General features: G+C 43.1%; 8 protein-coding genes and 1 long non-coding RNA gene across 10 annotated transcripts; 3 read left to right on the top strand and 6 right to left on the bottom strand.

The window, feature by feature from the left end:
• The first annotated feature begins 2,464 nt into the window (after positions 1-2,464).
• On the top strand, positions 2,465-5,340 carry LOC102719227 (alpha carbonic anhydrase 7-like). The gene is made up of 7 exons (XM_006660137.3): positions 2,465-2,516; positions 2,602-2,851; positions 2,918-3,135; positions 3,225-3,434; positions 3,583-3,750; positions 4,013-4,066; positions 4,918-5,340. The coding sequence occupies exons 2-7, from the start codon at positions 2,644-2,646 to the stop codon at positions 4,990-4,992; spliced, it is 933 nt and encodes a 310-aa protein (XP_006660200.3). The 5' UTR covers positions 2,465-2,516; positions 2,602-2,643; the 3' UTR covers positions 4,993-5,340.
• Positions 5,341-13,543: 8,203 nt separating this feature from the next.
• LOC102708549 (alpha carbonic anhydrase 7-like) lies at positions 13,544-15,771 on the top strand. The gene is made up of 6 exons (XM_006659426.3): positions 13,544-13,730; positions 13,823-14,147; positions 14,314-14,416; positions 14,508-14,675; positions 15,040-15,093; positions 15,479-15,771. The coding sequence occupies exons 1-6, from the start codon at positions 13,637-13,639 to the stop codon at positions 15,563-15,565; spliced, it is 831 nt and encodes a 276-aa protein (XP_006659489.1). The 5' UTR covers positions 13,544-13,636; the 3' UTR covers positions 15,566-15,771.
• A 6,340-nt stretch (positions 15,772-22,111) lies between these two features.
• LOC102718947 (junctophilin-1-like) lies at positions 22,112-25,602 on the bottom strand. 2 transcript variants are annotated; one of them, XR_005812383.1, is made up of 4 exons: positions 24,512-25,602; positions 24,184-24,412; positions 23,644-24,105; positions 22,112-22,466 (listed from the first exon to the last, which is right to left on the bottom strand). XR_005812383.1 is itself a non-coding variant. In XM_015840149.2 (3 exons), the coding sequence occupies exons 1-3, from the start codon at positions 25,345-25,347 to the stop codon at positions 23,941-23,943; spliced, it is 1,230 nt and encodes a 409-aa protein (XP_015695635.2). In that variant the 5' UTR covers positions 25,348-25,602; the 3' UTR covers positions 23,420-23,940. The 2 variants fall into 2 exon arrangements, 1 of the variants encoding a protein (XP_015695635.2); XM_015840149.2 differs by lacking the exon at positions 22,112-22,466 and having other exon boundaries at positions 23,420-24,105.
• Positions 25,603-29,356: 3,754 nt separating this feature from the next.
• Positions 29,357-31,092, top strand: LOC102718671 (F-box protein At1g10780-like). Its single transcript, XM_006660136.3, has 3 exons — positions 29,357-30,125; positions 30,223-30,503; positions 30,609-31,092. Exons 1-3 carry the CDS (start codon positions 29,357-29,359, stop codon positions 30,843-30,845), a joined length of 1,287 nt encoding a protein of 428 aa, XP_006660199.2. The 3' UTR covers positions 30,846-31,092.
• Positions 31,093-33,580: 2,488 nt separating this feature from the next.
• On the bottom strand, positions 33,581-35,644 carry LOC102718384 (transmembrane emp24 domain-containing protein p24delta3-like). Its single transcript, XM_015840367.2, has 4 exons — positions 35,392-35,644; positions 34,606-34,815; positions 34,410-34,486; positions 33,581-34,333 (listed from the first exon to the last, which is right to left on the bottom strand). Exons 1-4 carry the CDS (start codon positions 35,581-35,583, stop codon positions 34,189-34,191), a joined length of 624 nt encoding a protein of 207 aa, XP_015695853.1. The 5' UTR covers positions 35,584-35,644; the 3' UTR covers positions 33,581-34,188.
• A 4,009-nt stretch (positions 35,645-39,653) lies between these two features.
• Positions 39,654-41,024, bottom strand: LOC107304739 (aspartic proteinase nepenthesin-1-like). The gene is made up of 3 exons (XM_040527174.1): positions 41,010-41,024; positions 40,138-40,886; positions 39,654-40,050 (listed from the first exon to the last, which is right to left on the bottom strand). Exons 1-3 carry the CDS (start codon positions 41,022-41,024, stop codon positions 39,654-39,656), a joined length of 1,161 nt encoding a protein of 386 aa, XP_040383108.1.
• Positions 41,025-44,013: 2,989 nt separating this feature from the next.
• LOC121055224 lies at positions 44,014-47,960 on the bottom strand. The gene is made up of 4 exons (XR_005812379.1): positions 47,773-47,960; positions 46,479-46,534; positions 45,719-46,381; positions 44,014-44,408 (listed from the first exon to the last, which is right to left on the bottom strand). It is a non-coding gene; the product is annotated as an uncharacterized LOC121055224 (long non-coding RNA).
• A 2,176-nt stretch (positions 47,961-50,136) lies between these two features.
• LOC102718104 (kinetochore protein NDC80 homolog) lies at positions 50,137-53,988 on the bottom strand. Its single transcript, XM_015840739.2, has 4 exons — positions 52,821-53,988; positions 51,823-52,069; positions 50,856-51,002; positions 50,137-50,768 (listed from the first exon to the last, which is right to left on the bottom strand). The coding sequence occupies exons 1-4, from the start codon at positions 53,966-53,968 to the stop codon at positions 50,565-50,567; spliced, it is 1,746 nt and encodes a 581-aa protein (XP_015696225.2). The 5' UTR covers positions 53,969-53,988; the 3' UTR covers positions 50,137-50,564.
• A 4,311-nt stretch (positions 53,989-58,299) lies between these two features.
• Positions 58,300-64,202, bottom strand: LOC102717821 (nitrate reductase [NADH] 1). Its single transcript, XM_040527228.1, has 4 exons — positions 63,042-64,202; positions 62,820-62,960; positions 60,072-60,304; positions 58,300-59,973 (listed from the first exon to the last, which is right to left on the bottom strand). The coding sequence occupies exons 1-4, from the start codon at positions 64,063-64,065 to the stop codon at positions 58,636-58,638; spliced, it is 2,736 nt and encodes a 911-aa protein (XP_040383162.1). The 5' UTR covers positions 64,066-64,202; the 3' UTR covers positions 58,300-58,635.
• Between the last annotated feature and the right edge of the window lie 4,339 nt (positions 64,203-68,541).

Below are 68,541 nucleotides of genomic sequence, written 5' to 3'. Positions count from 1 at the left end.
AGTTCAGCTTACTTTTGGTTTTAGTCCACCGCGAAACATGACCCATCTTCTTGAGAATTGGTTAAACGGGGTCAACTTTAGGCTTAAGCTTAGAGCGTTAGAGGGTATAGCAGCTTTATGTTGGGCAGCTTGGTGAGTAGGAATGATACTGTTTTTAATGGATCACAGGTTTATTCCTTTTTGCAGGTGATTTTCAGAGCGACATATTGGGCCAGAAGCTGGTCCTTGCTGCTTAATGAAGAGGACGACAACTTGATGAAGGAACGCTGCAAACTGCTAGAGATGAGAGTGCTGGAGTTTTATTCCAAATACGGCTGGAACTTCCGAAGGAGAATCCAAGTTTAGTTTCTCCCCTAGATTATGTCTATTACAGGGCGTCAGGTTGTTTGCTTGCTAGTTTGCAGGGTACTGGGTGTTCTTGTTTTCTGGTTAAGACAATATTTTAATAGTTGTTTACCCATGTAATGGGAGAGCTTCAATGCTCATGTATGAATTTGGTTGGCTGTGTACATCCCTTTGGATGTAGAGGCCGGGTTTTTAATCAATTATCTAAAAAATATCCTTAATCCTAATGGGCTAATGTACTTGCAGAGCGAGTAATTACCAAACGACCTATAGTGTTTCTAAAGATATCTCGTATTTTCGTTGTTAGTCCTTAGATTACATAATATGTTACCGTCTATTCTTGACCAAAAACAGTACCAGTGTCCTATATGCTGAAATAGAATAATGCTAAGGAAATCTCAAAGTACAAGCATGGTTTGGATGCTAGGTGGTTATTGACAACCTATGGGGGTACAAGTTGGACCAAACCCCAAGCGTCGTTGCTGGATCCAATGCTCCTATTGTCGCCATGGCTAGATCCATCTCTGTCATGGAGGACCTCGTCTATGAGCACCTCAAAGGATGTTTCTCTCCTCCCTCCTCGTCATCATCATCATCATGCATTGCTAGAATGGTAGAGGCATCGCTAGGGCACGAAGAGCCCGCGAGGGCTCTAGGGGTGGGGGTAGAGAGAATGATGGCCGCTGCACTAGTGAGAAAGAGGCGAAGCGTCATCGACTAACTGAGAGAGTTTTATTTAATGTTCTCAATCGTTTATATCGGTTCATGCACAACCGGTGTTACATGTATCCTTCCATTTGGAACAACTATTTAAAAGTTATTTCACATAACTAGTTATCACTAATGGTCATTGGCTTCTACAGATACTGATAGATATAAATAACCGTTACATATACAGTTATCTGTAATAGATCTCTTTGAGTCATCACAAATTACTCTATTACCCATTAGAGTTGTGAGGTTATGTAGCAGCGAATGACATCCGAAAGTTTTGTTTAATCGGATGAACGGTTAAAGGTCATATCAATACCAGCATCATCGTATATTTGACAATAGATGTGGTGCAATGCTACAGAATACTAATGTACTTCTGAATATATAGTTTCTGTAGTTGTAAAAAAAAAAGAATATATAGTTTCTGTAGATCTTTTATATATGGGGCGCGTACGTGCATGGCCTCTCTTAAATTAATGTATGTCACTAATTCTTTCCTGGAAGATGCAGTTTTACAATCCACCACCATTTTTTTTCTATCAGGACTCTGAGTACATAAGTACGCATGTACGTACGTACGTAAACTATTCTTGTGCATGCAGAAGCGGTCATTATTTGTTGCTTGCTAACAAATTCAGACATGGCGATGAACTATATAAACGGATTGCAATCAATTTAGTCTTTGTTCTAATCTTTCGTTCGTGCGAGCCTAGATGACGGCGACGAGCCGACGACGACCTTTGGGTTTCTTGGGTCGATCGTTTTTTGCCGGAGTACGCAATGGCTGGCTCTCGATCAATGCCTGCTCATTTCGATCAACTGTGGGCAGCGCATGCTTAGGCAGGGAACCGAGCTCAGAGTACGTACGTAATTAATTGAGGACTTGTTTTTCCTTTGTGGATAAATCTCAGTCATTGATCGAAATAACAGATCGAGTTCCATCTTGTGTCAACTTGTCCCCGTTTGAAGAGGCGAAAAGATTAGCCACCTAGAGTGATCAGTACAAGCACGTACACATCACGTACAGAGCGCATACCGATGATCGATTGCTCGTGAGATGAAATTTCATCCATCGGTCAGACATTCACTTTCTTTCTGTTTGCATGTAATCTAAATATTATAAAAAATTTTAAAACTTTAATAAGATAGATTAATATGATATGGATCACTTCATAAATATGCAAGATAATTTAAAATCGACTCCTATAAATTGAAACATAAAAATAAGCTATATGGAAACTAGGATACACATATTCACGATTAAATTTGTTATAATTTGTAGAAGTCAAATTTAAACTTACATATTTGTGGAGTGATATATATATTGTCAAATTTTTCAAAATTTTGAATAGTATATAGGGGACTTACAATAAAGGAGTGAATATTCAACCGAGCTATAAAAATATTTTAACGATCGATCGACACGAAGCAGCTCGATCGAGAAGGTTACCATGCACGTAAGTACCGTTGCATACCTCTGTCTAACACATGGTGAACGCTTCCATTTCGATTCTATCTGCGTGATGTATATGCGTGTGCCAGTAGAACAAGAGTTTGAAGCGTGCTCCTCCAACGTGACGCTGCATGCATATATATATACACACGCCCATCACCAACATGGCTTCCACCTCAATTCGTGCTCCGGCCAAGCTGCACAGAACGCACGATCTCCAAACACACGACGGCAAGCACAGCAGTGTGGGTAACATGCATCCAATGGCTCACCTCCTCCTCGCCGCCGCAGCCGCACTCCTGCTCTCGGCTGCACCGGCGGCCAGAGCTCAAGAAGCCGGTAACAACGATCTCACCTGCTCGGCATACCATGTCAGTCTCTTGAGTTTTCAATCGCTGCATGCAGACGACCAGAAGAAGTTCAGCTACGTCGCCGGCGCGAAGAACGGGCCGGAGAACTGGAGCAAGCTCAACGCGAGCTGGGCCAAGTGCAACACGGGCGACCGGCAGTCGCCCATCGACCTCGCCACCGGGCGCGCCAAGCCGATGCGCAGCCTCGGCTACCTCGACTACTCCTACCGCCCCTCCCCAGCCAACGTCGTCAACCGCGGCCACGACATCGAGGTAATTCCGATCATCATGATCGATCGGAAGAGCTCGAGACTTGATTCTTGCACGGCTCCTGATAGCGATCGATCGAGAGCTGCTTGCAGGTGAAGTTCACCGGAAACGCCGGGAGACTGGTGATCGGCGGCAGGGCGTACCAGCTCCAGCAGCTGCACTGGCACACGCCCTCCGAGCACACCGCCGACGGCCGCAGGTATGACATGGAGCTGCACCTGGTACACGACGACGGCAACGACAACATCGCGGTGATTGGCATTTTCTACGTAATCGGCAACGCCGATCCCCTCCTGCGCCAGGTTTGTTAATTAATTAATTAGTTTGGTTAAACCTCAGCTCGCAATTTAATTTGCACCGGCAGCCTAGCTAGCCAAGACTGTTAATACGTTAGAATAATCAACTAATTAACTGATCTGACGCTATGGTTTCTCACTTGAATTCTTGCAGCTGGAGCCAGCCATTAGGAAGATTGCAGATAGGAAAGATCAGTCAGAGCCGGTGGAGTCAGTGGATCCACGGCTAGCCAAGAGCCAGGGCGCCGTGTACTACCGCTACATGGGCTCCCTCACCACACCACCTTGCACCGAGGGAGTGATCTGGACGGTTTTCCAGAGGGTAGGCCTTACATTTCACTGTCTGATCATACTCTCATTTCACATCAAGAATCTGTTTTTTTCTTTTTTTTAACGAACCATCAAGAATCTGTTATGATCTTCTTTTGGTAATAATTAAGCTTATTCCGGTCCCTCAGTACTGTTGAGGAACGGTAAGTTAATAAGCGCAAAAAAATATTTAATACACATCGTTATCATGTTCAATTTCAGATGTTGAACAAAGTTATTAAGTTAATCTCGAATCATCTTTATGTTTTTTACAGCCCCGCACCGTGGCAAAGTATCAGCTTGATCTTCTTAGGGAAGCCGTGGCAGACGTAAGTATTGATTTTCCCCTCAATTTTCACCAAAACAAAAGTGCAAAATGGACTTTGGGGTTTAATTATTGGTGGAACTCGGCGAGTTGGCGTTAATTCACGCCACCTAGCTATGTAGCGGCTTAACGGCCATAATAATGAAATGCAACTGCAGTGTCTTCGAAATATAACAACAAAATATTAGGCTACTCTGACAACATATGGCGCCCACCATTCTTATCATTGAAATTGAAATATATTACCCCAGTTTCATGTTATAAGATGTTTTAACTTTTTTTGATTTATATGGATACTAATAAATTTCAATATATATAATATACGTTGGTTTATAAATAAATTTATAGAAAACATATTATAACCTGAAGCCTGAAAAGGATGGAGTGCCTGATTTAAGATGTTTTTCTATTTGATTACCATGAAACAAACACGTACGCACGAAACATTGCATACGTACACACACGTGAACGTTAGTGAGTAGATTGTTTTAATTTGACACCCGTTCAATTGATTAGTCCGTCCTGCTATGGTGCTTTCTGTTGATGTAATTTTATCGAAATGTTCAGATTTAATTGTACTAGCACCTCACGTAGAAATATGAAATATATGTGTGAATGATTGAATGGGGGTATCATTGTAGATTTGTTATATATGAAACGATGCACCGTCGAGTATGTACTAAGCAGCGGTACAATCTTTGATAGAAACCTCAGAGGAAAAATTGATAAAATTATAAATACCAGCATGACAGATCTATTCTTCTAATAGTATGATACTAGCAGTATAGCCTTAGAGGTCCTAACAGGAATCAATCTCACTCTTGAGCTGACGATTCTTTGCTGATTGCTCTCCAGGGTTATGAGAACAACGCGAGGCCTATCCAGAAGCTGAATAACAGAGAGATCAGCATTTTCATTCCAGAGCCTTAGAAGGACTGGTTGATGAGCGATGCATCGATGCTTGATACTGGCGTCAGCTTAGAACAAATTACATCTGTTAGTTCTAAAAATAAACTCGGTCACATATGCTAGTTGATCTAGTATAATGTTACACCCACAATAATATAGTTACTGCCCTGTATCTTTGTCTGACTAATCTTCCGTCTCTATTGGCTGCTCTCTACATTCCATATTACATGCTGTTTTAGCTCTACCCATATTCTCATATAGATAATGAATATGGTTTATATATTTTTTTCAGATTTATTAGAATTCATATGAATTTAGACATGATCAAAACATCTTATATTAATGTGAAACATGATAAATAGTTCTGATTCGAACCAGATACAGGAACGCTGGATATGTGACTTTTTTTTTACTATACGGTCATATATTAAATGTTTCTAAACAGACCTCAAACACAAAATATTAGACTTTTTCCTCATCCTTGAATTTTAGTATAAATGACGGACTAATCTCAAGGTACCAAAAATTTTAGTATAAATTTTTGATACCCCAAGATACAATGTACCTTAACATATCACACTTTTTACATTAAAAAGGTGGTACCTTAAGATACTTTTTAAGGGATGATAAAAAAAACTAAAATATTCCCTAAAATCGATTGGGTACATGTAAAAGCCACCTACAAATGTTTAGTGGAGCCTGCAGCCCCCATAGGCATACATAGGCCATTCAAACGTTGTCATCAGCAAAACGAGGCCCACGACTCCAAAATGGAACCGGCTTCGGCGCCAGCGCCATCGCCATACGGGGGTTGGTGGCGCCAGCGTACGCGCTGCCCGCCCACCTTTCAGGCGCGAGTCCCCCACACGGCCCACGCGCATCTCGCTGCCGCTGCGCCGGACGATGTCTCGGGCCGCTTGCAGCAACGCCGTCTAGTCTTTTGTCCTCGTGCCGGAACCGGCACGCGGCGCAAATGCGCAATTGGCTGCTTCCGAGCGAGCGAACGACGCGGCACGGCCGAGAGAAAAAAAAGGGAGCGCCGGTGGAAGCCGCTGCTCGTCACGGTAGCGTACAAACAGGACCGATCGGCGGGCCCGTCGTCTACAGGAGAATTCGACCCCCCCCCTGCCCCCTCTCTCGCACGTAAGCAATTTTCTCGTCCTTCGGTATGTGTTATGAGATATCATTGTTTTCTAGATAAAAATTTGTATATCTTGATATCTTACATACTATAAGGTATCAAATTTTATATAGAAAAATGGTTGTACCTTTTGGTACCTTCTCAAAGATGAGAAAATTGCTCTACAAATAAAGGCTGCTCATGCAGATCAGACCATGATCCGACGGCTCTATGGTAATCGGCCGATCGAGCCGTCTAGCTTTCACAACAAGGGGGTTTTAGTTGGTGAAATGAAATTTTTTGCATGTCATATAAGACGTTTGACTGGATGTCGGAAAAGGTTTTTGGATACGAATGAAAAAACGAATTTCACGGCTAACGTGAAAACCGCGAGACGAATCTTTTGAGCCTAATTAGTCCGTCATTAGCGCATGTGGGTTACTATAGCACTTATGGCTAATCACGTACTAATTAGGCTCAAAAGATTCGTCTTACCATCTCCCACATAACTGTGTAATTACTTTTTCGTTTTATCTATGTTTAATACTTTATTTATGTGTCAAAAGTTTCGATGTAATGTTTTTGGGTGAAAATTTTTGGAAACTAAACAGCCCCTGAGTGCTTAGCGACGTGTACTTAGTTTTTTATTAGTGTTTAACGACGTAAGATGAAATCAAACATAAGTTAAAAAAAATTAACATATGTACATTTTGACTTTGAAGCAGTAAGTAGTGCAAATTGGCGTACAGGAAACAGAGAAAAATATTGCTACAAAGTCAATTTCTTGGCTGGACTTTCTGCGCCCCCAATAAAACATACTCGTATGCCTAATTAGGCACTAGATTTTAAATATGATGGGTGAAGCCATTTCACACTAGTGATTCCTCTTGGTTGCTCTTGGTTATTTCTGTTTTTATAAAATGTATTTAATTAAATGAGAATCGATAGTGTAGTAGTAATTGCCATCGATTATCAACACAACGGCATAATAACTTGCTTTCTACTTGGAAATCTTTGGTTTCTGAGTTAGTATTTTTATTTATTATTATTTTACTAACATTTTGACAAGTATAGCTAGCATGAAGCACATTATACCATTCTCGAGAATATACCTAAATGTAGCATATTTTTTATATATAAACTTATGGTGGTTTTATCATACTTAAAAAAGTATTAGAAATTACCTGTACTAAGTTTTTACACTAGAAAATATGTAACCTTATGATAACTTCTTGAGAATAGTAATGAAAACCCGAAAAAAACATAATATCTTAATGTAATGAGCAATTGGTACTTGAGTAGATACCAAGATATACTAAAATTTTAGTGTAAAATTTGATATCTCTTGATACCTAGAAGTTATCATAAGTGTCATATTTTATACTAAAATTTAGTACGTCTTGGTACCTACTCAAGAACCGTAAAAATGCTTTAATGTAATAGACTGTACTAAAATTTTATAATATAAATTTAATACAGATACTAAAGTTTGACTAGAAATTTAATACATCTGGTACCGTTAAATTTCTAATATATATACGTGGACAGCTAGATCTGAGTCTGACAATGCCGAAGGGCATATAGAACTGGTGTTCAGTCACCCATGTGTGCTCTATTTTATTCTAGCGTATCAACTTATCAAGTGTTCAAGCCGTACATCCACCAACCCCAAGTGTCTCCTTTTCTATTAAGAGGTTAAATTGAGCATTTCTTGTTTGACGTTAGGAAATCAAGTTCACTCTATGGGACCAAGAAAAAAAGAGAAATGGAAGATTTTTTTCCTGTGTGTGAATTTGAACAATTATAAGTGTAAAGTTATCAAGGTTAAAACTCAATGTTTTCGCCGCTACATATATACACTAGGGCCATCAGGGAGAGCGGGCGCGGTGTCAACTTGCGTTGGTTGGCTTGCTGGCGTCTGGAAGAGCGTCGCGGTTTTGGGGAGTCAGCAGCAATTTTGGATAATCGATTTTGGAGAGTCAGGGGCGATTTTAATGGAGGAGTCAAGGACGATTTTGATGGAGTCGTCAAGGGGTTTGTTCTATATAGGATTGTAAGAGAGAGTTATTTCAGATTATCCTGGACCATTGCATATGTATATCTAACGGTGAAAAATGGATCGAGTAAATCCTATGCACATTTGTTGGTGTGGCCATAAAAAGTTTCAACTCCTCTTTTTTAGATTAGTATAGATATAGATAGTATGGCTGAAATTGGTCTTACATATTTTTCAAATTAGTAAACGGCTTCAAAAGTTCACATTCGCACAATTGAGCTTAATTATTTTCAATTATACGGAAGACACGCTACACACCCGTAAAATGTGCTCGTCTAATTCATGCACGCTTAAGAGACGGCAAACCTGGACCTTGCTAAATTCTTGTTGATAGTTACCATGTGTTTGTATAGAGAAAGCACGCAGAGATACTAAATTTTTTTCATTCATTCTCATTACGAAGGTATATAGAGATACTAAGTTTTACACTAAAAAATATGCCATCTCTAACAACCTTCTTAAGGACTATAAAAAATGTTGTTTGTAATATTTAGAGTACCAAAATTTCAATCATAGCGGGTGGACAGAGTTATTTAACCTTGTTATCTCTATAATGAGGATAGAGATCGGCTGACGTATACGTGGGTGTTTAAATTTAAGGACTTTTTTTTAGTTGTTTGTTACATCGGATCTTTGGACGCTAATTAGAAGTATTAAATATAAACAGATAACAACACTAATTGTATAAATAAAGGCTATTTCATTTGATAAATTTTTTAAGCCTAATTAAACCACGATTAGCAAATATTTCCTGTAGCATCACATTCGTTAATCATGGACTAATTAAGCTCAATAGATTCATCTCATGAAATAATCCAGAATATGATGGTGGGTTTTATTAATAGTCTATATTTAATACTTCTCTTTAGTGTCCAAACATTTGATATAACATAGACTTAAAAAGTTGGGTCGAAACAAACGACCTCTATAATTTCTCTCTTGAGTTTATTGACATATGTTTCTCACCATTCCACAGATCCACATCTCAATAACCTTGGCATATGTACAACTAAATTGTATTTTTTTCCCTCAAAAAGTAGGAACGATAGACTACTTCGAGATCATTTGGTACTCCAATATAACGGCATAAAACGTCCATTTTCTTTTACACGGCAATTTGGACGTGTACCAACTCAAAGAGCAAAAGCAAGCAAGCACGCGCCACGCCATCTGAACCGATTTTGTCAATTACCCGGACAAAAAGAAATCGCCCGTCGTCCTAACATTACTGGCGTCATGAAGTACGCGCATCAAAGTTGGAATTTCTCGCACCCAAAGACGGAGATCGATCCCACACGAAAAAGCTTCTCATCCCCGGTCAAAAAGGGGGCCTTTTCAGTTTTCACCAGGTAAAGTAACCGGTGCCGCGCTCTCAGGCTTCGTATCAATATTTGATCAATTCACCAATCCATCCTAGGCCTGCGTTCAATTCGCAAAAAAATTTGGAAGAGAGGTTAAATCGAGTAATATATTTGAAGTATTAAATGTAGTCTAATTATAAAATAAATTTCAGATTCCGCCTGAAAACCGCAAGACGAATTCTTTTGAGTATAATTAATATGTCATTAGCACCGGTTGGTTACTGTAGCACTTATGGCTAATCACCCACTAATTAGGCTCAAAAGATTCGTCCTACGATTTCCCTTTCCCTATATATAACTGTATAATTAATTTTAATGTCCATGTATTTAATGCTTTATTTTGATATCAAATATTTGATGGAATGTTTTTGAAAAAGGCTTTGGGAAGCCGTCTCAAGAAAAAACGTAGTACTAGTAGTTTAAAGCGACCGGTATGTGATCCACGGTCTTCGCTCGCCACCAAATACATGGGAAGACGCAGAATAATCTACCAAGCAAGGTAGTGTTCTCACACTTTTCATGGCAACACACGCCTGATCGATCAGAGCTACTATACCATTTAGGAATTAGGAGTACATTACATACACGTACGCACAGGTACAAGGCGTCCAACACATACATCCGGTGCACGTTCTTGTTTAAGTACTACTGCAGCCGTGTTTAATATATGATTAATTAATTATTAAGTATAAAAAATAAAAAATAAATAATGTGAACTTAGAAAACAAGAGAACTTGAAAAAAAAAAGTGCAGTGCCCAACACCACCTACCTTCGTCTCGTAGTATAGGAGATTTTAACTTATATAACTAAATAACTATAATCTTATATGTCCTATAATATAGGATATTTTAACTTATCCATTATTAAAAAAAAGGAGATTTCAACTTATATAACTGCATAACTAAACTCTCATGTATTATGATACGGAGGTACAGTACTAACACAGTGTCGCATGCAGTGACCGAAAGCCACCAGCGACAACCAACGACCGGGCTCGCCGAACGCGTGCGGTCAACCAGAAATGCGTTGCCATTCGCCGGCCCGTCTCGTCGTCGTCGCGGCTCGTTCGACCGTGCCCGGCCGCGTCGTCTCGCGCACATGTTACGCAGCTACACTGTGCCATCTTTGCCGGAGTAAACGCTGCCCGCCGCGCCCAGGCAAAGGCAGGTTCGTGCATGCATCATCCGTCGGTCCATGCGTCTAGAAATAAGTAAATACATCGCCTTTGATCTGCAGAGCTACGTCCATCCTCTGCAGTGCATCTGCTCGTCCGTTTCTTCGTTTTTCCTCTCGGTTGATCTGATGATCCAATCGGCTTATCGCTTCCGAGCAGAAACAGCGTTCCAACTTCCAAGTTGACCACGTGACCCACCCCCGGCGCGCGCGCGTTCCAACAAAACGAGGAAACGAGACGAGGAAAAGAGCTGACGAGTTCGTCGCCGTCGACGTCGATCGCTTGCAGCCGTAGCAGTGTAGACGTCAGCCAGTATGGTAGTACTACCTCTGTCTATAATAATTTTATTTTTCGTTTTTTCCGTGTCGAACGTTTGACCATTTGTTTTATTTGAATTTTTTTACGATTAATATTTTTGTTATTACTAGATAATAAAATATGAATAGTACTTTATACGTCGTTACTAACTTTTTTAGTTTTTTGCACAAATCTTTTAAATAAGATGAATGATCAAACATTGGACACGAAAAAATGAAAATTAAGATTATTATGGGACGGAGGTAGTATGCAACACACCGATTGAGATCAGTATCCGGTACTAGAATTGATCGTTTTTTATTTCAAATGGGGATCTGAACTCTTTTTATTTGCTAGTATCGTAGAATTGGAATAATCACGACACTGTCAAATTTTTAAAAGTACATATTTTTATATAAATATAAAACTTGCATACTTATTCACATTATTTCCGATCCAACTTATTTAAATAAAATTTTTGTAGGATCGTAGGAATTGTAGAATCGGGATCATAGTATCATGTGAAAGTGAATATGAAGGTTGGGATACCGTAAAAATTAAGATATTTGGTAGGATCGGTATCGTTTCAGCTTGACAAAATCGGAAGATACTAGTCATATGACACAATCACATCAATAAGTATTACTAATATAATAAGCATTACTAATATAGTATATAACTGTAAAACTAAAGTATTAATATAGTATAAATATCTTAAATTGTTAATGAAAAATACCTACTGGGTTTTATATAGAAATAAACTTCTACCATTATTTATTAAAGCAAAATTGTTAATGATATTTTTAAGATAAATGCTATTCACAATATATATTTTTCTCGATATTTCACCAAGGTAGGGTTGCCAAATTCCCCGTCGGGGACAGGCCCCAGTGGGGACCCGCCCCAATGGAGCCAGGGCTGGGGATTATTTTGGCCCCGTTGGAAATCGGGGTTGGGGCCCCGTATATTTCGAGGCCGGGGCGGAGAAAAAAATTACCCGCGAGGATCCCGCGGGACCCTGAAATTTTTTTAAAAAAAGAAATATTGGGCCAGGGCTTTTGGCCCAACAAAAAAAACAAACAACCTAAACCAGTAAACCTTAGTCTACTCCCGTTCTCTAATATCTATTTCTCCGCAACCCCGTGACATCGCCTGCCATCCCCGCCATTCGGATGGCCTGCACCTCCACCCGCCGCCGGACTGTCGCCCCCGCCCTCACCCAACAACGCCCCTCTCTACTCCCCCGAGTCCCCTCGGTCTGGGCGCCAGCACCTTCGCCCGGCGCTACCTCCTCCGCCCACCGTCGCTGGACCGCCGCCTTCTGTTGTCCACCTCCTACTGTCTGCCTGCTGTCCCCCACCCGACGCCCGAAGCCTCCCTCCATCTGCTCGACGCCGGCGTCGGTCCCACCGTCCACATCTGCCCGACGCCGTTGTGCCCGGTGCCAACAGGATGCGCTCTGCTCCGACGCACATGCCAACAGGACGCGCTCTGCTCCGACGCTCCGATGCGCATGCCGACGAGACGCACCCTCTGTCCACACCGATGTGTGAGTTCCATTTATACCACTACTATGTGTTCAGGGAATTCGGGGCCCGTTCGGGGCCAGGGATGGGGGCAGGGACCCAATTTTCCCCGAATTTCAATTCGGAGCCAGGGGCCAGGGATGAAATTCAGGGTCGGGGCCAGAGGTGTTCCAGCCCTCCCTAGCCCCGCCCCGCCATGTTGCCAACCCTACACCAAGGCGAGGTTTTTTCTTTTGAAAACACGATGGATGGCAGAAGGCCTGCCGGAATATATTAGAAGGGGTAAAAGTTGTTAAAAAAGAGAAAAGAAAATAAACGAGATTACATTGGGAGAAAGCTGCTAGAAAATGGGGAAAGCTCTCAGGGAGGTCGAAAGGCCATGCGTTTTAAATCTATCTCTAGTTTTATTTTGTGGGCTACTTGAATGGCTGTGTTGTGCTTATTGTTGAAGACCTGCTATTTCTCTCTATTCAGATGTGCCACCAAGTTGTTATCAGGGGTCCTATTAAGTTTTTCTGCAGAGATTTCGGTTTGATTTCGCAGAAGTATCTCCACTATTCCCTTAGAGTCTTGTTATTTGGCAGCAAGAGCGTGTTATGCTTACCCTATAAGCAGAGTTGATTCTAAGTTTCTCTTGTATAGCCGAGCGTGTTGTGCTTACACCAAGGAGAGGTAATGGGCCCCTTCTAGCGTGGACCCTAATCCGTCGCCCTCTCCTCGCATTGGTCTGAGCCAGCGTGAATATGAATCGGGATACTGAATTGCACGCTTGTGGACTACGTATACACGATAATAATCCATATAAAAATGGCCTCCATTTCGGATCCGTACCGAGAGAAGAAGGCGTAAAACAAAAACAAAGTTTTAATCCTACTTGCTGCGTCGACTACATACATGTATCGGTGTACGGACCATCCCGGTAACAGTTGCAGTAGCAGACTAGCAATAGAAGGTTTGATTTGAATCGTTCCAACTAAGGTGACGCTACCTACACCTTCTCGCCTTCCTCGTGTATATATGCAGCACGAGCAGGGCTTCCATTCTTCATCATCGATCCCTAACCCCATCAGCTCGAGGAGAACGAGACGAACACGCTCAAGTTTTCATAGCTAAAACCAGCGGCAGAACACATGGGTTCGACTCGTCATCTTCTCGTGCTCCTTGCGGCCGCCGCCCTCCTGTTCGCCGGCGGTGTCCCCGCTGCGAGAGCACAGGAAGAAACCGGTAAGTAAATGATTTATAGTTGTTTAGATGCTATTGTGGGGTGATATCTTGGCTGTGTCTGATGTTCTTTGGATGGTTGGATTCGTGGTTAGAACGTGAGGATGAGTTCACCTACACCAGCGGCGAGGAGAAGGGGCCGGAGCACTGGGGGAAGATCAAGCCGGAGTGGGCGCAGTGCGGCGCCGGCGAGATGCAGTCGCCGATCGACCTGTCCCACGAACGCGTCACGCTGGTGCGCGACCTCGGCTACCTCGACCACTCCTACCGCGCCGCCGAGGCCTCCATCGTCAACCGCGGCCACGACATCATGGTGCGCTTCGACGGCGACGCCGGCAGCGTGGTGATCAACGGCACGGCGTACTACCTCCGCCAGCTGCACTGGCACTCCCCCACCGAGCACAGCGTCGACGGCCGCAGGTGCGTCCACGCCCGCCCGCCGCCGACGAACCCGGCGGCTAGCTAGCTAATTAAGCTAGCTAGACCCCTCCTTTAATCACCGTTGACATCGCCGCGCCTTAAATGCTCCGTCGTCAGCGAGCCGTACTCACTAACCTCATCTCTCCCCCCATGACCGACGGCGCAGGTACGACATGGAGCTGCACATGGTGCACGAGAGCGCCGAGAAGAAGGCCGCCGTCATCGGCCTCCTCTACGAGGTCGGCCGCCCCGACCGCTTCCTCCAAAAGGTCCATCCAAACACTCCCAAGCCATTATTGTAAGTGAAAATCCAGCTAGCTCTTAACGAATCCAACATGATCTCTTCTTTTTTTTTTTCAGATGGAGCCATACCTCAGGATGATCGCGGACAAGGAGGACAAGGAGGAGAAGGTGGGAGTGATCGATCCGAGGGGTGCAAGAGGCAGGGCCAGCGTGTACTACCGCTACATGGGGTCACTCACCACGCCGCCTTGCACGGAAGGAGTGATCTGGACGATTGTCAAGAGGGTAGGTTTGACTAAACACCATTTTAGTATTCGACATCAAGAATCTTTTGGGCTTTTTGTCCCTTTTTTTCTCTCTCCTTTCTTCTTTATGAGGTTGTAAATGATTTGATCATGGCCAAATTGATAAACAAAGCAAAAGATAATGACCGTCGTGTCGTGTTCTTGGTTGTGGGGGGTGGCTTCCGGTCAGTTGGGTTTGGTGTGTTCTCTGTCGTGTCATATTCATGAATTCTTTTTCTCTCTTCTTGATGTATATTTGTTTTTCTTGCTTTTATCGAAAGCGATGTTGAATTTATTACTGCTTTCTAGAAACGAAAAGTTGTAATTTTGTCGATCCTGATGTGTTTTGTTGCTTCCGTTTGCAGGTTCGCACCGTGTCGAAGTACCAGCTCGAGCTTCTCAGGGAAGCAGTGCACGATGTAAGGCTTTTATTCTCTCCAAACTGCTCAAATTTAATTTCTGCTGTTCTCCCTCTTAAAAGCATGCGAATTTCATGATTTTGACATGAAAAAACCCAAACCACTGTCAATCTTGACCGGTTTAGTATGTTTTGTCTGAAAACATAATATGAAAACGACAGCCCTAAAGTCTTCAGGCTGGTGTGCTGTGGTCTGACTAATAGACCAACTATTATACGTGGTAATAGTAGACTTGAAAACAGTAGACCCATAGAAATGTGGAGGAAGAAGACGGTTGAAATTTCAACAGGTTTAAATGCTGAGGCAATATAAGATCCAACTGTTTTGTTGATTTTTCTAAAACTTTTTCGTGCTGATAATTCAAGTATTTGCCGTACTTTTGCAGAACATGGAGAACAACGCAAGGCCTCTTCAGGCGGTGAACAACAGAGATGTCTCCATTTTCCGGCCTTACCCTCATAAACGATATTAATTAGCGGCGCATTTGTCGCCTGATGTACAATAAAGATACACAAGCAGCATCTTACGTAGGGCTCATTTTTGCCATGCGTTTGATGCTTCTATCACTTTTTTTTTCAGAGAGTTTTGACGACATTCGTATAGCTGAGATTTTTGTAATTCTTTCTATTACTGTTACTTGTTCATTGGATTGAAATAAAAACAGTGTTCATTCATCTCCATGTGTAGCATGTGTGTTGATGTTGAGGTTTGATTATTGTGGTGTACTAACTGGGACCCAAACTGAGACCATTCAGCTGGGCTGTTTGTCTTCTTGCTAGAGGAAAAGTCTTTCAAAAAAAATAGAGAAACGAACAAAAGGTTATTATATTTAATTTTTTGTTTACAAGAAACAACAAGGGAAGTAGTTAGGGACTCGGATTCTACCCAAGTGGCATTGCCTTCTTCCAAGAAATGGTACTTGCTCCTTTAATCTATTTCAAGCATGGACGCCATGGTTGAGCTTTCATTCAGTTTGGTTATCCCTTATTGCCGCCATGTCCATGTCTCTTTGAAAGCGAATACATTTTTTTTTCGTTTTTTGTCACGGCAAGATTGAAACATGATAACCGAGCCTAATAAAACGACGAATGACGAATGACAGGGGAAGCCAAAAATACAGATTTGACCGGATCAAAGAAAACTTTCAAAACCTGAAAAACCAAAGAAAGACACACGCCTGATTAAGTGTGAGGTTGAGGCTTGAGCATGCCCTGAGGGCCCCATGTTTAAGGGGTTGTTTTAACTTGGTTACTTGGTTGAATGTTTGGGATGTTATAAACCTATGTGTCGAGTTTTGGGGAATCCGTCAATTAGGACTATACTCTTAACCCTAATTTATCCTCATCCTTCCCTTCAAATTTGATTACTTTTCCTTCAAAATCAACTCGAGAAAACATCAATATTAAAATTAACTCGAGCTCCCCAAAGTTCAACTCAAATTTTGACCTCCTAGATCCCTGTTGGTCTAATGCGTTCCTGATGGTACAAACTGGCCTCCTCATCGTCTGACCAGATGCCCTACATATCTCGTTCTCAAAACACCTAAGCATAGCCAATCAACATCTTTATCATATTTGCCAATAATTCGACACAACAAAAAAAAACAACCATGATTTCACCACCACGAGTTGCCAGGTGAATTTGAATATTTGATATACGCACACTGTTGTGGTCAGATACTCCACAATACTATAGGACTAACCTCCAGTTGCTGTCCCCTAAAACGATATCAACAGACCTGTGAATCAGCATGTGACAAGATGACATGGGCCAGCTTGAATCTATCTTGAGTTTCGTGGTAAGAAGATACAAGGTAGAATCCAATGTGATCCTGGACACTTTTCAGATCAGCAGTTACATTTCCTGTGTTTAAGATTTGAGTGATCAGCAAAGTGGACACAGCAACCTCAACTTTTCGTTAATCTTAGCACGGTGCAGACAAAGAATGATGCTTGCTTCCAAGAACAACAGGTGTGAATTATGTATTCTTTTTCGGAAGAAACAGCTGTGAACTGCGTTTTCCGAGTTAGGCGTGACGCGTGAGTTCTCTCCTCCAATTTCTCGCGGTTGGTGAGGTTAGACGAAACCTATTTACTGTGTCAGTGACGCTGACTGAGACCATAGCTCGGTTAATCATCAAACGGTGTCAGATTACTCGTCTGTACTTTGCAGGCAAACAATTGTCTGAAGTCGCAACAGTTTGAAAAGGTTAAAAGAAAAAGGAAAACAGGATGCTTGATTGCATCATCAGGAAGAAAATGGGAGACAACAATGGTAAAACCGTCAGACTCATCGTCGTAGACCGCGATGACTTTTGGTGGTTTTGCTTGAAGAACATTGTATTGGTGCTACTGTCCTCTAATGGCATGGCAGCAGAGGAAGAGGCAGAGCAGAGCCAACACATCAGGACTGAGATCAGCTGATCAGGTCAGGGACGCCGTCGAGATGGTCGAGGAGACCGAAGAAGAACAGGGGGGAAATTTTGACTAAGGCCATGTTTAGTTTTTAAAAAGTTTTTCTAAAAACATCATCTCGAATTTTTGGATACATAAATGGAGCATTAAACATAGATAAAAAAACTAATTGCACAGTTAGGAGAGCAATCGTGAGACGAATCTTTTGAGCCTAATTAGACCATAATTAGCCATAAGTGCTACAGTAACCAATATGTGTTAATGGCGGATTAATTAGACTCAAAATATTCCTCTCACAGTTTATTGGCAGAATCTGTAATTTATTTTTTTATTTGTTTCCGAAAACTCTTTCTATCATCTGGGCAAATGTCTGACGTGATATTTATTCCAAAAATTTTTAAAATCTAAACGCATCCTAAACATGTTAATCCGCGTGGTCTGAAACGCCTGGGCTGTTGACTGCATGCATGCCTTCGTCTCGTCCGATGCTCTCTGGCTCTCTGCTCATTAGGCTTGTCCGCAACCTACTTATTACCCGTGTGATAGGAGATCTCCAGAGTCGTGGGCTGGGCAGATGGAAATGGAATGATGGGAACAGTCCAGGACTCTAGAATAGATTAATCAAATCCCATGTGAGAGAGTAGATAATTCCTTGTGATCTAGAGGGCAATAGACCCTCGACCGGCTGCCAATTTTTTTCATCGTATGTTCATAGTCTATGGCTCATCATATCAGCGGAAAAAGCGAACCACGACAGCGTAATCTTTCACGCTTATCTTTTGACTTTTACTTATACTTAATGGAAATGTTATACAACGGGATCCCACTCCCATCCGCTCAAACCAGGGGCGGGCCCAATAAGGCCCACCAGAGGTTACTGGACACTAGATAATTTTTTTTATCAATATATAGTCTACGTATATATACCACATGGGACGTCCCAACAAAAAATTACTGGACCCCGGAGCCAGTATACAACCCAAAAAATCAGCCAATAACTAGGATCTGCAATCTCATTTAGCCCAACTAAAGCCCATCCAAATGCTAGAGAAGGGGAATCGACGTTTGGATTCAAAAGTGTGTCCAGGTCGCTTCGTATTTTCCAATGCAAAACACTATAGGTTGTGCTGCTCCTTTTCCCCTCCATGGCTCCATCGTCGTGCTCACGATGGCGGGAGGCAGCAGTGCAGCAGCAGGCAGTCGACGCTTGATCTGATCTCCCACCAAGCACCACGTCATGCGCATGACGGCGGGAGGCAGGAGTGCAGCAGCAGGCAGTCGACGCTTGATCTGATCTCCTACCAAGCACCAGAGGTGCTTGGTAGGAGATCAGATCAAGCGTCGACTGCCTGCTGCTGCACTGCTACCTCCCGCCGTCGTGTGCATTACGTTGCTCTTGTTCGTCGGCTCAATCACACAAACATGAGATCTGGAAAGAACGATGACGAATTGACGATGGAGCCATGGAGGGGAAAAGGAGCAGGAGAACCTATAGCGTTTTGCGTTGGAAAATATGAAGCGACCTGGACACACTTCTAAATGCAAACGTCGATTCCACTTCTCTAGCATTTGGATGGGCTTTAGTTGGGCTAAATGAGATTGCAGATTCTAGTTATTGGCTGATTTATTGGGCTGTATACTGGCTCCGGGGTCCAGTAATTTTTTGTTGGGGTGTCCCATGTGATATATATACATAGACTATACATTGACACAAAAATTACCTGGTGTCCAGTGAGCCCTGGTGGGCCTTACTAGGCCCGCCCCTTCTTCTATGATCGTAGGGTATGTCATATCCGCTACGTTGACATTTATCATTAAAGCTATTTTAAGTATGACTTACATACTTACAAAAAAAATTAAATAAGATATATGATTGTACATGTGTCCAAAAGTCGACAACATCATCTATTAAAAACCAGAGTAATTTGAAGAGTAAGTTGCATTTTGTCAACTTAATTCACAACTTATCTCATCCAGCAGTCTCATCTTGTAGTATAGGATTTTTCCTTTTCAAACTCGATGCCTCTTAGGCCATGTTCTTTTCAGCTTATTTAGCAGTTTATTGAAATGGATTATACACTCCACGCTTCTAAGATAGTAGATTGTTTCAAAGAAACTTCATTCTACCACATTCTTTAGGCAGCTAGTTTTAAGCTCAATGTTGATTTTATTCATCATATTTTAATTTATCTCCATCATCAAATAGATATGTCGCTGCAATAATCTGCTCAATGATCTAAATCAAATACATGTCCAAAACTCAGTTCTTTTGCAATATAGCATCATTGTACTGTTAAATCACTCACTTATTAAATACTCGGGGTGAACGAATCATTGTATTTGTCATGAACTAGGCGAGATAAGCAGGCAAATTACCTGTATAAACTAGTATAAGAACTAGTAGTATATAATAAGTCATCAATGACAGAAGCTACGAAATACATAATAAAGCAGTCAACTCATTTTTATCAGCAAGATGCTAACCATCTGGTATAGTATTTAGTACTGTGTGCTGATTGTGCATGGGATATAAAATATATGGTGTAGACTAATTATTGTTTGTTTTTCATAAGAAGCTTCATGTCCTTGTTTTCCCTCATTATGTCACAGAATTGTACATCTGTACTTCTTAACAGAGGCAGATTTGTACTTTTGCACAAGATATAGTACTGCATTCAACAATTTTTCAGCGCTTCCAGGATGCGCTGATGACATCTGAAATCAGCAGTTATCTGAAATTCTACAGTCAAAAGGCACTCATGAGCTGAAATTGGCCTAGCTGATTAGTGATTAGTAGAAGTTTACATCGCCTGAAAATCACTGAGTTGACACTTGCTTCTACTTTCATCATCCATCTAGCTGACAAAAAGTCAGCAGTTATATCAAATGCTACCTTCAAAAGATGCTGATCATGAATTGAAATTGGTCTGCCGATTAGAAGTTCAGAACTCTGAGACAATCACTGAGCTTTTTTTTTTCTCTTTTGACCCTTGCTTCTACTTTCATCGTCCATCTAGTGGACTGTACGCTGATGAAAGTTGCACTAGGATGGACTTCGCCGTGACAGATATGTGACACCTTTAACAAGCGTGCTAGACACAAGAGGCCCTCTCGCACATGATCAGAAAGCCGAAGAGATTTTGCAACTGTTGGAACATGTTGCACCTAAACCATGAGGTGACACGAGAGAACAAAAGGCTTTGGTTCATGGCTTCTTTCTGGAGGCAAGGGAGAGTGTGTTTCTGCAAAGTTTGTTGGATTTGCACTTTTTCAGTGATTGCAACAAGAGCTAACCACAAGCAATGCAAGGTACAGCATCAGTAATCAGCTAGCACAGACAGTTCAGTCTGAAGGGGGGAAAATGATATCAGAAAGATGGTAGCATCTGGTTTATTTCCCAACGATCTGTCTACGGCCAGATGCATTATTCTCTGTTTATAAATACTTATCGTTTTTTACTTTTACTAATTATACTTTGACCAATAAAATTTTCACAGAAGCGGTACAGTTAATTTAGGTGTCTATCTTTTTGCTTATTCCACGCGAAACAGCATATTTTACAAACAAAAAATAATTTATGAATAAAACTTTTAAATACGTGTTCTTAGCAATCTAAAAAAAGGTTGAAAATAAACTATGAAGAAAAATAACAAAATCAACTTCAAGTTTAATATTAAAAAATTTAAATGTTATCTTATAAGCATAAATATAAGCGAAAAGATAAACGCGTTAATTTATAATGGAACGCATTTTCCTACTATTCTGCATTTACAGCTATTCTTTTCTGCTGCTCAATGATTGACGGTCAAAATCATATTCATTCCAGTCAAAACCAACGAGTAATCAGAGGGGAGTTATCCTATAAAGATTTAGGGCTGCTTTGCATTTAAGAGAAGCGTTTAGCATGTGCAGCAGCAATCTAATCTAGTTTCAACAGCAGAGACGGGGAGAAGTAAAGGGAGAGACAGGGACTATCAAGCCGATAAAGGGAACATGCCCATAATTAGCATAGCACCTTAATGGTGGAAACCGTCTTGTGCAAGAGAGAACAAAACGAAATGGAGAGTTCAGAGAAGCGACGCATCAACGGAAAGCCACACATGGATCGATTTAGCCGAAGGACCAGTGATGAACTGATGACTGGATGGATGATTGCCCTTTGTTTCCGGTGCTTATCTCCTTTGACACGTCGCACTCCACAGGTTTTGCTGGTTTTTTTTTTTCTCCTTTGACATGTCACCATGATGGGACGTCAAAATAGTGTTTCTTTCGCAGATTAGAACATCATGTTAGAATGATAAATCTAGGACGTCAAAGTACGACACTTTCTAAATAAAATTAAGCCTTGTTTAGTTCCTAAATTTTTTTCTAAAAACATCACATTAAAATTTTGGACACCTAAATAAAACATTAAATATAGATGAACCAAAAAACTAATTACACAGTTATGGAAGAAATCTTGAGACGAATCTTTTGAGCCTAATTAGTCCATGATTAACTATATGTGCTACAATAACCAACATGTGCTAATAACGGATTAATTAGGCTCAAAAGATTCGTCTCGCGGTTTCTAGGCAACCGTGAAATTCATTTTTTCATCCGTGTCCGAAAACCCCTTTCAACATCCGGTCAAACATTTAACGTAACTAAAAATTTTCTCCATCTAAACACCACCTTAGGAAAGGTGCTCCCATCAAGCACTAAATGATTTATTGGCTTATGTGCGAGCAATCATTGTAACTATGGAGTAGTACTACTATCTATTGTTCATAGGGTTTGTTGCAGTTGGGGAGAAAGGTGATTAAACTGGGGCACCTGGAGTAGTTCTTCAGCAACATCTCAGTGCGGCCATCTTTTGGCAGGAGGCAGAGTTGCAGAAGAGGAGCTTGCAATGCTCCCAAAGCTACAATAGCAGGTCAGGTTGATCTTGGGTCAAATACAGAAGTGTCCATCCCCTTGCTGAAATCAAAGGAGATAAATCTGTTTAGACCTGTTTGGAATGTGGGAATCTTTTCAGATTATCAGCAAAAATTAATCATATTTTTTAAACATGGCCTTGGTATTTAATGTGAGAGAACGTAAGCATAGACTATTAGTATATGGCATGATCGATGCTGGACTTGCTGGCATCAAATCAAATCATGATATTATCGATTGAAAAATACAAGATCTTGCTGGAATTCGATATATCCAAACGGTTTGTCTGCGTATGCATGTCACACAAGCAACAGTTTTCACATATCAGCATAAACAAGACGTTAAATTATGAAAAAAAAATGCAACTCATTTTTTCCACCTTAGATAATGGAGGCAACATAAAATTTTGGAGCACAACCAATCATCAGGAATAACTTGATCTTCCTTGAAACACAGGCAAATGCCTCCAATATCTTAGATCAACTCCAGTTCATCTATCTATATTTGAAGCAACAGTTCAAACTGGTGAATTCCCAGGCGAAATCCTGAATTCTGACGCTGGGCATTTCACAGGTGAAAGCGAGCATAGCTCGTGTTTTGTCACCCGATCTGCCTTTCCATGTTTGCAATGCACAAAAGGAACCTCGACAAGAACAAGCACCCAACTGGATGAATGAACGAATAAATGAAATTATGGGGACTTCTGACCTATCACTATCATGATACGGCCGAGAAAAGGACGGCTTATCACGTAGTAACACAACGGATGATTGGTTTGGCAGTGTCGTGCGACCATTGGCCACCTCTGCATTTGTGTCCCCGAGACACCAAAGAACAATTTATAGCGGTGTCCTGGACCCACGGTACAGCACAGCATTAGCATTTGCAGTCTCAGTCTCCATTTATTCATGTCCTCTGCTGCAAGCCCTTTTCGTCATTTTCAACATCTCAGTACCAGTAAATATTGGGTTAAGAAGATAAGAGGCAGCGAGATATTGCAGCAAGGGGTCCAACAACACAGCAATTTCAAGTTGCCACGAGCTTCAGGGCCTCAAGAAACTACAGTCACTCATGTGCATCCTTCCAAGTAGAATTGCACAGGGAGAATCACAGCACATGGCGCCACCCGCCCAAATAAACCGGCAAGATTTCGACTTGGAGCACGGATATGAGGAAGAAGGCACACGCATACACACATGTACAAGATGCACATACTCACCTCCATCGAAAGATGACCCCTCTGCCATTGATAATTTGATACACATTGAGCCGAAAGATCACCCCCACCATTGATACAAACGGAGCTATCTACAGCTTTACAGCATGACCATCATTCAGTGGACACCAAAACCAGGCACAATCCGTGGAATGGAAACAAGCAGCAGCTCAGCCCTTTGGTGGCTGCCGTTCATACTGAATCACTGACCTCTCCGACACGGGGCGAGCGGTTGTGCCGCCCCGGTCGCGAACCTCGGGCGATCAGCCATTGCAATCCTTCGCTACTCTATTGTACATTTCACGCTTCCGTGTGGCAGAATTTGCCGTCGATTCTGTTCTGCACTGCCTTGATTGCAGCGACCCGGGCAGCCGTGGCGGCCCTGTTCGCGGCCATGACGGCCCTGTTCACCTGCTCATCCACCCTCGGGAGGTGGAAGGCGCTATCTGCCGCTCTTTGCGCCGCCTGAAATGCACAATGCAAGGAGTTGGACTTCATGAAGCAAATTGTGTGCAAGAATGTGTAGTGAGATCGGTGTCGTACCAGCACGGCACGCTGCACGGCCTGATCGGGGAGGGGCAATGGATTCTTGAGAGCTCCAGAGTCCCATTCCCCGGACCGCTTGTCGCCGTTGCGAAACGTGTACATCCCTAGCCCCTGCTTCTTGCCCTCGTGCCAGGAGCCCTCGTAGCAATGGCCATTGGCGAAGCTGTACACGCCGAAGCCGTGGATCCTGTCCGCGAAGTACTCCCCCGAGTATCGATCACCATTCCTGCAACGGATTTTGGTCGAATTAGAAGTCGAACAGTTTGGGCGGTGGAAGAATGACGCCCAAAGATGGGATTTTTTAATGCAATGTGATGGCGATTACCTGAAATGGTAGCAGCCGAGGCCGTGCTTGACGCCACCCTTGAACTCGCCGGCGTAGGAGCTGCCGTCAGAGCAGGTCTGCGCGCCGAGGCCATGGCTCTGGCCGCCGACCCACTCGCCGGCGTAACAGTCGCCGCTGTAGAAGCGGTAGACGCCGTGGCCGTGGCGGAGGCCTTGCCTGTACTGGCCGCGGTAGCGGCTGCCGCGCGCCCAGCTCTCGACGCCGTAGCCGTCGTACTTGCCGTCAACCCAGTCGCCCTCGTACTTGCCCTTCCCGAAGAAGTTGTAGACGCCGCTGCCGCTGCACCGCCCCCGGTGGAACTCCCCCTCGTAGCAGTCGCCGTTGCTGTAGAACTCCACGCCCTCCCGCACCGCGGGGCCATCCGCCTTCCCCTTCCCCTTCATCTGCTGCTGCTCGTCGTCGTCGCCCTCGCCGATGAACCACCGGACGGAGGCGGGGAACCCCCCGGGGGCGCGGTGGACGCGGCCGCGCAGGCGCGCGACGACGGCCGCCGCGGCGAGCGCGGCGCCCGCGGCGGCGGCCAGGAGGACGAGGTGGTGCCCGTCGCGGCGGAGGAGGAGCACGGCGAGGGCGAGGAGAGGGAGCGCGACGACGATGAGCAGAAAGGAGTGGGCCGGACCGGGCCGGAGGCGGTGGGCCGCCGGGCGGAGAAGGGCCAGGCGGGGCCTCTTCGCCTGCGCCTTCTTGTCGTCGGGCTCCGGGTCGTCCAGCGCCACCGCCTGGAACGACGGCGTCCGCACCGTCGGCGACCGGAGCAGCGACGACGGCGTCCGTGTCAGCTTACCGCCGCCGCCGCCGCCGCCGTGGCCGTCCATCCCGCGCCGTCCCGCCCCGCCTCGTCAGCCTCCCTCTCTCTTCCCCCTCACAATCTTGATTCTTGAACAATCTCTCCTCCGGTTCTTGACAGAGCCTCTCTTCGCTCCCCAAACTCCTCGGATCGAAGCACAGGAAGGCGGCGGCGGCGGAGGAGGAGGAAGAAGAAGAAGAAGAGGGGAAGGGGACAGAGAGTCGTCTCTTATACTAACCACCGGGGCGGCCGCGGCGGTGAGCAGCTTCTCCTCTCCTCCGGGCAGCACAGCCGCGAGCGAACTGGCGCCGCAGGGGGGCTGTCGGATCCAGCTCGTGCGCGCCCGACCCGGTAGAGACGACCAGTTCCGTTCGTTTCGACTGACAGACAGGTGGGGCCCGCTTCCGGTGTTGGGTCGTTGGTGGGTGGTAGGGGGGTGGACCCGGTAGAGGGGTTGGGTGGTGGGTCCCGGGTGTGGGGGATCCGGATCTGGGAAGGCGCGTGGCCTGGGCCGGGCCGGGCGTACGGTACGGGCGTAGTCCGTCCATCCGAGGCGTCGGGCACGTGCCGTGGGCGGATCGGTCGGGACCCGCCGTGGGAGGAGCCCGCGTGACCGCGTCGGATGGACGGTGTTGCGTTGCGTCGGGGTTTGGACGTGCACGGCGCCTTTTTTTCGGTGTGCAGCTCTTTGGTGATTGGTGATTGGTGATGGGATTGGCTGATGGGCTCGAGGGCTCGAACCCATATTACTACTCCTCCTCGGCGGTTTTTGTCGCAAATTAACTTCGTCTCTCTATAGTTTTGAGTTATTTTTAGTATATGGCTATGTTTTAATGTATGTGTGATGTAGTATTCTTTAACATGAGAGCTGTTTTGACACTTTGCCAAAAGTATTTCAAGACAAATTGCATAGATTTAGTACATAATTTGATATTTGTCGTGTCCTCGCTAAGGAAATACTAGCCCTCACCAACGATAGCCATGTCAACAGCTATGTGCAAATCGTGACATCACATCGGGCTATAAAAATTAGGTCTACTAAATTTTTCATGTTTTAATTGACGGCAATGTGTTCCAATATTGTTTTTGGAATCTCTATGTTTTTAAAGTTATTTTCCTTCTTGTTCTACAGATATAACCAATGACAATAATATAAGCGTACATTTTAGGGTGTAACAAATACATCTTTTATTTAGCAAAGGAAATTGAATGGCCACATCACTCTTATTTCTAGGCACGATCATGACTGTTGTCCACTGAGTATGAAGTCAAAGTGTTAAGTATCTCTAGTAGATTGTGCAACTTTGGTTAATATATATAACACAATATACAAAAAACATTTACTCTTCTATTTATTATTATTCTTATGATGTAATTTCCCATTAATTTTATGGTATGCATCAGGGCCCGAATTCTTAAATACGTTCCTAACCAACATACAAACTAGAGGTGACCATGGAGGAGGAATCGGCTAGAGCACAAAGAGAATTAATTTGGTCTGGAGATTCTCCTAAATAGGGCATCCACCCCTCTGCCATGACCTCGACAAAGCTCTCCCGTGACAATCATGCATTGTCCGTGAGTGTGAGCTTGCATATGGCTTTGACCACTTAGCTTGTTTGACCATCATTGCCTAGATTCTCTACCCATCGTGTCGATCGGAAGAACTTGCTATGCCATCGTCTCCATATCCCTAGACTGGTCGCGTCCCATCTTGTAAACACTCAGTCGTCGTCATCTTCACAGTGAACTATAGAGTTGTTGCCATTATTTATTCTGTAGTCATCCTGGTTGATACGAGTTCAGATGTATATGATACGCCAACCGCCAAGGGTACCTTGGGAATATCCAAAACATGGAATGGACCTAGTGCAGAGTAATGGATGGTAGACTTAAGTCGATTGTATTTCTTAAATAAATTTAAGTGTTTGATGATATTTTTTTAATTGACGTTTATTGATGGCAACATATAGAATCAAGTGCTTTGCTAATGGCAAAAGTTAGAATTTCTCCACATTTAAACTAAGCCATATTTCATTTCATGGCTAACGTAGGACTATTTAATATGGTATGTGTAGTATGCATCTTCTATTTAATATGGTAGTGTGTAAGTATGCATCTACTATGTGAATGTTATTATGACGTAACCAATATACTTCTATAAGTACACAAGTACACATTGTGTCAATTGTACTAGTAATCGGTCAACACTATTATCTTTTTGTTCCGAGAGAATGCATAGCGAAGATTACCACATCTTGCAGCTAGCCTTTTATCCTATCATCATCGAACATTGTGATCTATTTTCAAGTAGTTTTTGGAAGTGTACGTATCATTCTTCATAGAGCATGGCCAACCCAAGAAGCCACAATCAGTGGTCTCAACCCACTAAGCGTCTAAGCCATCTGCTAGGCCATTAACTAGGTTCTTACTAGTTTTATATTAAGCTATTTCAGGTTTGTACTAAGTTAAACATCTTGAATTTTGACTTCAGTTTATATAAAAGCATGTTAACATTCCCAACACAAAACAAATTTATATTAAAAATATATTGATTTATTTAATGAAACCTATTCGGTGTTGCAGATGTTAATACACTTTTTTATAAATTTAATTAAACTTAAAATATTTGGCTTATTATAAAAACAAAATGATATGAAAGGAATGTAGTACTAAACAATTGTACAACTATTTTATCAATTCTTTTTGGTGTTCTTAATGTAACCTGTTTCGGATGAATTACGAACTCACTTGCTAGCTGACCTAGCTAGCTGTAACTAGTCCGGCCTCCAATGAATTTCAGCTCATTTTCACGCAAGACAGGAGCAAATCCCCTATATGCCAATTGGTAGAAACTTCCCAATCCGTTTATTCGCTGGAGGTGAAACTATATTTGGACACATGCGATGATGTGAATACAGTGACACCCCGTCATTTTCCTGGCAGATCTATCAAATTACTTTCCCACACAAAAGACGGACGGAAAGATTGACCACTCAAGTACGGTCACTCCATGAACGGGCCACAGCGTAAGCTCGCATCTATGTGATCCACCCGTTCAGGCTAAGCCACATCCAGATCAGTATAACACAAAAACTTCTTCTACACATACATATCGTCGCAGTCCAAAATTCAGAGGAGAATCCTTTCACCATGTGCCATGTTCAGATGTTCTCTTCTCCCCTGGGCTCTGGCTGACATGACTGACAAACCCAGGAGAATCTGCAAAGCAGATCGGGTTTCAGACCCACTCCCCTGCGACGGCCAGATCGATCTGTCCCTCCCAACCAACAACACCGATGGTGCGCTCGCCGAACCAGGTCACGGCGGCAATCATCGCTCCGTGGGAAAAAAATATTTCTGTAATGGCAATCTTGATTGAGATGGGATCAGTTTGGTTTTAGTAGCGTGCAAGAGGATCATTTCTCTCAAAGTTCAGAAGGTTTTCAAATGAAAGTTTCGCACACGAAAACTTCAAAGACAGGTTTTTCAAGCAATCCCCCCAGGCTCCACCAGACTGGCTGCAACCGTGAAGCAACGGAAATAGTAGGCGATAACCAGCAACTTGTAGTATTAAAGATGGCTCAAATTCGAGATGGGCCTGATTCTAGCAGGATTAGCCGAGAACGACAGTCGCAGAAATCAGTCCAGCCCAGGAGATAGCGGGCCAAACGGGCGTGCTGGACCGGCCCGGACCACATGACGGCCCGTTCGGTTCGGCAGAGTGAAGACCTAGACTGGTCCGGGCCGGGCCGGTCCGGAACGGCCCATCTGCCGGTGGCGGCTCTACTCTACTACCACGAATCCGCGGGAAAATTCCTCCCAAATCCGCCGCCCGATCGACGCGGCGCGAGCGTGGCGCCGGAAAAGGAAAAACGAAAGCCCGCGCGCGCGCACGCATCCCGCGCTTCTGTTCCGCCGAGCGCCAACTCGAAACAATAAGATGGGGGGTGGGGGGGAACCACCACGGATCAGTGGATCACACACCGCGCGCTGCGCCACACCTGATTTCCCTCATCACGCCGACGCCGGGGCGCATGGAGCGCGGCGGCGGTGGCGGCGGCGGCATGGACGCGCTTCCCGACGGCGTTGTGCAGCACATCCTATCGCAGCTCAGCAGCGCCCGCGACGTCGCGGCGTGCGCCGGCGTATCCCGCGGCCTGCGCGGCTGCGTGCCGTTCCTCCCGGCGCTCTACTTCCCGCGCGGCGCCTTCGGCGGCGCGGCCGCGGCGGACGACGCCATCGGGCGGATGGTGGACGTCGCGGCGCGGCTGGAGGAGCTCGTCATCTACTGCCCCTTCTCCGCCGCGCGCCTGCCGCGCTGGCTCGCGGCGCGGAGCGCCTCGCTGCGGGTGCTCGAGCTGAGGATTGACTCCTCCTCCGTGTCCTCGGCGGCGTCCGGGGTGAGGTCCGGCCACCTGGACTGCATCGGGGTCGTCGCGAACCTGGAGGAGCTGAGGCTGTGGGGGCTCACGATGACGCGTGCCCCGGCGTGGGGGCAGCTGGAGCGGCTCCGCGTGCTGGAGATCGTCGGCGCGGCGCTGCGGGACGTCGCGGTGAATGGCGCCGTCGGCGCGTGCCCCAACCTCACCGACCTCGCCCTCATCGGCTGCGAGTGCTCCGGCGGCGCGGTGGCCATGACGCTCCCCCTGGTCGAGCGCTGCCGTCTTGACTTCGTCGTCTCCGGCAACTGCTCGCTCGCTCTCGCCGCGCCCCGCGTTGAGTCCCTTGAAATGCAGGGCTTCTGCTGGATCTCGCTGCAGGGAGGCAACGCACTCAAGAACCTTACAGTTGCCAAGAACACTGGTACTAGAACAAGAACTGAACCTTTTACCCCTGAAATTATCAATAGATTGAATCCGCTTTACATGCCCTAATGGATAAATTCCGATGAAAATTCTAGGGAGCGTGTACAATGTAGAGATGGGAAAGCTTCCGGGGTTGGAGAAGCTCTCGCTGCGCGGGGTTCAGTGGAGCTGGGGAGCCGTCAGCTCGGCGCTGCAGTGCGCGAGAGAGCTGAAGCATCTGGTGATGAAGGTTGAGTTCTGCGGTGATCACGACACTCTCGAGCCATTCCCGGAGGTGGATCTTGTTGATTTCTTCAACAGCCACCCGAAGCTCACCAAGTTTGAGATCCATGGCGCCATGTTCGCTGCCATGTGCCAGAAGAACAGCCTGAAAAATGTGCGTCATATCTTCACCACATTCTTTCACATCAGGCTGGTATATAGTCGCTAATTTTACCGTCAATGCATTTAGATTTTGGCTAATTTTGCTTTGTCAATGCAGTTGGATTCAAGGTTCTCGATGCCTTGCTTGGAGGAGGTCCTCATCACTGTGCGTTCACCTCTGAACGCCGAGCTGAAGCTGAGCACTCTGGAGTCCCTAGTCAAGTACAGTCCCAGGATGCAGAGGATGGTCATCAGGATCTCCCAGATGAAGAACTGCCATGGCTCTGCAGACGGTTTCTTCGAAGAGATTTGCAAGTTCATGTACATGAATAATGGGAGGGTGCGGATAGAATGAAAGGGGGGGCAGCGCCAATCCTGAACTGAAGTTGATTCGAGGCTCGGTTTGACTATTGTGAGTTGCAGCTGGACCAGCAATAATTTTACTGAGTGATGGTTCCTCGTTTTAATTTTTTTTACAGTGGTTCATTTTAAAATTTTGATCCACGTTCTGCTGTGTTGTTTATTGTTGTTCATCTGGTCTGGAGTGAGTGCGCGTTTTCGGATCATGATGCTTGTATTGTAGTACTGTGAACCACCCTAAATTTTCTGCTTGGAACTTGCACTGTTCTTTGTTTTCTTGGTTGTGTTGCTGTGAATCATTTTGTTAAGTAAAGATTATTTGTCGAGTAGAAGAACATCTAATGGTTAAGGCAGTAGCAGCACGGATGATCTTTTATCAACGGTGGATTTGAGTAATATGAAAACCCGTGTATTGCAAACATAGTTTTTATTTTTTAACTTTACAACTAAACAAACTCTTTCAAAACTTATTTTCAAATTTAAACCTCCTGCTTAAAACAACACTTTGACTCGTGACAGTTTTATTTGGCATAAGAATATTGTTACACCAACTGCTTATGGTGTGGTAATGTTATTTGGTTATGCCGGACACATGACGTGGCTTAAAAAGTTTAGTTTTGAAAATAAGTTTGGAGACAATTTAGTTTTTAAAAATACTAAACATTCTGGTAAACATTTGTTTGTTGACTAGTAGTCGAATCTGACAGTTACGGCAGTACTGGTATGGATGTTTTGAGAGCGATGTGACTGAAAACTATGAAAATTTGCAATAATTGAAACGGTCATAATGACTGCTTATACCAAGAATAATATTTTTTTCTGTATAATTTACAGTAAGTTTGTAAACTTCAATCTAGCAAATGAATGGAATCTTCATCAGCAAATAAGATCCTCATTGTAGAATAAACTTTGGCACATTCTATCAAATTGTCGCGCTCCAGTTGCTAACTTGCAAGCACACAAGACAGTAGATATGTATGGGCTTATGGCATTCATAGTGTGTGCGCCTTGGTAAAGCAGGAGGAGCCCTAGATTGTGTTCTTTTAAAAATAAAATATTGTCTTACTTTGGTTAGATATGTAATGGTGTAAAAAAATAGAATTAACTATTATAAATTTAAAAATCTGCTTTACAAATGTGAGAGGATGGTAAATAAGTATGGACTTATGGCATTCATAGTTGTGCCTTGGTAAAGCAAGAGGAGCCCTAGGTTGTGTTCTTTTAAAAAATAAAATATTATCTGATTTTTGTTAGATATTTGATGGTGTAAAAAATAGAATGAACCATTACAAAGTTAAAAATTTACTTTACAAATATGAAATGATGAACTTCTATATAATTTTTTTAGAAAAAACGTACTGTTTAACAGTTTGAAAAACATGCACATAAAACCGAGAAATAATTTACATTGTAGTGTTGTAAAAGAACACAACCCTATGACTCTACCTAGATGAAGGTCATCAAACCAATTTTCAAACCATTAGCTTCACAATGCAAAGTATCCTTGGGTGGACCCATCGAGAACTTTATGTTTCATGCCTTCAAATAATATGTTTTAACCCTTGCTTATCAATTCAACATCTAGTGGTCTTTAAGTTCTTGCGTAAAAGACCTTAGAGTGAAACAATACATCATATGTATACATCCTTTGGCTAACATGTAATGTCATTTTTGTAAAAAGTACCATGCAACCATTTCTCTATTCAATATATGCTTAATGATTTCCTATGAGCTTTTTTTACCATACTTGAAAAAAAATCTTGAGGTACTATAATTTTCAGTGTAAAAGTACCTTGAGGTACAAAATTTTTTAAGATACTAGAATTTTATACTAAAATTTTAGGTATCTCAAGGCATTCTTAAGGATAGTAAAAAAAACATTTTCCTAGTGATGCCAACGTCGATGCACGACATCTTGTCCATCCATCAACTTGCATAAGGGTGATGATGACCTTCCTCCGCTCCCTTGGCATTAGCTCTCCTATCTCCCTAGCCCATCCATCAGAGCTTCTCCTCTTCTATCTTCATTGTTAATGACATGCCACAATGGTGTAGATCAGGCTATACGAATCAAATCGGCCTTCAGTCAGGCTAGAAGATCGTCGTTGCGGCCTCTCCCCACCACCAAAAAGAGACGTACAAGGACCATTTTACCTCGGAGCGGAGACCTCGGCTACTAATTTGCTTGAGACAGCGATGGGTTTGCCCAGACATTGATGGTGGCAGTAAAATCACTCGTAGCCGCAACGATGGTAGGCCCCTCTCCTATATGCATTTCCTGCCTTCCCCAACTTCTTCGCTGCCTCACCCATTATTATGGAGAGGAGAGGGGGAACACATTATTGCAGGGGCACATCCTCACCCAACGCATTGGCAGTCATTCCTTGTCCTGATGGGGTCATGTGTGCCCTCTGCAGGGTATGCGCTTACGTCTTTGATGTGACAAGTTAAGATCACTTGTCACATCATCGACGATAAAACCCTTAACAGATTAACCAAACTAAGGCTTCTGTATTCTTACTTATAACTCAGACAATACTGTAGGGCCAGGCTATAGGCAGTAGTAAGCCATTATGCACTACACATTGTTTCAGCGCATATGTGGGGAATAAGGTGGGGAAGGCTTAAAAAAAATCACCGATCACAATCTCCCATGACTCCTTTCCGCGAGTTTTGTCATAGACAATGTAAATAATATAGTTTAACTGTTCTTTTACCGGTTCTAGCCATGTGACCGGATTACAACTACTCGCTAGTGTCACAATGTTAACTACCAGACATGAAGATAGCATTTATTGCTCGTTACCTGCTAAAACACTATATTACAGATGCCCTTAAATGGTTCTACATTACATGCAATCCGACAAAATTAGAGTATTTTTATCATTCTGATAACTTGAGGCAAAAGGCTAAAAACTTGGTACCTTTAAATACTAAATACCTTTTTACACTGAAATTTAGCATCTCGAGATAGTCTCTCAATGAATGTAAAATTTTCTATAAAATTATGGCATTTTAGAAGTTCCTGTTGCATAAGTTTTGTGTAGGAGCCAGAGATCATTTTTAATCTGAAGTTCACACCAAAAATAGTGGTCTAGTTGGCTAATCAAGGCAAACATATATTTGAGCCTAATCTCTTTGGTAAAAGAACCATACAAATGGTAGTAACCTGAGCGCAATTTAACAAACGGCTCATCCCCTTTTTGATACTCTCTTCAGGAAGTTGTAGTTAAGGATTTGGCCGAAGTGCTGTCGGTTCTTATTTCTGAAGATATAGATCTTCGCGACTTCGCACAGACCAGCAGATTTTTCATCTCCCACCTCAAAGCAGTACTTATCTAGATGAGTTTTTTCTTTCGGAAATACCGTTTGAGGTGCCATAGTTGAGCAATTGAGGCCATAATGCAGACAGAAAGGGACATTAGGCTCAACCATGTGATCTTAGAATTTGTCCAGTCACTTACATCTCTCATGTCTGCTTCTCTGCATTCAGAACAATGTTGTTAGATAGATCATCATCAGAGTATATAATGAACAGTTGTACAGGTGTACTAATTACTTTGATATGAGATACATCAAGTTTTCGCGGATTTCTTCAACAGCTGTTTCTAGCTTGGCTAGCTCAAGTGCAACTCCCTGTTCACGCCAAAAATAAATAAATTTTCATTAAATAATGAAAATGAATAAAGTCTATCAAATAAAAAAAACGAAATTGGACACGAAGATGTAGAAGTAGACCAGTCAAATAAGCTCACCTCAAGTTTTTCTGTCTTGGCAAGGGCGTCCCAATCTTTTGTTGCAATCCCAATTCTCCACTCAAGATTGAGGTTTACTACCATCTCCCTAGCCACATTATCCACCCAGAAGCAGGCCAGGTAATTTCCAGCCTCTGCTGTGTTGAATGAAAACTGGCCCTGCATAACCTTATCCTTGTGGTGTAGGACGTTTCCATAAGGCGATGTCACCTGCAAGAACAATCCAAAAATAACCTGTAAAAAAAACCAAGAGCATAATTCTGGAGGACATTCAGATCATCAAAAACGAAGGAGCATTCAATTGAACAATGGACGTACAAAAGCAGACATGAAATGATTTTTTAGATAAACATCCTTATGAATTGATCCAATTGCTCTTACAATGTTCACACGTGTTATTTACAGGAAAGAAAATCATAACATAACACCCCATAGTGTTTTCTTAGATCAAAGAGAGCAATTTACGGTCCTTAAGAAGACAACAGGAGATATCTAGTATCTCTTGGTATCTTCTTAAGAAGTGTAAAATTGCTTGATAAAAAAAACGACCACTCCTGGCCTCTACACATCAAGGTGTATAAAGCCACATTATTCCATACTGCAATTATACGTTCTATCATCCTTTTTGGGTGTAGAGGCCGGTTTTAATCCATTATCTAAGAAAAATACGTTCTCTCGATGATTTGGCATACTGTCCACAGCTAAATATCAGCTTGGGTCTCCAAAGAAGATCCTGCTTGAAAATTTGAAATGCTCCAATGTGATTCACCTTGATGCAAACATTACCTTGACGGAGAGCACAGGGCGCGTTGGGTATGCATCGAAGAGGATGGAGTAGTCACCGATGACAATGATGTTCGATTGGATCTCTTCCGAGAAACACTTGGCCGCCGTCGTCGATAGCTCCAGCCACACCGCCTCGCCGCCGGCCACCAGGCACCATAGCGCCAATGCTAACACCACGCTACGTTGTGCCATGGCTGCCACCGCCTCTAAACGAGATAGATGGAAAGGCGAGAAATGATCACTCTATCTTTAGATGGGCCATGCATGGTTTTAGTCATCCAGATGGCTATATGCATGATTATGCTTGATATGAAGTTGCCAAGAAAGTCGGGAGGCCTGAATTGGGAAAATGGCTAAAATGTTTCTATGCATGCAACCATCATGTTTAGCTGCCAATGAAAAATCATGCCACTACAAAAAAAATCTTAGTCCTAGCTCAAGTTTATATGAATTCCATAAGATAACTATCTAATTGTATAAACACCATAGAAGGTATCTAATATATATAGGAATAAAAAAAATTGAAAGTGCCAAATGGTACACAACACAGAGCAATGAGCCAAAGAACAGCTAGAAGAAAAATCCTCTCTATGAAGCATACTGTGATTATTTTTCCTTGTAAGGTCATTTCATAGTTCTTGCCGTCTAAAGCTAATTGTTCTTTGCCCGCATATTTTTCGATGTTGCTCCATGGAAAAACTGTAGATGTGCTACTCTTCAATAAGTTTGTGCACATATTTGACTATATGGAGAGGGTAATAAACAGAGGAAATATTAGTACCAGGGTGTTACTCTGTTGAAATTAGCTTGTGACGGAATAACTCTGTTGCAGAGTGAAGGTATGGCTCTTCGTGGTATACTCCGTATGTTGTTTCTTTTGTCTGCCAAGCTGGAGTAGTTGGTTTATTGGTGCAAGGCGCTTTGACAGACAGGGGCTCGTTAGTCTGAACTACTGTATCTGGTATTCTGCGATGTGTCCTCGTATGGGTCCTTTCCCGGTACATTTTATTAGCGGTAGAATTAACTTTATCCATTAATTTAAAAGGGTATTTTTATACTTTGTTAACTAATTAATTAGTTTAGTAGTATTTTACAATTCTTTTTAGCAATAAAGATCATAATAAAAATGACAATATTACCACTTCACATTTCTACTACACTTAATATTATTGGTTTAATCGTAGCCGTCCGATAAAAATAGATTAACGGTATGGATTAAATTTTACTACCAATAGAATACTCCAGAGTTAGCCATGTCCTTGTATTGATAAGCTATGTCCGCAGGTTTATTTAACTTGTTGTCACACCTATGCATTGTGAATTTCTGTCAAATATTCTGATTTCTGAATTTGATCATTCTTCCGGTGGGTTAATTTATTGGACTTGCCGTAGGGAAGATTGATTACTAAAAGTATCTTCAGACTCCAGGTGAACTGGTGCTATCTAATGGACTGTATTCCCTGCACATTGTGGTGGTTGTCTTTTCTGTGCATTCAAGTTATACTTTCACATAATGAGAACACGACGAACTTCTGCACACATACCATATATATATATATATATATATATATATATATATATATATATACAATAGAGGGCTTGTTTGATCCTCCAGATTTTTTTTTAAGTCCATATCACATCGAATGTTTGGACACTAATTAAAAGTATTAAATACAGACTATTAATAAAACTCTCATACTCTAGACTATTTCGCGAGACGAATCTATTGAGTCTAATTAGTCTATGATTAGCGAATGTGATGTTATAGTAAATATTTACTAATCGTGGATTAATTAGTCTTAAAAATTGTCTAATGAAATAGCATTTATTTATACAATTAGTTTTGTTACTAATTTATATTTAATACTCCTAATTAACGTCCAAATATCCAATATGACAAAGGACTATAAAAAGTCGCTGGATCCCAACGGCTACAAAGTATGGAGTTAGGAACCAAGACAACAAAAGAAAAGCACTTAAAGCATCGTTGAGGGGCCCTTCTAATTCTATACCAATATATCATTGCCCTATTTTTGTGATGCTGTGCATACTGCATGCTTTTGGGTAGTGACTGGGGCAGTGGAAGTTGCACACCCCATCAAAATTCTGAATCTGAGTTGGGGATTACCTACAAATCTTTACAAGCATGTGTAGCTGCAGAAAGCCCAGGTGACAGGAAGCACTTCTGTGAGGCGGAGTACCCACTAGCCGCTATGTCCATATCTAATACCCAAACATCATGCTCACGCTGATCTGATCCAGTAGCAACTCCATTAAAAGTTGTCCTGTGTTCTTCATTTCAGTCGACACCTATACTGTTGACTGTAACCTTGTTGCTGTACTTCTCTTCTACCTTAATCAAAATCGTCAAGATTATTGTATGGTATTCGATTCTCATTTCTCAAACCAGAACTTGCTTATAGGATTATCCACATTATATTACGTTCTTGAGTAAAAGCATTAATATCCACGTGTGAAGTGCTATTTAACCTCTTTGATAGCTTGATGTTTTGAGTTTTGTATAAACCGGTACACATCTGGGTTAGAAAACTACTAGTCTCTGTTAGCATGTTTTCTTTAAAAAACACCTAACAAACAGCTTTTTTTTTTACGAATATACAGTTGCATCAATCTTAACACACATGCTCGATATATGCTTTGCATATGTAAATTTGTGAACATAACAAAATTCCTAATGAACTGCGTTAGTGTGCGCGTGTAAACATGGGCATTAGGAATGAATAGCCAAACACTCACAACATCAAAATCACACGAAAAGTAGTCCCTTTCTAAATAACAATAGTCTGCAAAAGTTAGTGTTAGATGCATATTGTTTTTCTTACTTCCATGATTTCCACGTTAAAGGCTCATTCGTTTGGGAGAAAAAACAAAGTATTTAGATTTCTAAGGAATAATTTCTACGATGGCCATTCGATTTGTAGGAGTAAAATATACGAAGACCAAAGAAAAAATTTCTTTACTATAAGTTGGAGAGAGAAAACAAATAAAATTTTACATTCACTCGAGCTACTTAGAAAAATTTATACGGATTGTTATGTGCATGTAATCATACTATCCATATATTGGCGACCTAAGTAGCGCTTGAACTTAGGACTAGATTGTTCACTCGATTATTGTGCTAATTATCTACTTAATTTTATGTATAAATTAAATATTTTTTAAAAAAAACTTAGCCGATAACTTAAAAGTTAGAACGAGTAGTACCTAAGGTCAGTCTCAATGCATATTTCATGGGGTTGTCATGTATATTAAATAGAAAAATATATCAGCAAAATTGCTGACTTGGCAGAGTTATTAAATGAGGGAGTTTCATAAGATGAGAGATGAGTCTAGCTCGGTTATCTAGTTTACAGTCTTTGTAACTATACCATGAAACTATGCATTGAGACCAGTCTAAAGCGACGGTAGCACTATACTAGTGGTGTCGTCAACGAATGCATCGAGTTTTAAAAAACAAAAGAATGATCTAGAGTAAGATATGACGTACGTGTGCATGCCTTTTATGAAGTTGTACCTCGGTCCTAGAAAACGTCATTTTGCGTATCCACAGAGACATCAAATTTGAAGCAAATACATGGAGGTTCAAAAAAAATAAATATATTGTATTAAAATTTAGTAAAGTAAGACAAAAAAATATTGAGATTTGAAAAATTAGGCAACAAATACATGAGGTTTCAAAAAGTAAAGAAAATTATATATTTTTTTTAGTTTTGTATAGTTATATGTAAGATAGACTAAAAATAAAATCATTTTAGAACGGAGAAAGCAGTCAATTATTTGAGGCACCAATACCTCCCTGCCTCTCTGGACCATGGGCAAGCCATTGCCAGTATATTCTCATATGTGAATACTCCCAGAATGTGTGGACAGTATGGCTACCTAAGTAGCGGTGAACTTTGAAATAGGTTGTTCACTTGGATATTGTGGCAGTTTATCTACTTACTTGATTGTATGAATAAATTGAATATCTTTTAAAATAATAAACTTAACCAATAGCTTAGAAGTTAGAACAAGTAGCCTAACGTAACGAAGACGAGCAGTGGTGCCGTACTAGTGGTGCAGTCACGTATCAGGAGCATGACATGAAAAAATATTAGTAAGATGAGCAATTTTACTCTCTTTAAAAAAATAACTATAAATATTAAAATTACACTTAAATTTTTAGTATATCAAGGTATAAATTAAGGTATAAAGTACTTAGAGCAACTAAAATTCACATTACAAATTACGGTAAGAACGGCTCAGATCTGATCACAGTGCGTGGGAGCGAAGGAGAACTTCTGGTTTCGCACATCGAAGAGTACGTGCATGTTCTGCTGCTGGACGTTGCCGATGATGGACACGCCGGGGCCGCCCCCGTCCGTCGCCATCTTGGCCACCGCCAGGCACATGAGCCCGGCTCTCGGCTCCTGGAAGTAGTTGTCCCGCGGCAGCACCATCGCCGCGCCGCCGTCGAAGTGCAGCACGAGCGGCGGAACCTGCACCGCCTCCATCGCCGCCGCCGTGCCCGTGCGGCGCGGCAGCGCGAAGCAGAGCTCGTAGTCTTCGACGGTCCGGTTCGCCACCGGCAGCTTCACCGCGTCCATCACGGCCTTCCTGACGGCCTCGAACGCAGGCTCCACGAGGTACGCCAACGTGCTGCCGGAGTCGGCGATCGTGCCGCCGCTGCCGTCCGGCCTCATCGCGAGGCTCGCCGCCGGCACAGCGAGCCGCCTGGTCCCGAGCGAGATGCCTACCAGTGGCACGTAGTAGTAGACGGTTTCCACCGGATTGCTCAGTAGGGAGGTGGTTTGGATCGGCCCCGTCGTCTCGTGCTTGGACAAGTCGGCCATGGCACCGAACAGCAGCGGGCTAGTGTAACGATCGGCGAAAGGAGTGAGGCAGTAGGAGAACCTCTGTATGCCCAGCTGCGTGGTCAGCGACAACGTCTCCGGGCTAAGCCCCAGGATGCCGGTGGCGCCGACGAGGGTTCCGGCGGAGAGTGCGCCGCAGCCGAAGCCGATGCGGAGGGAGACGGCGCGGTGCACGCCGAAGGTGAAGGCCTCGGACGCGAGGACGCCGTTCGCCGCCGCGCTGCCGTACACGTCGACGTAGACGCACGTGTTGTTGTCGGTGCAGTTCTTGAAGCTGAACTGCCCCTCCTGGCACAGCCTGCTGCTGCAGGGGAGGAAGGCGAAGGAGGAGGACATGGAAGGGTCGTAGAGCGGCGGCTCCCGCTGCCTGCTCGCGGCGCGGCGGCGGGAGAACAGCTTGCACTGCGTCCAGATGAGGTCGCTGCCGGTGTCGACGACGAGCTTGCGCGGCTGTGGCGGCGTGCCGATGCCGACGGTGAGCGAGTGGGCCTGGTCGCTGAGCGGGGCCAGGCGCACGTCGGCCGCCGAGACGTCACCCCGTTTGCCACCGAGGGCTCCGGCGAGCTTCGTGGTAAGCCACGCCGCCCGGGCCTTACTGGCGCGGGCGCCATGGCGCACGACCTCGTGCGTCGACAGCGACAACCCGGCGTAGGGGTGGTCAAGGTCGCCGCGGAAGTCGAACGAGCCACCTCCACCGCCGGCGTCGGTGACAACGACGGCGGCGGCGAGGGAGAGGGCGACAACAAGCAAGGGCGCCATGTACGTCATCTCTTGGAGAAGCAGAAGCGGCCACCCGGGCAATTCTCACGGTGGTTGGTTCGCGCCAAGCGTGGCCATCATTGTGCTTGCATGAAAGTGCAAGGGATGCCGATATTGTTTATACGGTGATTACGAGTGGCACGGTGCTTTTCGTCGTGTAAAGCCTTCGCTTTGCGTAAGTGCTGTTCGATTCCACAAAAATAGACGGTCAGGTAGGAGTAGACAGCAGCAGGGGTTCACAATTTTGGAACGCAACTGAAAATTTCGAACAAAAAAAAAACTGAAATTTGATCAGATTTTTGCGGAATTCATTTTTTTGGCGGGAGGTACATGACCCACACAGGCTTATCTAAAGTTAATAATTGACCAAAATTGCCAACCCTGGAAGAGTACTCCCACTGTCATAAAAGAATCGAATTCCTAGAATCCCAAAAGGCTATTAATGTCTTGTTTGGTAGGGCTCTTGGAGCAAGTTCAATAGTATAGTCAACTACTAGCTTTAATTTATCTATAGTCAATTTAATAGTTAATTCATATAATAGTTAACTATAAAATATCAATACATGTTTCCACATGTCATACACATATTTTTTTCTTGGAGCATGTGTGCAGCTGGCTACAAATTATTAGCTCACATCTCTTCTCTCTCCCTTTTATCTCTTTAATATATATATATATATAGCTGGCTTATAGCATGTTATTGTACCTGCTCTAACTTCTCTATGGGCGGAGTCTAGTGTATGACTACTCAAACCCACATCCATCTCTCTAGTTCATTTTTTAACATTATTTTAGCCTGCTCTGCTCTTATTTTACATGGGGTTTGAAACCGTTTGGTTGAGCTTCAAAAGAGATGAAAGTAGAGCTTGAGTCAGAGACGTGCCAACGGAACATAAAGTGTATTATAAAAGACCAAAATACCTCCTCATTAATAAGAAAACAATATTAGTGAGGATAAAATGAATTTGTCAATTTATAGTTTAACGATATGTAAGAAGGTAGAACGGTAAAAGTTGACGTACTTGGTACAAGGTTTAAGATGTAGAAGTTGATCTAATTTGGCAGACAGGAAGTAGTAGCCAGTGATCCTTGGTATTTGTTTTGCAAGGTTTAAATTTTTCTTGTACAATGAAAAGTATTCTATAAAAGAGTTAACCTATCGGCAGGAATCGTTTCTTCTCTACGACGAGCATATGTGGTGGGGACGTGGATTCAGTGACATTGCACCGTAATATTTTAGGTGATATTCTGTCACTGATATGCGGACCGTATATCAGTGATCAATGTCACCAAGAATATCACATAACAATGTTACTGAATCTAGACGTGGTTGGCCTGCCGTCCGGCCGGCGCGACGGCGTGCGCTACGACGTACGAGTGGGGGCGACCGGGCGATACGTTGCGTGAGTGGCTAATGATAGGCTCAAAGACTAGATTCGGTTTAGTTCGGTGGGAAGCATCATGTTGCCCCCACGAGTGAGTTGCCTAATGGTCCTGGTCATGTTCTACAGATAATGTTTATTTCAGTGTAAAGAGACATCGCACCCTCTGATTAACAAAAACTCTCAGATAACACATGCAACTAATGTTAGGATCACAACCGGCTTCATTCCAGAGACGGGTTTAAGGCGAATCTAATACCCAGCCCAATACCATGATGGGCTAGATGCTAATTAGTATTGATCAGTTTCATGTGGGCCAATCGAGAATTTTGAGCCATATATACATGGTAGAGGGGCGGGTTGTGGTAGCGGTGAAAAATAAAGAAAGGACAAAGTGAAAAGATCAGTTCCAAGATGGACTAATTCGGTCTCAGGTGTTGGGTAACCGAATTTTATTTGGTCATTTTTTTTTCAACACACTTAATAATCAAATTCACCAAATTATCCTAATAACCAAAGCACCTCTGGCAACACAACGCCACATCTCCCCGACCCCTGCTGCATCTCCCTCCTCCCTTGATAAGCAGTGTTGTTCCGTACTACCACGCGTAATGAGCATGAAGGAATGGACAGCGGAAAGCCTCTGCCTCTGACGGATTCACCTACACAGTGGTGAGCCTGGCCACATGGTGCGGTGAAGATGGCCTGAGTAGTCCGGTGGGGAGGAGACCCAAGTACCCAACAACACAGACTTCAACACACTCTGTTAGTCTTGCTCTAAGCAGCTAAAGAAGGTTGGATTATTCGTTTCATACCTTCTTTTTTCAAAAACTTTGTGCATCAACACAATACCGTTCATTTGTATTTCTAATAATGCATCCATACGAGTATCTTTTTTTCATAAACCCATAGTCTATCGATTATCCCGTAAGGCCATTCCTAACCTAGAAATTATCAAGTAGTTTCCGTACTTGTTATATCAATATGTCATATAAACACTATATGTAGAAACTATATATCCAATGGATGTTGTCTTTAAATTAAATTCGCATCCAATCATCTCTCTTCTCTCCTTTTATCCAGCTGATACAGCTTGTTTTTGTTCTTGGTTCTTGTATAGAGATGGTTTCTTACATGAGAAATGGTTTCTTCGTATTTTTCCTCTCATCTCATTAACTCCCTTGTCACATAAAATTTTTGCTTATGTGGCAATGTATTTAATGCTATGAAAACTAGATGATATCGCACAGGTAGAGGTATTCATTTGGTCCTAGGGCTAGTTCAGTTTCTTTATTCGGTTTTTGAGGAATTTCGGTTAGTTGAAATCAGGGGCGAAGCTAGAGCGAAATAGAGGGGGGGTGCCACGGGTATCTGAATTTGAATCAGGAAAATGAATATATGATAAAAATTCATAAACTTTAGTTAAAAAATTTTTCGAAAGGGGTTCCTGGAACCCCTTTTTGTATCCACTGGTTGAAATTCAAGAATTAAATTTCTTGATAAAAGTGAAGGACCGAAGATTTCGGTTTCGGTTATAACTGAATTTTGCCTGGTTTAGATGACCAATAAAAACAGAAAATTTTAACAACACATCCCCTCTTTTATGACAGCAAGACATCTAGAAAAAGCAAGTGCATCGCGTAATCAGTTCATATAGGTCAAAGCCCAGGCAAATTAACATCTGTTTCGTGTTTATTCATTCAGATCTGATGAGGAGTACAGTAGGCAAGAGTGAGACACATAGAAGCCAAACATAAATCACAGAAATCAACGAATGTACGTGCCGCCATCAGCTTGCCGTGGTCGGCCGTTTGCGTCGCAGGAGAGCAAGATAGTGGTGGGCTGGCGCCTGGCGGTGACCGGTGAAGCAGGACGGTCGCGGCGACCGGCGAAGTAGGAGTGTAGGACATGGACGGTGATGGTGGCGGGCCGATGTAGAATGCTGGCGGCGCCAAGGGCGCCGAGAGTTCAACGATGTTGCCTCCTTGTAGCAGCGACGGATCTAGCCAATGAGATTAAGGGAGTCTGAACAAGTTAGATAGAGTTTCAGGCTTTATTTCTATTATATTTGCTATAAAATTTTAGGGGTATTTGTGTGGCTCCAAAGACTAAGAGGATAGCGGGGGCTCGAGTCTCCGCCGCCCCCACGTTAAATTCGCCCTTGCTCCCTTAACATGCTTATGCATTCATGCACGCAATACATGTGTAATGGACCTTTTTTGGCTATCTCCGTTTAGGCCAAGTGCTTTACCTTTTCCTCCCACATATATTTTCTCTTTTTTTTTTATTTGTGTTTTCCAAATGGCTAAATAATATCTTTTTAAAAAATTGCTATGGTAAAATTGTTTTAGAAATTCACGCTAATCCATTTTGTAAGTTTCTATAGACAGTAATTAATTAATTGCACGTCAATCCACTACATTTTACGTATAGGTTTCCAACCCCAACTATCAAACTCATTCTTATCCGGTTCATCGATAACACTAACTGAATTGATTGTAATTATTTCGGTTAGTTGCCAAGCTGGCGAAACAGTTGATCGAAGATTTCGATTTCAGTTATTGCAGTCTGGTTTTTTTATTTTAGTTTATTATGTACATTCCTACGTGCAGGAGCACATGCCTCACACGTCGAAGGCGTCGAAACAGAACGAACAATTTCACAGCAGCGGCATGAGTGCAGTAATTGGGACTGCTATTCCTTTGTCATGCGTACGACCAAGCCTACTTAAATGCATTCTGGGCATGTTTCTTCCCAGCTTCTTCAGGTCACTCGTGTCACAGAAGGCCACAAGAATGCAAATTCAGGTCATTTGGAACAGTTTTACATCATGGCGTTACGAATGATTGGAGTAATTTATAATCAAGTACAGTATTGAGTTTAGTACTAGCATATATGGGGTGACGATGTATTTGTAAACGAAAAATAATTTGTAAATAAAACTTTTATATATGTATTGTTAGTGATCTAAAGGTTATTGTTGAAAAATAATCTTCGGTGAAAACCCTCAAAATCAACTAAAAATCTTTGATTTCACCGTTGTCTACTCTTTGTTTTCAACCGAAATGCAATGTTGCACTAAAATCTTCAAAAGAGAAACTATATGCCTTGCTATCTACTGAAAAACAAACGAAACTGCACGTATCATGAAGTTATAAAACTTTGAACTGAAAAGAGCAAATTTAGAGCCTCCATGCTCGGGAAGTAAAATTAAATCAACAAACGTACTGCCATGTAAAGTTGCAAACGAAAAGAAGGCTCGAATGGATAATATAACAAACAAAGATAGTCTGCTGCAAAGAATATACCAACCTTAGTTTTGGTTGAATTCCTTCACTGCAATTCAGCATGCTTGGCGCTTGCTAGCTCACCGAGTCACCATAGGCCACTAGACAGGAGGATTTGTTGACTTGCAGAGAAAAGCAGTTCTGATTTCTGATAATATTCACGCAAATGCTAGTTAGGCCTCGTTCGGTTTAGCTAAGTTTCGATCCAAGCTGGAACAGTTCTTAGCCAGGTTTGAATGGATCTAGGTGATTTCACCATGGATTGAAACCACCTATGGATTGAATCCACTTCTTTTGTTAATCCACCTCTTTAAAAAAGTGCATTTGGTTTGAGCTGGAATGAAGTCATTCAACATATCATAAGCTGATTACAAAAAGAAAACTTGTTGTACAGAAAAATTCAACGTATCACAAGCCATTCAGCATGTCATAAGCTTTCTGTTCATTTATAAATGCTGAATAAATGTGGAAGCCCTTCATCTGTATGATGATCCGGATGATTGCAAAAAGAAAGAAAGGACACCACAACATATCACAAGCTGATAGACATAACCTGGTCTTTTCAAAAACCATTATAACCTTGTTTTGATCACTTCAAAAATTAAGTTGCGTAAGTTCTTTTGAAGATCACAACCATTATAACCATATCACCATGATGCCATCAGAACATCACTGAACCTGTCCACACCTATATATATACATCATCATTTTAGTCAAATAGGTATATGTCTCTTTAAGATTGGGAAAGAAAACGGACTGTGATTAATAAATGATGTCGCACTTACATTGTGATCATCGAAGCAATGGCATGCCTTCTCAAACATTGCCAGGGCTTCTTTGCCTGCAACAAATCGTGTATATTAGAGAACAAGTTAGTTTCAGAGTTTGGTTGTTTTTCTTGAACAAAAACATGCTTATACTATCCAAATATTTTTCTTAACACTGTCATCTTTGCATATAATTGTGTGCACTCCCAAAATAGACTATACTAGGTATGCAGCCAATTATATTTCTGGAAGGAGGCGGCTCGTCTTCACCAATCCTAGGAACTGCTAGTACAATCTGAATAAAAGCACAAAGTAACTAGAAATTAGGAAATGCACAATCAGAATTTATATATGCACACTACTGCTACTGTACTGTACCCTAATTAATGAAATTTTGGTTGAATAATTACAATTAAGAGGTATCACTATGATGAATTATCAGCAAAAAGAAACCGAGCACAAGATTGTCATGGCAAATATTCCATGACAAATATTAGCACAATGTTTTGAAAGATGAGGTAATCAGCCAAGAAAAATATAATAAACAAGAAATTTTCAAGGAAAAGCTGAGTTATAAATTTCAAGAATTTGTGAGTTTTGCATCTGCAAAAGTCTTCAGTATATTCTAGCTTTCAATATTAGCATGATATAAATCAATTCAAAGACCATTATACAATGCAACAAAAACACCACTGCAATCTAGAACTATAATTTTCTGGCCACCATAGATAGCAACTCATTTTCCAGTTCAGAAATGAAAAACAACCAAGAAGACTCCATATTATATATTGGGATGCTAAACATTGAGTATCAAATGGAAATATAACATGAGGAAGTGAGTTTTCTTTCACTTTCAAATCACTGTCCAGTGGACTGTTGTTCTTTAGGTGATTTGTTAAGTCTCACAAATATTAGCACAAATATTCCATGACAAACCGAGCACAAGATTGTCATGGCAAATATTTCATCCGTGATCCAATCATGCACAATGATTTGCCCTTATAATTCAAAATATTCCCTTCTAGTTGCAACACTAGCAGCTGCACATCACTAAGATAAAAGAACTAGCAACTTTATGCACCTAATGTTCATTGGACAACAGAAAGGAACAAAACCAAAACTTCCTCCCGAGCAGGCACAAGTGAACACGAGATGAACGAGCACCAGACGCGACGAACAGGCACAAGTGAACACGAGCCGCCGCCGCCGCCGGGACGCGGATCTAGGGAAAAACCTCCTCCCACTAGCTGCTGCTCCGGCGAGAAGCAGCCAAGAACCCTAGAAAAACCCTAGCAAGACCATGATGTGTTACCGGCAAGAAGGTAGCGGAGGTCGCCGTCGCCGTCGACGTCGGTGAGCAGCCGTGCCGTGTCCTCGCGTCGCCGGCCGCGCCGTCTCCTCGCGTCCTCGCGTCGCCAGCCGCACGCCGTCGCCTCGCGTGGATTGGAGCCAGAAGGTCGGAGGTGGGGATCCGATCCGGGCTAGAAACAGAGGGAACGAGGCTAAAACGGGCACGTTTCCAATCCAAGTAGGCCGAAACGAATGACGCTTCTACGCCTGACCAGATTTAGAAACGGGCCACTTTGTTCCGGCCGGAACAGAGGCCGTTCCGGGCCATTCCAGGCCTTACCGAACAAGGCCTTAAAGGGAATGAAGCCTGGTCCTAGGTCACCAGCCATGAGCCATACATGCACACATTCATCACAAATTCAGAACAAAGATGTGATGCAGACATAAGCTATATGCATGCACACATTCATCAGAAATTCAGAAGAAAGATGTGATGCAGGTCTGTATAGGGATGGCCGGTCGACCCACGGGTATTTTAGAGTCGACTCTAATTTAATTAAATGAACTAAATTTTATTTTATGGTGAAATTTAGTTTATTTTCTTAAACTAGAATTGACCCTAAACTATCCACGGGTCGTCCCATGTCTATCCTTAGGTCTGCAGGAGGCCTTGAACCAAACAACAAACCCCTTAACCGAGAACATCAGCCAAAATCGTCAAAGGCTCAAAGCAGAGAAACGGAGGAAGGATGGTCATACTAGTTTTCTGTGGCCACGACGGATCTAAAGACGAGAAGAAGCCAAGGCCACGGCAAAGCTCTGAAGCTCATCTTCTCCCTAGGGTTTATGAGGCGGCGGCCGGGCGGCGGCATGGTAGAAATAGCTGCAAGGCTAAGAGCAAGACTAATAATATAACCAACAACCTGGCTGGAAGACTCCTTATAATCTTTTCTTAGTCCACGCATATAGTAGGTAGGTCTTCATCATTAATAAAAGATCCACATGTCATTCTGACAGAGTTTTTTGATTCTTGTGCCCGAGCTGGATTCTTGTCCACCTATAAGATTACCGACCACTACTCCCTTCTTTCCTCCATTCTCCCCTCCACATAAGCATTTAGCCAACTTATATACTTGCTCTTACGTCTTTTCGTTTCTCTCGTTAAGCTAAAATTTAAATTATCAACTTTAAATTTGCAATTGATTTTGTAATTTTCTATTGAAATTTATTTTTCAGCTTTGACTTTAAGATTGCTAAGAATACATATATAAAGGTATTATTCATAAATTATTCTTTATTTTGAAATATGTCGCTTGATTTTTTATTGAAAAATGCACACAATCACCCCCCTAAAGTTGATACAACCGCTGCAGTGAAGAGAGAACTCCAAGAGCAGTGACTTTCTTTCCCCGTCCGGTGAATTTAACTATTTGTCATTTTTATGTATGACAACTCTTCAAATACCATTTTTACAAGTAACCTTACAAATTTGTCATTAGTGAAAGAACATTTTCTAATTTTTTGCCACATCTGCATACGTAGCGTGACATCTCAATATGCCAACATGGAATACAGGAATAAAATATCTTTTTTGCCCTTGACCCCACAAGTCAGCGTCACATCTACTTGTCAACTTCTCATCGCCAGGATGCAACGACACAGGTCAGGGGCTACGCCAAGCGCTAGGGAACGAGTGTCAAATTAATTGATGTAAAACACACCCCAAGAAATAAAATAGATGGATTACGGACAACCCTATAGCCTTGAACCATCCTAGTGATTGTGCACGCACAAAACATCAAACCTCTAGTCGAAGCCGTGTGGATGACAGTGTTCGGTGAAAAAAATCTTAAAATTAACTCGAGATTTAAAGTTAAAAATTTAAATTTTAGCATATAAGTATAAGCATAAATGAAATGATAGGATGCTAATTTATGGGGTCAAGAAAAGGGTAAAGTAGAAATTTCATGCGTGCATTCCACATCAGTAATCTACATGTCATGCCACCTAGACAGATGCGGTAGAAAATTAGAAAATGTTCTCACCGGTGGCAAATATGTAAGATCATTTGTAAAAATGGCATTTGAAAAGTTGCAACTTGTAAAAAAGGCAAATAGTTAAATTCCCCTACCCATCCAGGGTTACCTAGTTTTTTATTTTCTCAAAAATGAAAGTGAATACAACTTCTAGGCTGTGCTTAAGATAGCCAAAGTTAAATGATGGTCTAATTTTTATGATAGCTATTGAAAAGTATAAACGATTGAATTAACCACTAGAAAGAAAAGACCTTACAATATGTGAAAATAAACTTACTATATAGAATTTTTTTAATGAAACACACCACGTAGTAACTTGGAAACATGATGATGAAAATACAAAATCCCTTTATTGGATTCAAACGTGCCCCATCAAATAAAGATTGTGGGCATTTTGGAAAACCCATGATACCACACTAGATCGTTTTCAGCACCAAACAATAACCCATGCACACATGCTCTTGAGTATTGTAGGCACATAGAAAGCATTTCTATTTTTAATCAGCATGCACAAGAATTGCATAGCAAATACTCCACTATCCTATTTCCAATCCAATGTAAGAAATATTCAGCTAGTTTCTATGAACAAGATGGCACAGGAATACAACTAAGAGTGCTTCTAAGGGGTATAACATATTTCAGCTCTCAGGCATAGGAAGGAAGAGCTCGCTTGGGCGCTAACTCTTTCGTGTAGAGCTTTCTTCACATGATCACATTCACAGATGAGAAGTTTTTTAGCTGGCTGATGCTACCTTGGAAGGTAGTGAAGATATATCATCTAGCTGGCTGATGCTACCTTGGAAGGTAGTGAAGATATATCATCGATAGCTTCATAGAGCTCTTTCTTCATCCCACAAATTGATGCTTCCATGAACTCTTTATACTCTGTAACGGAATCAATAAGTTTCAGCAGCTCTCTAGCACACATCTGAGTTTCTTCATCGCTTTCTTGTTTGGCATCTTCGAGCCTCTTTTCGGAGTTCTGTCAAACCAAATTACTTAATGCATCTTTGATAAGGCTGACAAAGGAACACGCATAAGCAACAAAATAAAATGAGTAATACACTACCTTTAAAAATTCTTCTACCTCCTTTTCAATAGTACTCAAGTGCTGATCCTTTTTCTCCAATTCATATTTCATTTGTCTAGCATCAGCTTCGCATCTTGAAACATGATTCCTAATTTCAAGATCCTGTGAATCCAATAGAGCAACCACCTGGGAAAAAAAGTTTGAAATGTGAACAGCATAAGGTATGACGGAACCACTCTTCAGTAACTATTTCTAGAAGGCATTAGATAGTTATTATAATATCGAACAGGCTACAGGAAAGTGAAGAAATGAGTTGAATAGTAAATACAAAATCCTGAACTCATCTAAGTTGATACATGAACCATCTAGATAAAAACCTGATATAAGCTGGCAGCTCTAAAGTGGTGCAAATCAAAAGAACACAACAAACAGAATGTTACTACATTGACAAATATATGAATCCCTTCAATACAGATTTTATAAACAACTAACTTAGTTCAGCCTCACGTCTAAACACATCAAATCACAGAACAATCCATTAGATGAATGAAAAGTACAGCTTTCAACATATCATTAAAGGATAAAAATGTATTAGACTTTGATAGCCTCAAAGCCTATAAAGATGTATGGAACTTGAGATAACAAAATTCTAGCAATGAAGTGTAACATAACCAGGCGGACAGCTTTATCAATTTAAGCGAACTCTGGATACAATGAGGCTGGATACGATGCTTATCATAAACCAGGCATCTCCACCAGTCCATGCAGCACATAGGCAAAACAGCACAGCTTATCATTGAACATTTTACGCATATACCACTCATGCAGCTCTCTTTCAGTGAAGGGACAATAGAACAATCCACAGCATCACAGCATATTACCAAGAGAAAATGCTAGTGCTGAACAGATAAATCATGAATGAACGTAGAATGGTGCATAAAAGAAAACAGGCTTCAGGTCTTAGTTTATGTTTTTGGCTGTGATATGCAATATAAGGTGGACTGACCTCGTCGTATTTGGCCTGACAAATGGAAATACGATTCTTCTTCTCTGCCAGAATTTTAGCATTTCGTTGTGACTGCTTTTCTAGATCAACTGACTCATCGTGCTTTGAGACAGATATCCTTCTAGTCTCATCAGCAAGAGAATTGAGTGCAGGCTTCATAATAGTTTTGTAACTGGCTCCCAGCAGCTCAACTGGGGACGACCCATTTGGGTTTAGCACGTACTGGAAATCAACACCAGGCTTCAGTCTGCAAAATGTCACAGCAAAGTTTGACAATGAGGCAACAAGCCCAGAATGAACGAAATTCTAAAGAAAACTACAAACAACAAAATCAAAATAAAAGGGATAGTATATCTTAATTATTATTTTCGCGCTTTCACCTACTAGCTAGTCATTGACATGTTATGTCAGACAATCAGAGAAATTATAAAACAGCCTTACTATTTACACAACTAGCCTTTTTTTTCTTTTAATAAAAGAATGCACTAGCTAGGCAGTTGTGCATAATAAGCGACAATGCAATTCTAACCACCAAATGTACCAGATTTTCCAGTCAAATGTCCCATAATTAACACAGATTTTACCTGATTCAATATTATTCCACTCCAAAATTATGCCTGTCATGCCTATTAAGTTATACCACGTGCCATTGCACATCTCAGTATGTCAATAACTTAGGAGGTGGGCTCAAAGGTGCTTATGTCACTGCTCGCTATAAACAGTCAAGCAGAAGGGTGCCATCAGTGATTATTAGGGTCATGTGGAGTATATTTATGAATTAAGTAATACTTTGGCAGCAAACCTAGTATGTGTTATTTTGTATTAATCACTAGAATACATGATATGTCATCAAGTATACTTCTGCAAATAGAACAAATAGTTGGTTAGCATCAGTAGTTTCACATAGCTTAAACTACAACTGGTTAATTAGTTCTAACAAACATACATGAACAATTTTGATAAACCGGAAATTCAAAGTTGTTGCAGGGCATTCTTACTTCCTGAAGGCCTGGTTGCACTGGTCCACAAGTCCCTCGATCTCCTCAAGTTTCGCAACCACCGCAGCATCGAGCTCCCAACCTTTCTCTTCCAGTATCGCCTTACCATTCTCCAACTTGGCATTATCATTCTCTACTGCCAGCATCTCCCTTTGCATCCGATCTACATCCCTCACATTAACCACCTGTGCGTCCACCTTCTTCACCAGCTCCTCATTTTCAGCCGCTATTTGCTGTCGATCCATCGCCTTGGCCTCCAGTTCCTTCTCCAAGCGTACCAATGACTCTTTCTTTTCCTGTATCTTGGCCGTCCAGCTCTTCACAACTTCCTCGAACTTCTGGACGTCAGCGGTGAAGGCCGCCTCCTCTGCCTGCAACGCCTCCAGCCGTGAGGGTCCTGAGGTGAGCTTTGTCCTCTTGACTTCCAGATCCTGGGCCTCCTTCTCCAGCGCCTGCGAGGACTCAACGGCTGCCTCGGCATGGGCACGGGCTTTGGAGGAGTACTCCTCATCGAGGGACGCGACTGAGCCATCATCACCAGACAGATACAGGGAGTAGCTGTTGGTAACGTAGAGCATGAGATCATTGGAGACATCGTCGAAAGCAGAAGAGGAGGCGTCGACTTCCTCCCTGGTGCGAGCGAGGAGGGTGAGCCAGTAGAGGACGGAGAGGAGGGGCGGCCAGCTGTGCGGGGTGCCGGGGGCCTTGAGCGCGGAGCGGGCGAGCTTGTAGGGGCAGCCGAGGAGCCGGAGGAAGATGAGGAGGTCGTCCTCGAACGAGCCCTGGAGAGGGAAGTCGACGCGCTCGAGGAGGTGGCGGAAGGCGGCGATGATGTCCTTGGCGGAGGGGAGAGGCGCGCGGAGGCTGACGGCGGGGGCGAGGTACGCGTTGACGACGCGGATGGCGGCGGCTTGGGACGCCCTGTCGGAGAAGTTGGTGACGGGGCCGGCGAGCGAAGGGCCCGTGCCGATGGAGGAAGGGCGGCTGCTGCAGAGGCTGGCGGCGTCGGAGTCGCGGCGGGAGAAGGCGAGGTCGAGGTTCCGCGGGTGGAGGACGTGGGGATCCAGCAAGGGCGTGCGGTCGGACGCCGTCGACGGCGCCAGGGAGGACTTCGGGAGGCGCCTGCCCCCGCCGCCGCCGCGCCGCATTTTGGTTGCCGGAGTTGGGGTTTGGGAAGAAAAAGCGTTCGGAGAGAGGGGATTGGGGAATTGAGATTTTGAAACTGGAGGGCGGAAAAAGAGAAGGTTTTGGGTTCGAACCGACGGGCCCACGTATCAGTTTCTAACCATCACGCAAACGCGCACAAGGCCCAACCGGCAACCGGCTGACGAACATAATTGATGTGCTGGGTATAAAGCCTAAACGAGACTTATTATAGCGAATAAATACAGAATAATTTATAGATAAACTTTTATACACATCTTTATAGTAATCTAAAATTAATGAAAGAAAAATAAATTATAATATAAAAACCTCAAAATCATATCTAAGTTTAAGTTTTAAAATTTAAATTTTAACTTATAAATACAATGCTAATACAAAACAGTAGTACTAACTATATTTTTAGGCCAGTCCCATAAGAGGTTTCATATTTCAATCTTAAATTATGTATTTAGTTCTTTTATATACATTTCATGCTCCATTTATATCGTATATATCTTTTATGTGTACATGACATGACTTCCCCCAATGTTTGATGGATCATATGCATGTTTATATGATACTCCGTATCATGTTGACATGCAAGCCTATATAGGATCCAAATTTAGTGAAATTAATTATGTCATGTTCATTGGCTTTGGTTTACGCCCTAGCAATTTTATGCACCGCAACGAACTATTTACAAATTCATATACTAAATTGTACTCAACTCAAATTTGTGCTCTGTAGCACAATCCACTCTTTTTTATATTATCCAAACGGACATTCTATGTTTATATGTGTTTTATGATCATTTGTTTTGCACTTGCAATCGATAAAATCATGAGTTTTAGCATATCCCTCCATTTTCTCGATCCTAAGTCACAAACTACTTAAAATTGAGCCCTAAACTCCCGTCAGCAAGTTAAAGTAGGAGTTCTTCCAAAACAAAAGGTCGTGATTAAAAAAAAACAAAGGCGATAAATTCAATTAGGACTTTTAGGAAATTTTGTATCAATAACTTCAGTAACATTTTGTATGGATTTTTCATGAGGAACTTTCTGCATGAACTATAGAATTTTTTATTTTTAAAACATTTTTAATAAATAATTTTATTACTAAACTTATTAGATAATTATTTTTACTATCTAAATCTTTTAGCCATGTCACCTGATGCAACAAGTCAACGCTATCCCAGTGATTAGTTGGTGTGGTGGCATTGTGCTCCTGTCACACCCACCAGCTTTGACGACTCTTTTTCTACACCAGGAGGTGTGACATGGCAAAAAAGATTCATATAGAAAAAATATTTAACTAGGAGTTTAGTGATAAAACTATTTAGTCAAAAGGTTTAAAAAAATCCAAACTATATACAAACAAAACTCACATTAAACATATCTAAAAATATTTCCCTTAAAATAAATTTTCCCATACAAAAATTTATTTTTTTCTATAGGAGTTTTCAGTTGGTTATGCTCAAGTCCTTGGGTTCAACCCCCCCCCCCCCCTCCCTCTGTCACAACTTACAAGAGTCGTACTCTTGTTTGTCCATCAAATTTGAATTTGGGTCACCTGCAGTCACAGCCTTGACTGCAAGTTAAGAACTGCATGAAGTTTTATCTGTCCATTCTAATGATTAACTGCTTAGATCTCATGCTACAATATTTTTGCTGTAGTATTTTTGCTACTGTGCACTAGGCTGATTTGAACCATCCGATTTACATCCGCTGACAATAAATGGTACTGCCTAAGTTGTTGCTATAACAACTGCAGGTGATCCAAATTCATCAAATTTGGGCATGTCTGTCATCAGTCGTCACATATCCAATACTCGTCAGTCCAATTTATTTGGCTATTTAAAGTAGAAGCAAAACCGTTTATTATTAATTAAAAATAATTTATGAGTGAAACTTTTTATACATGTGTTTAGCGATCTAAAAACAAATGCTGAAAAATAGGCTACGATGACAAATCCAAAATCAACTCTTAATTTATGTTTTAAAAATTAAAATTTGATTTATAAGTATAAACATAAGCGAAAAGATGGACCATGATGCTGCAAGTTGATCCTACGTGTCATGAGCATAAAGAATAAAACTGCAGTTTTTTGCAGATATATTTCCTATTATTTCTTTTTTGAAATAGTAAGATAAAATTGAAACAAAATGATACTTTTTGGTCAAATTGTTGTCGTTTCTTTTCCCAAACGACATTCTCTTAGAAGATTGTGAATTAGTATCTCTTAATAATTTATACAAGAAAGTTCTCTAGTAAAAAAATATGCAATAAAATTTCGAATTCATTCAAAAACAAATTAATCAAATTGAAAGCACAAAGCAGAAAAAAAAAATGTCTACCAAAGGCCTGCTCTTTTCAAGCCCATTAGCTTCTGGGCGTGGGGGTTGGTTACGGACCTTGAAAGAGCAGACGTGTGCATTGGTCCGGTAGTGCGGGTGAGACTGGACTGGGCCAGATCAAAGGGACGCCTTTAAGTTTAAATTTAGAAATAAGTACTATGTAACTCCCTTAACAATATAGGTTGGATCTAATTCATATTCCTCAACTGTAAAACAAAATATAAAAACTGTATCAACTATTTAAACCGAACCAAATTACCCCCTCATAAATATTGATGGTGTTTTTTTTTGGGTGACATGGAAGCCCAGTCATAAAAAAAAAGGGGGAATAGGGCACCAATGTCACCTCCTCACTTCTCATTCCTCATTCCTGCATTATGCTCTCTCTCACCACACTCTTGCCGACAATAGGTCAGTAGCGGGCAACAGCACAACGGTAGCGGGACTGGTGGCGGCGGGTTCCAGTGGGGCGGCAACGAGCGATGACGATATCAGACATGAGGGGGCTTGAGGTTGTCAGGGCTGGCTCTACAATTAAAACATTTTTATTTGAAGTATTTTTTCCATCCTCGATGAGGTATCACTATTTTTTATGTAAAATTTAGTATCGGTATCAAGAAGTATTAAATATTACATAGAAAACAGTGATACCTCCTAGTATCTTCTCAATGATAGTAAAATACTCTTTTATTTGTTTCCTAACAATTTAGAAGACAATGCAAAAAAATTATAATAAGAACACCTTAAAATCAACTCTAATATTAAGTCTTAAAATTCAGACTTTGGCTATGACAAAAAGGCAATAAGTAAATGATAGAGCTACTAATCTTAACTAATAGATAATCACCATCTAAATAGTTTCATGAGTTGATTAATCATTTGTTTTTATAAAAAAATAAAAATAAACCACACAAGTATTTAAATATAATTTTTTTGGGCCCCCTTCCGGCTAAGGCCCTAGGCAGTCACCCCTCCTGCCTAGGCCCTCAGCCAACCCTGGGTTGAGTTTGAATGGGCTCATTACTTGCCGTTGCCACTCTCCCTCCATTACAGTGCACTCGAGCTAGGAGAGGATGGTGGCGATGAGGTAGAGGAAGCCGACCTCCTCTCCTTTCTTCACTCTCTCTTGGTGATGGGTCCAGCGACACAGTTAGAGAAGATACCACGCGAAGAAGGCCCGTATAGCAAGGCGGTGGAGTAGTAATTCGTTTAGAGGGTTGAAGGGAAGGGTACACGTGGGGCTCCATTGAGCTCGAGCTCCCATGGATGATGGCGCCCAACTATACCCATTGAATTCAAGCTTGTCCACTCATCCAACAGCGATGGTGGGAAAGTTTACATGAGAGACACGAGCGATGGTGGCTAGCTTGGGGGTGGTAAAGGTGAGGAAAGAGGCATAGACAAATGAGATGTGGCCACATGAGCTAGCTTGGGGATAGCATGCTAAGCACCTCCTCGAGCGCCTTTCTTGTTGGCTAGTTGCTTGTGCCAATGACAGAGCTCTTCTTGTGCCTATGCACCACCTTGAGGCACAGCGACATGGCCGTCCCTAAGCACTTCCTCCTCCTTGAGGGATAGGGTGTTGAGTTCAAGTTCGCTACTGCGTGGGGAGTAGCTTGCTGTCGTCTACCTCCCTCGAGCTCCTCCTCCACCCGCGCTATAAAAACCAAGGAAGATTTTTTGGATGGGTGGGGAAGGGGGTCAATAAATAAGAGAGAGCGAGAGTCGAGAGGAGATGACATGTGAGCTTTATTTATTTTTAATTTCTATGATGATTGGGTTGCCATAAAAACTGTCCTTATAATGGTCAAGAACAGTTTTAGTAATTGGAGGGGTCGATATACGCGGTTTTGTGGTCGAGCCATGCAGATAAGATCTGACATATATTTAAGGGAGGAGACAAATTGGATTTGTTTTCCCCTCTAATTTAATCGTGTGTCACTCTTCCTCTAAACATTTCAGTGAGCAATACAAGTACACGACTCAATAATTCATTTCATTTCTCTTTCTTCAAACAATGAACAATATACTCGGCCAGATCTTTCCCTCTCATGGCTAACAACAATAGTAATTACAATTAAGCTACTAGTATACAGGAAGGAATCAACGGCTAGCCTCTTCCCAAGGGAAAAACAATGGCCTAAGTATGTAGAATGTAGTATGTACTCTAGGATATTATCAAGAGTACAAATACTACAACAACTTAGAGATACTTTTTTTTTTCTCACCATGCATACGCTTGCATATGCATGGCTTTCCATTCTAATTGACATGACACGTATATACACCGTACTCCCGATCGGCAGGTGTTTAGAATCTTAGAACGCGATGAAAGAATTGGCCATGTCGTACTTCATCTTCTCCAGGTTCGGTGAGATGGCGAACTTGATCATCGGCGGCGGCCCGCAAGCGAGGGCGAGCGTGTCGTCGCCGCCCTCCGGCACGTGCTCCCGCAGGATGTCCTCCGTCACGAACCCGACGCTGTACTCCCACCCTTCCTCCGGCCGCTTCACCTGGTCGATGACGTACCACACCTTGAGCCTGTCCGGGTACTCCGCCGCCCACCGGTCGAGCTCGTCGCGGAGGAGGATGTCGTCCTCCGTCCGGTTCGCGTACACGAGGTGCATCTCCGTCGTGTCCTCCGGCTGGTCGCGCAGCACCGCCTGGATCACCTGGTACATGGGCGTGATCCCGCTCCCGCCGGCGATCATGGCCAGCCGCCGCGCGTGCCGCGGCTTGCCGCTGATGATGAAGTCGCCGCGGCCGGTGTACTCGACGTGGCCGAGTGGCCCCTTGACGTCGATGTGGGCGCCCACCGGGAGCGACTCCAGGTATTGCGTCATGAGCCCGCCGTCGGGGAACTTGGGGTGCTCGTTCTTGAAGTACACCTTGACGAGGAGCTCGAACTGGCCGACCTCGTCGACCATGCTCGTCGGCGTGTACGCCCGCATGCACAGCTTCCCGTCGATGTTGGCGCACACGAAGATGTGCTTGCCGACGGGGAGGCCGAGCACCTGGTCGGAAGACGGCAGCGCGAAGCGGAACAGGCGGACGTCGCGTGAGAGCTCCTTCTTGTCGACGAGGCGGCAGGGCACCTTGTCGCGCGGGCTGGAGAGCGCGACGGGCGCCGGCGCCTTGATGGCCTCGCGGATGGGGGCGAGCTGGGAGAGGTTGGACGCGCCATGGACGGAGTTGTCGGAGCTGTAGCCCGCGCCGGTGGTGATGAGCTCGCCGATGCGGTAGGTGTCGAGGAGCGCCTTGGCCTTGTCGGAGTGGATGGCGTCGAACTCCTCGGTGCAGTCGGTGCCGGCGTTGATGAGGATGCTGTCGGCGCCGCCCGGGTGGTCCTTGAGGAAGGCGGTGCAGTCGTAGACGTGGCCGTGCACGACGATCCACGCCGAGTCCCGCGACGCGTGCTTGCGCACCTCGGACATGGTGAACTGCTTGCCGTCGGTGGTGTTCATGAACGGCGTGGACGTGCTCCGCTTGAGCCCCGGCGCCGCCGCCTCCGCCGTCTCCAGGTGCTTCTGCCTCGCCATCCACCCGCCCGTCTGGTTCCCCGGCTGCGTCGGGTGCTCGAACACCAGCCCGATCTCACCCTTGTGCGGCCGGCACACGTTCACCTTCACCCTGAACCAGCAGTTGTTCATCATCCCCTGCAAAAGACCCAATCACCATCAGACCAAAATGCGTTTCCCCGTCGCCGTCGCCATGGCCGGAGACGTATAATGAAGCTAAGCTACGCGGCAGCTACCATGAGATTCCAGATGAGCTTCTCGGGCTGGGTGTTGTGAGACTGGTCCCAGGCACGCACGGCGATCTCCTTGGCGCCGAGGAGGTCGAGCACCTCGACCTCGACGGACCAGAAGCACCAGCACCAGTGCTTGCCGTACCTGGTGGGCTTCTCCGGGTGGTCGAGCGCGCACACCAGCCATGTCTCGCCGCCGTCCAGCGTCACCTCCACCCTCGTCACCTTCTTGCCGCCACCTACCAAACCACAGAGATAAAAAAAAACTTAATTACTGAGACTATTTACCATAAGCATGTCATCTTTAGAATTATGTTCTTTATGGATGATAGATGAAATTGAATTTGTGATCATCAGTTCATCACACGAGGGCATAAACAGATAAATTAGATATTAGAGAGTTGATGCGATAGTTAAATAGAAGTTTTCTGCAAAGGCCGGTGAAGAATTTTTATTTTTATTTTTTGCTAGGATCTCGTGTCTGCGATTATCCATAATTGGCGAGCTATCGTTGGCAAGATTCGCTCGTTTCGACGCCAGAATGAATATTCAGTTTCTGGATTCCAAACCAACTGCTTACGACAAAGAGCTGGCCAGCTTGTTCTTAAGTTGATGATGGTTGGATTCCAATGTCGCTGGAGGATGACAGATGATGACCCATGACTCATGCTCTTATTAACTCTTACGTTTATCCCATGAATGAGATTTGAGGATTGTAGCATGATTGGTGACTAGTGTCAACTATCATGCATAATAGATCCCTTTTGTACGACTAAACATAGCAATTGGATCCCTGTACTAAAGTCTTTCTTGTCGATGGACTATCAGGTGCACACAGTCTTTTTGTACACATATCGTGCACACCACTTTAAAAATCATAAAAAATATGTATGTACTTTCAACAGTATTACATTAATGCATAGTCCTTTATTCAAATCCATTAATTTAGCAGTGCAATACTATTGGAAGTGTAGGCGAAACTTTTTTAATTTTTTTAAGCGTCTGCCTATAAAATTTTAATTTCATCAATCAAATCCGGTTATTACTATTGGATGCTAATATAAAGATGTGCACGCAAGTCAAAAGGCTCATACACACCTTCCCTCAGCCCCTATGCATTACACGCGTATTTGACACAAGAAAAAATAGCAAAAGTGATTTTTGTAAATGATATTTGTTAGTTGATGCGTACGAAAAACTCGTGTGCATAGACACGTTTGTTTTGTCGATGAAAGGGAAAAATCTTTCCTTCAGCTGAGATTGGCCACACGAATTGTGGCTCTTTTTTTTTTCTCAAAACCACGAAACACCGAAATAGATCGATTTGCCCTATGTTCTCAGGTCCAAACAAAGTGATCGAAATGCACCTGGCCCTTGACACACAGGAGCGCTGTACTGCCACTGCTGTGGTAGCTTTTGGAGGCCACGAAGTGCCAACTACAACTGGCCAGCTTTGTTTGCTTTTCTTGGCCAGAAAAGCGCAGAGACGGCTCAAAACTATCTGCTACTACTGACTACAAACGGTATCACGCACCCGGTTTTTCCCAGCTGCTATTACCACCACTACGCAGTCTACGCTAGCTTTATATAATTGTATTATGTATGGTCAAATGATAGGTAAAATATAATGATCGTTGAATGGCTGCAACTACTTGGCTACTTGAATTGGTTTGTCTATTTGATTAGCTTTATATAATTTTTATATACGTGTTCTTATGAAGCTAATTGTAAAGGCTAAAAAATAAACTACAATGAAAAACTTTAAAATCAACTCTAAATTTAAACTTGAAAATTCAAATTTTGCCTCATAAGAGTTCTCTTTAAGAGTGTTAAAAGAACGAGCAATTTTACCGTCCTTGAGTAGGTGCTGAGAGGTAACAAAATTTTAATGTAAAATTTTGATACCTAGAAAGTACCAAATTTTACACTAAAATTTTGGTACCTCCTAATACATTCTCAAGCATTACAAAATTACTCTAAAAGAACACTCTCATAGCTGTCAACGCGCAATGTGTGGCATACACGCACATGTAATATTGTGGGCATATATGTGTACCATATATGTCTTTTATATAATCGCATAAAGGTTCCGGTCTTTTTAGTGCTGACTTGAACAAGAGATTGTTTATAGTTTTTATGTACGTATGGACCGGTCGAATTGAGAAAAAAAATATCTGTAAAAGGATATGTATTTAAATGAGTCAAAAAATTTACAAAATTTAATACATCTAGGTAGTACACTAAAATTTACCATTTAAATAGTTCCCCGTAAATTTGTTCTTTTGAATAAAAAGAGAGAACACGGAAATGGGGTCCTCATTTGCAAATGACCTTTTATGATACCACTAGCCATGTTTGAAACGTATGTTCAACTTTTGACAAATGACTAGCTGGCTCAAGATGTTATTTAATTAGTACTTTTATCTAAGATAGACTATATGATCATGTCAGAAATTTCAGAAGATATTTTCAAGGTTTGATTACCATTATTTACTTGGGAAGTGGTCTACTACTACCTACGTTTAGAGTAAAGTTTCCATCTAAAAAGCATTAGAGATTTTTCAGGCCACCAAACCTTTGTTTACATGTTAGTCAAGCTAAGGTCAGACAGAAAAAAAAAGAAGAAAACATGCAACAAGGTTCCAAATACAACTAGCGCTAGGCAGAGAGAGGCTTAATTATGACAAGCCACTGCAGCCGATAGTAATTAAGGCACGCAATTCACAGAGAAGTTATGGAGGAGCACGTGCTCACCGGAGTAGGCGTATCCCTTCATGGTGTAGCCGCGCTGCGTGGTGATGCCGTTGATGGGCAGGATCTCGTCGTGCCCCGGCGTCGTGATCACCGAGTTGATGTTGAGCTCGTTGATGATGTACTCCGGCTTGTACCACCACGCTGCATTCGTTTTCTTGTCAGTGCGTGTTCGATCGCGCGCTTGCTTGTGTGTAATTTGCTCGAGTGATTTTGATTTGTTACCTTCTGCGTTGGCGAGCTCGGCGTCGACATGGGACGGGAGGACGCGGTTGTCCTTGTAATGGTAGTAGTTGTCGGACTCGGCGGTGGTGACGATGATGCGCTTGACCCACTTGACCATGCGGCCGCCGATGCAGCCGGGGATGATGGCGCGGACGGGGAAGCCATGGTCGGGCAGCAGCGGCTCGCCATTCTGCATGTAGGCGAGCATGATGTCCCGCGACGGGTCGAGCGCCCACTGGCGGGTGACGCTGGTGCCGTACTTGGAGCCGCCGCCGCCGGGGAGGTCCTCGGCGCCCTCGAAGCACACGTTGAGCGCGCCGCCCTTGCTGGGCATGATGCCGCACCGGCGGAGCACGTCGCGGAGGCGGGCGCCGCGCCACACCGACGTGGACACGCCGGCGGCGCCCCAGTTGAAGCCCACCGTCTGCTGCACCATGTTCTGCTCCTTGCGCCGGTTGCCGGCGCAGACGAGCGTGACGGGGACCTCCACGGCGGGGAAGTCGTTGACCAGCTCGTCCATGGTGAGCCGCATGGGGCGCTTGACGAGGCCCGTCACCTCGACGCTCCACGTCGCCCAGTCGCCCCGCGGCACGGGCCCGTGGTTGCGCACGTAGTGCAGCGCCGCCGGGGTGATGAAGCCGTGGTGCATGAGCCTCGCCAGCGGCGGCTCGCAGTTCAGCGGGTGCTTCCCCGTCAGCCGGATCAGCGACGGGTTGCGCTCGACCCACGCGTCCGCGGTGCCCTCGTCGCGCGGGTCGCGCACCGGCGGCTCCACCTCCAGCTGCAGGTGCGAGCCGTACAGCTCGCGCCAGTCCTCCTGCTCGTCGTCCTCGTCGTCAGACGCCACGTCGGTCGTGGCCCTCCGGGGCGGCGGCGAGACGAGCGGGGGGAAGCCGCACCCGCGCACCGGCGAGTCCGCGCGGCGAGGGTACGCCGCCTTGGCGCCGCCGTTCGACGCGACGCGCACCGGCGCGGAGCCCGGATCGAGGTGGCCGAACTGCCGCGGCTGCACGGAAGCGGCCATGTCGTGGACCGAGAAGGCGCTGGCGCTCGGTGCAAGCGGCGGCTCGCGCTCAGCTTTTTCTCCTATGTGCGCCGCCGTCGATGAGATGAAGAGCAGTCGCCGGAAGTAAGTGGCCGGCAATAGGCGCGGCGAGGGGGATAGGTTGGCAAGCGAATGCAGGCGCGAGCTGGGCTTATATAGAGGAGCTGCTCGGGACGAACGGCGCGTGACGTGGCGGCCACAGGAGCCAGCGTGGCTCCACAACTTACTCACACGTGGCAAGGTGGCCCAGGCGCCTTGGTTGGAATGTTGAGCTGTGCTCCTCCGATGATTCAAGGCCACAGATTTTGCCGATTTTTTTCCTTCAATGCTCATAAATCTTGCTGATTTGGTATAATATTAGCGTGAACGTTTCCCAAAAATACTTGGTAGAGGATTATCGCGTATTTATATTGCAGTGGATAATAAGTTAAAAAGCTTTGAAAAGTTTCCAAGAAGGGAAATTCACTGGAAAAGTTTTCAAGGCGAATTGTCGCGACGGAAACAGCATAAACTGCCTTTTCAGAGCATCTTTGAAGTGAATTTAAATCCTACAAGAAAATGTTCACTCGTGGCTCTCGTATATAATGTATATAGTCCCAAGTATTCTGACCATAAACATTTGTTTTTTCTATTTTATTTGTCTAAATTTGTGTTGAATTAATTTTTATATTATTACTCATGCATTATAATGGATGCATATGGATTGGCACACGAGTAATTCGTGTCCGCTCTGGTTTAACTCAAACAAACTAAGGTTTAGTTGCAGTATCTTCAAAGGATATTATCAGCTATAAATTACCAATAAACCAACCTATTCACATCCTTTACACAAGTTACTGGAAATAATTTTAGAATTTAAGGATATTTTACTTTTAACGTCTAAAATTCAAAACTGAGAACAAGACAATGCAGAAAAAAGTAACAATATAATTAAATTCTAAAGTTTTAATTCTTCTATTGCGCTTAAAAACCAAGCCAGGCCCTGTGTCAAGGATTTTGCCATCTGATCTAAAAGTCGTCCGCCCTACACTGATGGAACAACCATTCTTGCACACATTGTCTTTTTCGAGTATAGAAAAGATAAAATATTATCTGATTTTTTATAACTATTTAAAAATATAAATAACAAAATAATCTGTTATAAATTAGAAAACCTAATCTAATTAGGGATAAAACGATAAACTTTTATATTAAAATTTTTAAAGAAAAAATTGTACCTACAGGAAGAAATAATACCATCTACTACCAAAGCCTTCGCTACAGCATGGCAGTGCCGACGTGCCCAATACTACACCAGCACACCTACGGCCTGGGCTGGCTACTACCTACGTGCATGTCGACCGTAGGCCCGTAGTAGTGTCAACGGGCGACTTTATTAGTTGCTTCATGCGGTCACACAGTACGCATATACGTACGTGTCGATCCTGGGACCTGTCACCCGTACGTGATGAGAACAAAACCAGACGCGTACGGCGTACCATCATGATACCGCCAATGAATATTCTACTGTTTGTTTCGTAGGAGTAGCTTCTTTCCGTTGGATCGATCGTTCCAGCCTTTGATGAAGATATTCCTTGGGTTTATCTCACATTGCCACGGGTACATAAGGGTTTGTTTATAGGAGTTTGAGACTTTGAGAACCAGCTGCTTGGTAGCTAGCTTCTGAGAATTTGAAAAAACTACTAAACCCAACTTCTCTAGATTGTGTATTCTCAGTTTATTTTTCAGAACCTGGAACGACAGATTCTCAGAATCTGTGGAACGTTTAGGGCAGCTTCTGACAAAAACAGCTTTTAGGAAAAGCTGCAGCTAAAAGAAGCTCCTCAATCAGGTAAAAAAAGGTTTGATTTCTTCCATCTCTGGACACAAGGTGACAGAGGCACAGAACAGCACGACCAAGAAAAAGGATTTGGCATTTGGAAAACCGTTGGCAGTAGATGGTGGTATGTGCATATGCGCTGCACTACGGTTAGCTGCTTCTTTTTTTTTTTTCCTTCTTCGAGGACAGGAGGAGGGAGACGGATCCGGCCAAGATGTTCAGTTGATATGTTATGTGTAAAAGTTTTCTATATAAAAAGTTTATTTAAAAATTATATAGATTTATTTTTAAATCTTTTATAGCTAAGTCTGAATTAATCATGTGCTAATGATTCACTTCGTTTTCCGTGCTATAATCAGTGTAATGAGTCTACACTTTTGTTGTCTACTTTATCTTACCACGTACGGGTGCAGTAGTTTGTCAACGAATTAATATTTGTTGTCAGTTTAATTTGTCAACTAATGATATGGCCGAAAACAAGAAATAAAAATGTTGTTGATGCAGTCATTAGTTCGACCTTTATGAACCTAAAATATCTTGCGTGTGTATTTAACCCCACTTAAGCATAAGCTTTCATCATTCGCTTGCTACCTTATTAACTACGAGCAAAATTTAAATTTGAAATTAAAGTTTAATGTTGAATTGAAGATATTTTTAATCATAGCTTGATTTTCAACATCACCATTCAAAACAATAATACACATACATGAAAGTTGTTGCTTTGTTTGTCCATGGATTATTATCCGATTATTAGAATCCTACTATGTGAGAGAGAAAGCTAATTTCGGTAGGAACCAGGGATAGATTTAACCTGGAGCGGCGGGCTCGAGTCCCCGCTACCTCCATTAAAGTCGTTGGAGCTTACATAAAGATCCCCTAAAAAGTTATGACAAAAATTAATAAAAACAGAAGCTAAAACTCTATTCAAACCCACTAATCTCGTTGGTTACTTTCGCTGTTGGCAGGAACCCAACCGAAGTGGACAACTTCTTCGAATATTTTTAAAGAGGTACAAGCGGACGCGCACAAAACGCACGCGCGGATGCGTACCGGCAATCGTATGTCACCGCATGCACACACAACTTGAGTCTTCTTTGTAGTAGTACATGCTAGGACACAAATGGGGGTGCTTTATTGCTGATAGAGAAGCCGGTGCACACTATAGCACAGATTGATAGCATCCATGGTTTGACTTACTTTAGATCGGTACATAGATTTGCTTGCAGTTTTGACTCCCAATTAGCAAATTAAATGAATCCCGCAGCACGGCAGCGGCGGCGTAGGCGCCTTTTCTATATGTCCAAGTGTCTTAAAACATTGGCCCACTCCAAAGGGAAAAGGTGGGGATATTTCCAACCAAAACGATCAAGGGAATCTAACATCAACGTGCAGTACAGGTGCGGGGATTCCCTGCATCTCGAGAGCGAAGGGACTCCGTCTTTTTTGTTCATGTTTTTACTTATAAACAAAAATTTTTATTTTTATTTTTACATTTAAAATTGATTTTGAGGATTCCTTAGTGTATTATATTTTTTAGTCTTTATTTTTATATTGTTAAAATTACATATATACATATATATATATACATGTTTTATTCGGATATTATTTTTATTTATGAATATACAATTTAGTTTTATTTAGAAAAGCCAAACATGACCTTGAAGATAATTGGCACTGGATGTGATCATGTGAAGCAGGACCACATCCGCATGTGACACAGCAATTTTATACTGCTCCTAACTTGCTGGCCTTGGTTTGGTCTGCTGCTGCGTTTCACTCTTGGATCGGTTTCATGCTAGATCAGTTCTACACTCCAGTTGATTACACGGTATATATATCATTATATCCTGCCCTGTTGTTTTCGTAACGGCCGGATCGATGACCTAGCATATAGCACAACGAATCAAAGCCTCCTGGTCTACTCGTACCGATCGTTATACATTGCCATTGTGCTAGTGTGACGTACGTACGTGTGCGTGTTGACAGAATGACGGCTCGATGGTTTTTTTTTTCAGGTAGTCGCAGTTACAGTAGCCTGCAATGCATGCGCACCCCACTCCCCCACCGCCGAATCACGGAACGTCAAGTCTTACATGCACATGCCCGCACCAGCATCGATCGGCAGGTGCGCGAAATAACGATGGCGTAGCAGGCCAAAATCATACCGCCATAGCGGGTAACCTGCCCCGGACGCCCGGCCGCCCGCAGCACAGAGGCCAGGAAACGCACCGAAAAGCGGCCAGAGTCACGGAGAAACCACACCCGAAGTCAGGAAAACCAGGGCGGCCACTGCCCGCCCACCAACTGACCGCGGCCAATTCTTTAACCCACCAACCGATCCATCCATGGTGCACTGTAACTACGAAGCAGTTTTTTTTAGCGTACAGGTATATACACTCATTATTTGTATGTCATCTAAATAGTTATTAAAAATATAAAAAAAATTGACAAGATAGTTTAATATAAATTATATCACTTCACTAATATGCAAGTTTAAATTCAACTTCTATAAATTATAGAAAAAATAACAAAAACAACTATGAATACGCGTATACTTAGTTTCAATTTTGTTTGTTTTTTTACTACAACTTGTAAAAGTTAAATTTAAACTTGCATGTTTGTGGGGTGATATAACT

Source organism: Oryza brachyantha, chromosome 8 (assembly GCF_000231095.2).
Source record: "Oryza brachyantha chromosome 8, ObraRS2, whole genome shotgun sequence".
Classification (NCBI taxonomy): domain Eukaryota; kingdom Viridiplantae; phylum Streptophyta; class Magnoliopsida; order Poales; family Poaceae; genus Oryza; species Oryza brachyantha.
The sequence above is the reverse complement of the archived record's forward strand: the minus strand, read 5'-3'. Positions and strand labels throughout refer to the sequence as shown.

What these genes read in the sequence shown, in the direction of transcription:
- LOC102718671 (XM_006660136.3), top strand. Translation starts at nt 29,357, where the DNA reads ATGGAGCGCGGCGGCGGTGGCGGCGGCGGCATGGACGCGCTTCCCGAC. An exon ending in TACAGTTGCCAAGAACACTG is followed by an intron (nt 30,126 to 30,222) that starts GTACTAGAACAA and finishes TGAAAATTCTAG; the next exon opens with GGAGCGTGTACAATGTAGAG. An exon ending in AGAAGAACAGCCTGAAAAAT is followed by an intron (nt 30,504 to 30,608) that starts GTGCGTCATATC and finishes TTGTCAATGCAG; the next exon opens with TTGGATTCAAGGTTCTCGAT.
- LOC102718104 (XM_015840739.2), bottom strand. Translation starts at nt 53,968, where the DNA reads ATGCGGCGCGGCGGCGGCGGGGGCAGGCGCCTCCCGAAGTCCTCCCTG. An exon ending in GTCAGGCCAAATACGACGAG is followed by an intron (nt 51,003 to 51,822) that starts GTCAGTCCACCT and finishes TTTTTTTCCCAG; the next exon opens with GTGGTTGCTCTATTGGATTC. An exon ending in AGGTAGAAGAATTTTTAAAG is followed by an intron (nt 50,769 to 50,855) that starts GTAGTGTATTAC and finishes TTGGTTTGACAG; the next exon opens with AACTCCGAAAAGAGGCTCGA.
- LOC102718384 (XM_015840367.2), bottom strand. Translation starts at nt 35,583, where the DNA reads ATGGCACAACGTAGCGTGGTGTTAGCATTGGCGCTATGGTGCCTGGTG. An exon ending in CCAAGACAGAAAAACTTGAG is followed by an intron (nt 34,487 to 34,605) that starts GTGAGCTTATTT and finishes TGGCGTGAACAG; the next exon opens with GGAGTTGCACTTGAGCTAGC. An exon ending in TTGATGTATCTCATATCAAA is followed by an intron (nt 34,334 to 34,409) that starts GTAATTAGTACA and finishes TTCTGAATGCAG; the next exon opens with AGAAGCAGACATGAGAGATG.
- LOC107304739 (XM_040527174.1), bottom strand. An exon ending in GTGCCACTGGTAGGCATCTC is followed by an intron (nt 40,051 to 40,137) that starts GCTCGGGACCAG and finishes CGACTCCGGCAG; the next exon opens with CACGTTGGCGTACCTCGTGG.
- LOC102708549 (XM_006659426.3), top strand. Translation starts at nt 13,637, where the DNA reads ATGGGTTCGACTCGTCATCTTCTCGTGCTCCTTGCGGCCGCCGCCCTC. An exon ending in GAGAGCACAGGAAGAAACCG is followed by an intron (nt 13,731 to 13,822) that starts GTAAGTAAATGA and finishes ATTCGTGGTTAG; the next exon opens with AACGTGAGGATGAGTTCACC. An exon ending in TCAGGGAAGCAGTGCACGAT is followed by an intron (nt 15,094 to 15,478) that starts GTAAGGCTTTTA and finishes GTACTTTTGCAG; the next exon opens with AACATGGAGAACAACGCAAG.
- LOC102718947 (XM_015840149.2), bottom strand. Translation starts at nt 25,347, where the DNA reads ATGGACGGCCACGGCGGCGGCGGCGGCGGCGGTAAGCTGACACGGACG. An exon ending in CTCGGCTGCTACCATTTCAG is followed by an intron (nt 24,413 to 24,511) that starts GTAATCGCCATC and finishes AATCCGTTGCAG; the next exon opens with GAATGGTGATCGATACTCGG. An exon ending in CCGTGCAGCGTGCCGTGCTG is followed by an intron (nt 24,106 to 24,183) that starts GTACGACACCGA and finishes TGTGCATTTCAG; the next exon opens with GCGGCGCAAAGAGCGGCAGA.
- LOC102719227 (XM_006660137.3), top strand. Translation starts at nt 2,644, where the DNA reads ATGCATATATATATACACACGCCCATCACCAACATGGCTTCCACCTCA. An exon ending in ACCGCGGCCACGACATCGAG is followed by an intron (nt 3,136 to 3,224) that starts GTAATTCCGATC and finishes AGCTGCTTGCAG; the next exon opens with GTGAAGTTCACCGGAAACGC. An exon ending in TCTGGACGGTTTTCCAGAGG is followed by an intron (nt 3,751 to 4,012) that starts GTAGGCCTTACA and finishes TGTTTTTTACAG; the next exon opens with CCCCGCACCGTGGCAAAGTA.
- LOC102717821 (XM_040527228.1), bottom strand. Translation starts at nt 64,065, where the DNA reads ATGGCCGCTTCCGTGCAGCCGCGGCAGTTCGGCCACCTCGATCCGGGC. An exon ending in GAAGGGATACGCCTACTCCG is followed by an intron (nt 60,305 to 62,819) that starts GTGAGCACGTGC and finishes GTGGTTTGGTAG; the next exon opens with GTGGCGGCAAGAAGGTGACG. An exon ending in AGCTCATCTGGAATCTCATG is followed by an intron (nt 59,974 to 60,071) that starts GTAGCTGCCGCG and finishes GGTCTTTTGCAG; the next exon opens with GGGATGATGAACAACTGCTG.